A 71,456-nucleotide genomic window follows, 5' to 3' on the forward strand; every position below is an offset into this window, starting at 1 on the left:
ATAAACTTCCTTTCAGAGACTTTGGTGCAAATAATTAATAGCAACAGTGCTACCTTAATGGCCTGAATTTGGGTGAGTGAATAATATGCAGGTCTAAAGTAGGGGCACAGGCCGGTAACTGAGGTATTAGGTGTAATTCTAAAAGTGAAAAGGAAGGTCAGCTAATGCACACCTATGAATCTAGACCACTGCCTTGCACTAGGAATATTTTCTTTCTTCATGCATAACAATTGAGAAGAAACCAGGATTTTGATCTATATTTTCAGTAAGAGTATAAGAATAATAAATCTGAGAGTGATGTCTTCCAGTCTTTCTAAGCATCTGATTTTTTTTCTTAAAGCAGTGATATAAAAAAAAGATGTCTTTTTTTTTTTTTTTTTTAGAATTAGCAATCCAAATCTAGATTTTTAACTTGCTGATCATATTTTGCAGTCACTCACCAGGTGTCTGTCACACAATAAAGCTTACTTAATAAATATTCACTAAATATATGCATATATCTACATGTATATTTCTAACATGCATGGTGATGGTATGGTTTGGCAAATATTTAAGTTCATTTGGCTGATTGACAGATACACACAAGGACGCATAAACTGAACCCATATATCAGAGCAATAACCCCCAAATGGCCAGTAACTGTGTATAGGACACTGACAGAGTACCGACTTTCAAAATTTATAAACCAGAAAATTATAGAACACTTACTGGGTGTTAGGAGAAGAAAGTGGGAGGCATATTTCCTGGCAGTGACCTCAGAATCCCACAAGAAACATATAGCAACAATTTTAAATAAGTGATTTTTTCTCTTTAAAACCACCTGGACAATTTTTCCTTTGGTGTGACTTACCAGTTACAGTGTTAGGGGTGAAAGAGGACTGGGTCATCAGGTACAGTTAGCCATTTTAGATTATGAAATCGTGAAGGGTTTCACAGTGATTCATAGGCAGACTCTAAAAACAAAAATTAGCAAAAACATTCCCTCCATGGTCACTATTGTTTTCAGTAAGAGCTATGGAAATCTTAAGAAAAAGTTTTTGCAAAGAGGCAGAAAACTTGGTGATATGGTTCGGAATCAAGAGCATGGGTTTTGGATTTAGCTCAACCTTAGTTTGAACTCCCCTCACCAATTTATGGGCCCTTTGGAAGCTCTGGCTCCTGACTTATAAAATGAAGATATGTCCCTCCTTTGTATCCTGTCAGAATAAAATGAGATTATGTTGTAAAGACTGTAACATCCTGAATAACTTGGGAGTACTCTTGGGGAAGGCATGTAACACTGCTGCTCCTCAGTCTCCTCACCCATCATATACAGGTGTTGGACCAGATAAAGCTTTCATCAGACGAGATTGTCTAGTCTTATTTTTCACCAAAAGATTGGCATAGCTGAGTAGTATACAAAACAGTCTGTTTATAGGCCATCTGCTGTGCTTTACTACATTTAATCCTCAAACGGCTACCTGCAAGGTAACTGTTGCTTTCCCATTTTACAAATGAGCAAACCAAGGTAAGACGCATAGAAAGAAGTAATCCCACACCTCTAGTTTGGCAACTAGCATGCAAGGAAGACTCTTCTGGAAGGTTTGACAACAGCATTGGAGAACAAGTTCATTCTACCCCTGGCCTTGAAAATCAAGTGAAAACTTCCCAACGTTCAATCCATCCATTCTCCCTCCTATTGCACTAAAAGCTTTAGTTATCTTATCTTTCTTTTTTGTCGTCTTTTAAATGTTGCCATTCTGGGCTGAGGTCAGATCTCTCCTAAGAGCCTTAATCAAATCTGGAAGACAACAGGACTGAACACAGAGTCTTCCAAACCTGGTTCCCAGACAGAACGTGCACAAACAAAGCCCATGCTTGGGGATTCAGCCCTTGCTGCTCCAGGCTGTGGGGCTGGCTATGAATGTTTATCCAGTTTTTAACTTGAACACAGTTCTTTAGTATTTGACATACTTGCCCTGGGATCCATGAGAAAGCAGTCCCTTTCTCTAGATCCTGATTTATAGTCTCCCTACAGGGCTGAGAAGTGTGCCTGACATGAGGGGTACTCATTGACCTGGACATGGTGCTGTCCCAGGGTGATCAAGACTGCATTTAGTATTTTAACAGTTGCCCTGAACTGCAGACCAACCTTACTCCTAGCCATCCCATATCAATTCACAAAGCCCAGTTTCGACTAATTCCTAATAATGCAATTAAATTTTTGGAAACTAAAGCCAGGTTTCATATTTAAATGTTGACTTTCACATACAAGAAAGGCTGGCCAAATACAGGAGTGACTGAAAGATTTTGGCAAAGATACTAATTGGGATTTTCCATTCTCAGAGAAGCTGCATGTGTTAGTACAGGAGTGATACTTCATTTCCAGGGTTCCTAGGGACTAAAGAGTAGGCAAAGCATGAAACTGAAAACTAACATGCTTCCTAGGGAATCAGTAGAATTCTAAAAAAAAAAAATGTCAGCTAGAGGCAGAACTGAACCATTTCCTCTTTTTGAAATGCAAATACCACCTACCTCTCAGGGTTATGATGGAAGTAGGATACATAGGAAGAAAGAGGCTAGCACAGGGCTTTGCCCAGAGTAGTGGGCAAAGAATGCATTTAGTTATCAGCACTAGGGTACAGGAAAAGGTACTCGTAGAGTTAAACCAAGTCAGTGAAACAACCTTGCTTCACAGAGAAATACTCCAGTGCTTTCCCCATTCTGGACACACACACACACACACACACACACACACACACACATCAAGCAGTATTAAGTATGTGCCTAACCTCTGTGCTGTTGTCTCTTCTCTGCTTTTTGTCTGAAGTGCGCTTCCTCCCACACCCTCTCTTTACCCTGCTTGTTGAAGTTCTTTTCTTCATTCCCAAGGCTGTAGAGCACAAAGCCTTAGAGCAAAGACTTTATTAGATTGCTAGAATTCAAATCTCAGCTCTGCTTCAAGTTGTTTGGACCTTGGGTAAGCTACTTAACCTTTCTGTTCTTCAATTTCCAGTCCATAGAGCGGGAATAACAGTACCACCCATTTTTAAGATTGTTGTGATGATTAAATAAATTAACAAGTATAAAGGACTTATAACAGTGCATCCTAGGAACTATATAAAAGATTAGCTCTCATTATTTCAAAGGTACATTTATTGTTTTGATGCCTATTGTTTTAAGGATATCTTATTTTACATTATTTTGTTATTATGTTCAAATCCCACATCTTTCAGAAACTTCTTCAGATCTATTAGTCCAAAAAAATCACATTCTCAAATTCAACTTAAATATATTGGCTATAGCTCAGAGACAGCCCTGGCCATGGCTTGTGTGCTTGTTAATGCCTCCCTACTGCACAAGCCTTGGAGTGCTGAGGGACAGAGGCTTGCTCTTTTATTTCTATAGACATGATCACTGCACAGTAAATGTGTGTCAAATTAAATGGAAGGTATGTAAATGTATAGTCATAAATAAACCTGCCAATTTTTGACAGTAATTAATCATACCCTCTATTCATAACAATATTGTAAAGACTGAACAAAAGAACAATCTCTTGTACTGTACTTGATACATAGTATGTGCTCAGCAAATGTGTTTATTTGAAAATGGAAGAATAAAGACGCATAAAATGCAGTAAAGTTCTTAGTCTATTGATCACCTCTCATTCAAGACAGATATGTATAAGATGGTTAGGTTACTTATCTTAGGGGCAGCTAATCTTAGATTAATAAACCAAGGAGAAAAACAAAAAAGCTTCCCATCTCAAGGATCTCACATTCAAGAGAAAAGACAGTCCAATTGCTAAATAAGTATAAGAGGATTTGAATCCTAAGCTGAGTCATATGGAGCTATGTGGGAATGTATCTCTTGCAGCTCAATGATCATTCTAAGATTCAGACCTCTTTGATATCACATTGTCCAGGTATATTCCAAGTAACTGAAGGAAGCAGGGAACTAGTTAGTTATGAGAATGTGGTAGTTCACAGAAATCAAAAGAGGGAGAAGTCATGAATGACATCTACAGAATTACATCTGATACAAGGGGCTGTATCAGCCAACCCTGTTGGTGTCAAATGTTGAAAATATGCTGTGAAATGAAAAAAATCTCTGGTCCAAGAGAAGGGGACACATTTCCTCCAGGGACTTCGATTCTTTAGTTTTCAATTTGGTTATAAATTAAGAAATGAGTTTGAACTTGAGTATTTCTAAAGACCATTCCACCTTGGCTATTTTTTTTAATGCTAGTCTGATCCAAAAATTAGTTCTTTCTCTTGCTTTGAAACACTCTATTTTGATGAATCCCAAATTTTTATCTCCAAACTGACATCACTTTTTTGAATTCAGGTCTTGAATATCCTATTGTCTATATTGACATCTTCCTCTGAGATATCTCAAAACTGATGTGTGTTGACTGCCCCTCTCCAGAAGATTGTCTTTTGCCCTGTTTCTAACTTGGTAAGTGGAAACACGTCCATCCAGCTGCCCAACCCAGGAATTTGGAAGTCATTCTTGATACCTCACTCTCATTTTCCACCATTCCTGCTCAATCTGATCTATTGTTAGAGCCTGTCAGTTTTAAATTCGAAGCATGTCTCAAATCTTTCTACATCTCAGTGCCTATTCTGCCACTTCCCAAGTGTCTTCATCTCTCACCAGGGTTCATATGATAGCCTCATAAACCATCTTCCCTTGCCCTTTTCTTCCATACAAGAGCTAAGATGGTTTCCTTAAAATATAAATTGTGTCTTGTCACCACCCTGCCAAAAAACCTTAAATGACTTCTTGATGCACTCAGAATAAAGTATAAACTCCTGACCATGGTGGTCTATGAAGACCTATGATCCAGCTCCTGATTCCTCCCGTAACTTCATGCTCTACCATGTTGGCCTCTTTGCAGTCTCTGAACATTTCAGTTTGACTCACTTAAATGTTTTGACCTCTCTTCCCTTTGCTTGGTACATTTTCCCCCTCATTCTGGGCCTGGCTAACCCATCCTCCTCTTTAAATCTCAGCTGAAAGTGTCCTTCTCCTGATCAATTATGTTCTTCTCCAGTTTCATAGCAACTTTCTTATGGCCTATAACTTGGTTATCATAATTTATGATAGAAAATACATCTGATGATTTGTGAAATGCTTCTCTGTTGATCTAGGCTGCAAGCACCTTTAGGAATGGCTCTGTATTGTCCTTTGTAATGCAAAATCTAGTACAGAGTTTAGTACATTGTAAGTGCTCAATTCATAATTGGTAGTTAAGTTTATATCTTTTGTGGCTGTCTGTTAGTAAGACCTAAGAATACGAGCATGTGTTTATTTCAGGCTGAAAAGGCACAACCAAATGGGTGATAAAATAAAGAAATATAGCTGAATGTGTCCTGTTTCTCCACATATTTCAGTTCTAAACACTTAGAAGCTTAACAGCACTCCTCCATTCTCTTAGCAAACCTCCCTGGTTTTCAGAGTTTAGAAGGAAAGTATGTTGATATGATATTTCTTGTGCTTTGCTCCCCCCAGATATATTTAGCTTTGTGCAGGAAAGTGGCTTCCATAGCTAAAGTTGGGAGAGAAGTGTTGGGAGCAGAATGAGGGAAAAGAAAAAAACAAAAAACAAAAAAACCAAAAAACAAAAAGAAAAAAACAAAGGAACCACATAAGGAGGTGGCTGTCTTTGCTCAGGGTAGGCATCATCCAGGATTCCTGGTTTGTCCCAGTTCACTCACTTTGAAGTTTCTTCAAGATTTCAGTGTTTATGCAATATACACCAGTAATTCTTTCCCTCCCACCTCTAGGAATTGAAAAATAAAAGCGTTATTGAGCATGGGCTTGGTGCTAGCAAAACCTTGGTGCTACAAATTCTAGGAGTTCTCACGCCCCTGAAAGCCACCACTCCAGGCCCTTTGGAGATTGTTGTGACTTATTTTTCTTGAGTCCACTGGATTTTTTTTCCCATTTCTTAGCTATCGTTATAAACAATAGAAAGTAGGAAATGGGCTTTTGAGATGGTTTTTTTTTTTAACCTTAATAAATGTCTTAAAAGTTTTATAAATAGCCACCATGTTCATCCAAGAAAATAGACCTGATAAATTTGTATCTTGCTTGTACCTTTTTCGGACCAAAATTAGCACAAATGAACTGATTCTTTTTCCATTTGGGTGCAGGAGAGGGGTGGGGTGGAGCTAAGGTAGAAAGAGGAGGAAGAAAGAGGAAGAAGGTACCAAAAAGGAGGATCTAATACTGGATTTCGGTTCCCACTACTGGAAAATGGTTCATTTCCAATTCTGCATTTCAAGAACAAAAAGACTTTCTGATGATCTTTTTTATTCTCTTTGGATCACTATGAATCCTTACCAGCAATGTATGTCTTATAGTGCTTAGTGGGTTAAAATATTTGGGGAAGTGAAATAATCATATATAAGGATGGTTACAAAATCAAGGCAGGATACTTCAAATACATTGTTCCCCAGATATAATCTGAGCCTTAGAATCTGTTATTGAATAACCTGATGATTTTACATAACTGTGATAGTTCACTCATTTGATGATCCATTCAATCATTTGACAACCACTTTGAACTATGCATTATAATTTTCAAAGCACTTTCCCCTCCATTGTACTTGATTCTCATGAGAATCCTATAAGAACTCTTAACAGAAATTGCCATTTTAGAGAACAAGAAACTGAGACCCACAGAACTTAGTCAGCTCTGGAGCTTTAACTGGAACCCAGATCCTCAGATTTCACATAGAATTCTCTTTCAGTTCTACCTACCTTAATTTAGTCAACATTTTCTAAGTAAGCATCATTTGTTGGGCACAGTTCTAAGAAAACAAAAATGACTACCCCTGTCCTTGAGCTTATAGCTTATCAGGAAAAGGAAGAGGCCAAGATGTGCATGGGTCCCTGGGGAACAACCAGGAGTCTGGTGTAGAAAATTGAGGTACATGAGACTAGAAAGAAGTTAGAGGGGACCCAGTGCCGCATTTATTGAGTCACCATCACATCAAATCTTCCTAATATACCTTCTCAAATCATGATTTTTATGAATATCATTATTAATCTTTTTCTATTCCATTTTTATGCCAGTCTCTTAATACCTTGATGTTTAGACCTTGAAAATTGCTGAATTTCCTACTAATTGTAAAATTGCTAAAATCTTCTCTGGTGGCCTTATGTGTGTGCCATTATATCTGTACAATTTGGATCTGGAATGTTCCCCAAGGAACCATGTTGGCATCTAGCTTGGCTATATTGGGAGGTTGTGGGAACTTTAAAATGTAGGACCTATTAGGAGGTCTTCAGGTCATTGGGGGAATGCCCTGGAAGGGGACAGGAAGACCCCAGTCCCTTCTACTTCCTCTCTGTTTTGGCTTCCTAGACATAAAGTGAATGGTATTTTTGCTCCACCACTTGCTTCTTACATGATGTGCTGCCTTACCACAGGCCCAAGCAACAGAGTCAATTGATCACGGACTGAAAACTAAAAATGTGAGACAAAATCAGCCTTTTCTTTTTATAAGTTAATTATCTCAGGTATTTGTTATAGGAATAGAAAGCTGACTAACACAATATTCTTTCCCGGCCATTGAAAATAAATAGTTATAACTCCTGGCACAAGGGCCCGATCTTGAGGCAGGTTGGGCCTTGGTGATTAGGGTCCTATGGAAAGTGGTCTGAATGCAGGACTGGCACCTATGAGTTTATGACCCAAAGATCTGAGATGCCTATGGACTGTGGTGAATTTGGTCCTGGTTGAGTAGGAATCAAGATCTTCTAGGTGGCCAGTTCCTGCTAGGGTCTAGAGTCTCGGTTGTGGCTGTTGCTTGAGGTTGAGTGTGTGCTTTAGGGTAATCTGTCTGACAGAAATTGAATGCAAGAAGATATAAAACACAGGACCCAGGCTCTCCAGGAAGAGGACTGACAGGAGTTAAGCAGGAACCTAGGCTTGAAGTCCAAGACAGGACTCTAGTCTCACTTGAAGAATGGATGATCTAGCCTAAAAGCTGAGTCAACATGGTGCTGACGGTGGATAAAGTTGAGCTTGTGTGTGTGCTGGTCTTTGTTGATCTTCTACCAAAGGGCATTGGTTTTCCTGCATGGTACATTGAAGTGGCTGGGTTATACTCTGCTCTAATCGATACTGGATCAAATACTCAAAGAGGCTGAACCTGCCCTGGCAGGGTTTCAATGCCTCACACTGATGTGGGACTTGAGTCAGGGAAGAGCCTCTGAGAAGCCCTGGGGTTTTTACTGGATTCAGAATCAGGACATTTGGGGAATAAGTCTAGCTCAGGCACTATTTGTTGCATAACCTAAAGCAAGCTTCAAAATCTGGATCTCTATTTCCTTAGTCCTTGGTGTGGCCCCTGGGGTCAGAGTCCCATGTTTTATTCCTGTTTGCTTCCCTAGTGTCTAGCACATTGTCTACCCTTAAAAAAACAGTTAATAAAGTATGTTTTTGAGTGAGAAATGCCTGAGTAGAATGAGCGGAGAAAGAAGAATCATATCAGTGTTTAAAGGGACAGGTTTACCAGGATCCCGGTCCTTACCCTCGCCCCTCTGCATTCTGGTATCTAGCTCTCTGCCCTTATTTGAGAAACAGTGACCCAAATAATGGTGTACTCCCCGCAAAGTTCCTAATGGCTTTGTGACTGTCTGATAATAAAACACAGAGATAGTTTATTTTAAACTTTTCCCCTCAGTATTCCCTAGCCAAACATGTTATAAAATAAAAAAATAAGTCACCTGTTACCCCCAGGATGATCCCAAGAAGGTCCATCTACCAGGAGGGCTCTTGGGTGGCCTCATAGAGACAGTGTAGTAACCAGGAAACCCTTTGACATTTGAAAATGCCGTGAAACACCAACAAACAAGATAATCACACCACCACTAAGTGGGCGGGAGACAGATCAAAGACCTGCAGATTCTCCTCTATCTCATTACGGTCAATGCACAGAAAGGGTCTATTTTGTTGCTCTGGAGACAAGTGTCTCCCAGAGTGAAAGATGTTCTCCATGAGAGAGCGTGGGCAGTTCTCACTTTTGCTGTGGGCCCTACAGATGTGGGTGGTTCCAACTTTAAGTCAAATATTCAAAACTCTGAATTAAGGGACTAATTGCACTTGAAAGCCATCCCTTAGGGTTTTTCAGATCCTGAGTGTGTGCTTGTGAGACAGATGATAAACATTTTGGAAGATACAGAAAAGAATAAAGGAGAATAAAAGCACCCATAATCCTACTATCCTAAGATAGTCATTGTAAATATTTTTGTTAATTATGTACTCTCATTTATATCTAGTCTATTTTCTATGAAAAATATTTTAAAATATACTTTGCACACACACATATACATATTATAGGTATACATGTACATATACACACCCTACTTCTTTTCACTTTGTTACCATATGTATTTTTCAGTTCTAATTTTTCAGAATTAATTATATTGTAATATACTTAACTATTCTTTACCCAACACCCTTTCTCCAAACCCACTCATGATGGCACATGTTGGGTTCTTAGAATTTCAATTGTTAGATAAAATTTATCCAAAGTTTTTTTTCCCCACTACATGTTGAATTATGCCCTGAGGATAGATTTCTAGAAATGGAATTACTGGGTCAAAGGGCATGACCCAGTTATCGTATGTTATGATTCTTTGTACATGTGACCAAACAGTACTCTGAAAAAGTCATCATAATTGACACCGTAGGAATCATCTTACTGCATTTCACCAAGAGTTATTTAAATGTCACCTTCCATAGTGAATATAAGTGTTGGTTCAAACATCTTATAAATACTTTGGCAAAGATGCTGGTAGAGGTGGGGAAAGGTGAAGGGAAGAAGGAAAGAGACATTTAAAACTCAAGTGTAGCACTAGAACTAGAAGCAATGGTAACTGACCATTGGTTAGAAATTAATGAAGCACTTTTGAAATCATGTCTATCAATATAATAGCAGTCCTCAGATACTGCAGCAAAATAAATGATTCAGGGTGGATTAGATGGGAATCAACTCTACCATTAATTTGCCAAGTGGTCCTTGCAAATCAGTTTCCTCTTGGACCTTTCTCAACTGTAGAATTGGTGAGGTAAATGATGAGGATAGAGGCTTTCAGAATTTAGAGTAGGAGATCAGATGCATATCTTCATAGAGTTTTGGGGTCTTGTCCATGGTTCTTCTCTAAACATCCAGAGTTACAAGTCTGATGAGATTACGATTCCACTGAAGTTATATAGTGAAATAGCAGACACTCTGGGAAGTGTTTGGGGCTCCCACAACTTCAGCAAAGAATCCTCTAGTTCCATGTGTCTCTCTGGACTGGTAGCAAGATCTTTGAGATCCTTGTTTGCATGGAGGCTTAATACAGAGAAAAGTTGAATATATGCATCAAAGAGGTGGCTTAATTCATCTACTTCCATAATGATATTTGACTGTTGGTGCCTCCCTAGTGTTATCCAGATGGTGGCATTCAGAAACTAAATAAATTGCTTCCAATTTAGTAAACTAAAATATTATTCAAGGTCTCCCATTTCTCTGACTCTATTCTAGGAAAATGATTGAGTGGGAAGGAGGACTATTCAGATTTTAAGAGAGGGCTAGGTCAAGCCAGGGTGGTGATGCATGCCTGTAATTCCAGTGGCTCAGGAGTCTGAGGCAGGAGGATCGCAGCTTCAGCAACTTAGAGGGGCCCTAAGCAACTCAGTGAGACCCTGTCTCTAATAATACAGATAAAAAGGCTGGGGTTTGTGGCTCAGAGGTAAAGCAGTCCTGGGTTCAATCTGTGGTTCCAAAAAAGGCCTAGATCACTTTTTGGAGTTTCCTGGTCATAATAATAATAATAATTAAAAATCCCAAATACATAGGTATATATTTTCCCAGCTAACAGACTTTATTTTTAAGAGCAGTTTTAGGTTAATAGAAAAATTGAGAAGATGGTACAGAGAATAACTCTGTACTCTTTTTGTATTATTAACATCTTAAATTAGTATAGTTCATTTGTAATAATGAAACAATATTGATATATTATCATTAAGTTCATCCTTGATTCAGTTCTATTTAGGTTGACTTTATGTCTGTTCCTATTCTGTGATTCCATCCAGGATACTACATTACATGAAACTGTCATGTCTCCTTAGGTTATTCTAGGCCGTGAGAGTTCCTCAGACTTTGTTTCTGAAGACCTTGATGGTTTTGAGGATTGCTGATTAAGCATATTATGGGCTGACCTTTACTAGATTTGTCTGATGTTTATTCTTAGGATTACATAAGGATTATGAGAAGAAGACCACAGAGATAAAGGGTCAATTTCATTATATCATATAAAGGATACATAATATTATTATTGTTGATGTTGACCTTGATTGCCTGCCTGAGATGGGTTTTTTCAGATTGCTCCCTATTTTGTTATTCTCTCCTCATTGTACTCTTTGGAAAGAAGGTATTAGATGCAGACACACTTGGAGCATGGATTTGTTGGGCACATGCCTATAATCCTAGTGACTCAGGACGCTGAGGCAGGAGGATCACAAGTTTGAGATCAGCCTGGGCAACATGGTGAGAACCTGTTTCAAAATTTCAAAAACTTAAAAACTGGGGGCAGTTGCTGGGGAGATAGCTCAAAAGTACAAAGCTCCTGAGTTCAATCCCCAGTACCACCAAAAGAAAAAAAAAAGAGTAGGGATTTATGTTTCCCTTTTTTGATGGCAACTTATCTATATAAATTACTTGAGGGCTGGGGTTGTGGCTCAGTGGTAGAGCCCTCGCCTAGCATGCATGAGGCCTTGGATTCAAGCCTCAGTCCACCTATATAAAATATAAAATATTTTATATTTTAAATATAAAATAAAGGTATTATGTCCACCTACAACCAAAAAAATGAATAAATTACTTGGAATTCTGCATGGAATATTTATCTCTTCTCTCTCATTTATTAATTTATTCAATGATTTATTTATATCAGTACAGACTCAAGTTTTGTGTGTGTTTTTTTTTTTTTCTATTTTGGGTTATAATCCCACATATTACTCCTTCTTCTTCTTTTTTCTCAAATTATTCCAGCTTTGGCTGTTGGGAGTTCTTCAAGTTCCTGTGTGTCCTTGAAATATCTCCTATAAACGTTTTGCTTTCAGCAACTCCTTACTTCATGGTGCTACAAGATGTTCCATTCTCATTTCGTAGGCCTCTTGTCCCAGTCCCAGACTCAGCCATCTCTCTAAGCAGCCCTGGTTTTTGTCACTAGGGAATGACATTAGAAATCAAGATCTGAGCTCTAGGCACACTTTCTGCTTGCCATTGTTTCTAGGACAAATATATTTCAAATCTTACATTTTTAACACTAGCATACACATAACTGTAAAAAGACTGTTCATAGGACAATTATAGGTTTATTACCAATATTGTATCACAATACTTTAGGACCCTATTGCCTTCCAGTGTGACCCACGTAAAACTTAAGTATGATGGCGTTCTTTCAATCATATCAGTGTACCACTAACATAAACCCAGTGCAGATATTGTCAAAAGTCTCAGTTTGGGGACTTCTCTGAATGTAAGTCCACAGTAAATGGCTCTTTTGAAGACTACCCACTAGTAAACTATGGAAAAAGCATAGAGGATTTAGAACCCAGGCACTTAAAGTTCAGGATCCAGCTCTGTTGGTGACAGTGTATGTGGCAAATTCTGTCTGGGCCTCAACTTCCAATTATATAAAATCAGTAGCAGTGGGCTGGATAATGCTAAAGACTCTTCCAGTTCTTGCATAACCTCAATAGTTTCACAATGAAGGAATGAAATTGGTTTCACCCCTCCTTGAGCCTAGTTCCAATATACCAGAGAGTCTAAACAAGCTAAGGGAGGAGGGATGGTACGGAGGTCATTACTGATAAATAGGAGTCACTTTATTATTTCCTGAGGATGCTGGGGTCTGTTAAATGCTAGATAAGTATGCCTGAGAAACGAGAAACTTTGGACATTTCTTTTGAAGAATGTTGATGGAAAATGTATAGGAAATATTGATAGTATTCCTTTATTGCTTTCAAGTTTGCCTGGTAGGTGGAGTCTCAATCTTCTCTCTTTTTTTAAGGGCAAACTCTTCATATGTTATTTCCTCTGACTTCAAACAATTACCTTTAATGCAGAGATGGCTGAGCCACTTCTTAGTTTCTTACCAGGAGTCAGTCTCTCTAGTTCTTTCCTTCCCTTCTTCCCTCTTTCCTTCCTTTTGCCCCTCCTTCCTAATGTTATGGAATATTTTCAACATTCACATGGAACCCAGTGGCTTAAAGATTACCCCCTTTACAAGTGTCATCTCCTTCCTATCACTGACTGGCACGGTTTCCAAAAACAAACAGATGGGGGAAAATAACTATAGGGCTGAAAAGGCACTTGGGAACTGTCACATCTGATTACTAATGCTGGAGATCAAAGGTACAAGGTCTTAGAACCTACCTCCTCCAACTCTTAACGTTTAAAATCTTCATTTGGCTTTTGGACTCACTCAGCATAATCCCAGACTTTGGTCTACAATTGGTTAAAAATTGATAGAGGTGAGGATTCTGCCACTGCCTTCTTTACTTAGAATTACATTTTAACCCTCTGCTCCACCCCCTGTACACATGTACACACAGCTCCTTCCCACCCCCACCCTAAAGTTATGTAAACATCTACCTAGATGTAAAGGTAAGGAACTCAGAGTAGACAGGCACCCCGCAAATCATCTGGTTATTCCTTCACACTGCTGAGGAAACTGAGTCCTCCGCAGTGGCTTTGCAAAATGTCCCATATAAAGTTCCAGGCAGAGCTGTAATTAGAAACCAAGGTTTTTCTGGCAATAACTCCAGCTTTTTCTTCTCCCACTGTGCACCCGTGGAGTTAGGGGAGAGAGTGAGTGAGTGAGTGAGTGAGTGTGTGTGTGTGTGTGTGTGTGTGTGTGTGTGTACACCGGTTACATAGACACTGACATGTTGGAAACATGCACCAGCCTCTATAGTCTGACCTAAGGGAACAGTTTAATGACTCGAATTTCAGGCAGCTGAAAGGTTCCTGCGGGTGGAGGTTGAAATAAACAAGAAAAGCCACTGTGGAGATGTGAATGGAAAAGTACCGAGCCCGCCCTCCCTCCGCACATTCTTCCGCTCTCCAGCTTTCCCTCCATGGAGCCGCTGCAGATAGGCTTGTGCATGGTCAGGTGTACAGAGGGCGGTGTGGGGCAGGGAGAAAAAAAAATGCAGGCACAACACGCAAATCAAGTTTTTCCACTTCTAGCCTTAGGTAGTAGAGACAGCTAAGTACAGCAGTCGGGCAGGGCCGGCAGGGCAGCGGGCGGGCGGGGGGACCGCCCTGAGTTTACAAACACTCAAGTGCCTTCCTCTCCTCATCCCTCCCAGAATCCAGCTGCTGCGTTCCCTCACGCTAAGAATTCATAGGAAGTGAAAACCCTGTTATTCAAAACAGTGATCGAATGCAATAAACAAATGATTGTGTGCCCCCACCCCATCACTTCTCTATTTTTACCTCCAGACATTTATTTCCATTTTAAATAAGTGAGAAAAGTGTGGAAAATCAGTGTTTCGGGGGAAGCTCTGAGCCTGGCTGAAAAAGGTTTGCTGAAGGGGAGAAAATAGAATAATAAAAAGCCTGAAAGCAGGCAGCAGCATGTGGATCAAAACTAAATGTTGACACTTCCTTTTCAGAAGGTAGTGGCTGGAAATCATCCTCTCCTTTTTTTTTTTTTTTTTTTTTCTTTTTTTCTTTTTTATGTCTCAAAACTTTCTGCTCAGTTAATTTTCATCTCTCTCTTTTTTTTTTTTTTTTTTTTTTTGGTGGTACTGCTGATAAAATTCAGGTTCTTGAGCATGCTACAGAGAGTTCTCCCCGTGAGCCCTATAGCCTTAGGCTCCTATATTTCTTTAAAACATACTAAGAAACTTTTTCCTTGGTCCAAGGATAATACATGGAGCTTGTTTACAACAGTTTTAAATGAAGGATTCGCAATAAACAGGTGATTTTAACAAACCAGATAACATTCCCTGTACCCATCAAAAGTACTGGCAAGTAACTGCAGTGGAGGTTACACGTTTAACCAAACCCAGATGACCATCCAGACAAGCTTATCATTACCTGGAGCTGGTTCTGAGAACCAGTTTCCAGTATTCACAGGGCCCAATGTAGACTTGATTTGTTTTCCTCACTTTTGCAAGAAGACCAGATACTCACCTTCAAACCCAGGTTGTCAGGTCAACCTGATCTTCTAAAATGACCTAGGACCATCAAACCACACAGACCCATTTTCAGTTGTGTTGCCAGAGTGACACGCACCTCTTGTGAGGAGCAAGCCTATCCTCTGCAAAGAAAGAAGCCTGGAGGAGTGATTGATCTGAACATTCCTTCCAATTCAAAAAAATCTATAATTCTGTGATATCTTAGCTTGAGACCTACCAGGGTTACCAGAAGTTCCTGACAGGTGAAACCCACTTCCCATTTTGAGCCCCCTTAGAAAGAAGACAGTTTATTTCAAGGACAGGTTCCTTTTCAGCTATGATTGAATTGCGAGGGAGGTTTTGTGAGGGGAACTGGATGTGAAATGTGTTCCTTTCCTTAAATAGATGTAATATTAGGACCAGGCTATTTTATTTTGTAATAAAGCTTATATTTACCCAGCAGCTGTGATCAGGGACCTATTCCTATGTTCAGTCCATGGGGCAAGGAAGCTACCTAGTCCTATATTCTGAGTATTAATAACCATTAACCATTCAATCATGGCACTAGTTGATATACAGTGTCCCCAAATCTATAGGAATCACTCATAAGACCCCAAAAGTTGAGAAACTCTTTAGGGTTTCTTAAGCACGACTTAATAGAATTTGAATATATCCAGGTCAGTCCTTTCTTTACTTCTATAATATAGCACTGCTAGGGTGAGGGAGGCCTATGATAACAACTGGGACCCACGGGGGAGAGATCAAGAACGAGAGAAGGAAGGACATTCAAGAAGACATAAAATTGGCATAAAATTTGATAAGTTACTTTCCTAGGAATTGAAGAGATTGTGAAGAGAGTGCACAATTTTCCTCATCATTTATTCGAGAGAAACAGATTCACCTAAAAGTAAGTGTCTATCTTTAGAATATTTTCATATCCTCTCTTCTCCCTCTCCCCCCAAACACCCCCCCCCCCCCCCTTTCCCCAATGGGTCTTTTTCTGTTCTGGTCAATTTCTTTCTATGTAATCACATTGATTTGGCAAAAAAAAAAAAAAAAAAAAAAAAAGAAAGAAAGAAAGAAAGAAAGAAAAAATAGTAGAAAAAATGTGGAACTCTCTGGCACTTGGTCCCAGAAATAATGTGCTGGGAAGGTCTGAAGTCCCCTGGTGATGGGGTTAATTATCTATAAAGCAGGCCTGGTGGGTTCTCCTGTCTCAGGCTCCCTGCAGAGAATTAAAGAGGGCCTTGGTAGGAGAAGGGTGAATTCCTTCCCAGCCCCCACTCTGTCTGGTTCCATTGCCTGAGGGAGCAGATTTCCCTTTGCTCTGCAGCGCCCCCATGGGGCTAAGAGTGGAGTGGCAAAGGAAACACAGGAGGGACAAGCTATGTATTTAAAGTTAGGGTGTAGGACAGTGGATGAGGCAGATAACAATTTTGACCAGAAAAGTGACTCCCCAAAAAATCACAAAAATAATCCTGTTATAGGGCCAGTTAATATAGCAGAGCCAAACACCTCACATTCTAAGCCACATAGATGCATCTGAGAAACCTGAAAGTGTTTATAAGCTTATAAAAAATAGAAATCAGATATATAAATACACAAAGAAAAGGCTTCAGCAAAATTGGGGTATCATTCTGAAACCAGTGGCATCTGTTTAAAACTCTTCAAAACAAGAAAGAAGGGGACTCATATAAAAAGGCAGACATTCTGTCTACTGGTGGAATGAATCCGCACTTGACAAAGTCATGTGTCTTTGGGGTAAAATGTTCAACAACAGTGACAGGATTAGGCCTATATATTTTTTTCAAAAATCCTTCACAAGACTGGCTTTTCTGCAGAGGCTGCAGTAATCCATCTGTCAATAAGTATTAAAATATTCAGATTTCACAGGGACAGACACTTATGCATATTTCCTAAGCTCCAGCCCTTGAAGAAAGTAATCAGCCCCTTTGGACTTCCCCTAGTCATAAAACCTGTGACACAGCCTTTTGAAGGGGTGTGTTGGGGGGTGGGGATGCATCAACAACAGCATTCTCGGCCATATCTGAAACTTCTTATGTGACTGTCAGTGAAAGAAATCCCAAATATCCCAGGAAACAACCAGCAATCTTTCAAAGCTCTGCTCCCTTCTCCATCATAGATCCAAATTTAGGGTTGCAATAGATAGATTGTTTGGAGAGATATCTTTATTAGAAATTAAAATGTGAAGAAATATTGTGGCACATTTAAGAACTCATCTGTGATTTAATGAGTCGCTTGAAGGACTCTCATAGCCAAAGCTCAGAACAGTCTGACCTTTGAAAGCTGCTTCTGGTCCAAACATTTTGGGTTAATTCTTGAGGAATCTGAAATATTATTTTCCCCTCACACCCTTCTTTTAAGAGAGAGACATAAAAGAAACAAGAATCTCCCTCATTGAGGGATGAGTAGGAGGGGAAAAAACCCCAACCAACATTTAATTAGGGAAACTGGCAGCCCTGAACAAACAAACCAGGGCCCACAGTGAAATAGTTCTGCACTGCATTCGCCTTTAAAAAGAAGGTAGAAAGAAAAAGGGAAAGACAGATTTCCCCCTCTCCTCCTCCTTTCAACTCCAGAGCTGAGAGGGCTGTGCTCGGTGCCGTGCGTCGTAGTTGTAGCACAGTCTGTTCTAAATACACGCAGTATCTGTGATACCGGCACGGCAGGCCTTCAGAATTCCCTCCGGCTGATCCCTTCAACACTGAAGAGATTTTTTACAACGACCTTGAAACAAGTCCGGGGGGGGGGGGGGGGAATCAAGACCTTAAGGAAAAGCAAAACACAAACATGTACTTGGCTCACGGAATTTTGGAGAACACACCCGTACACATACCCAAGTACACACGTTTCTTGCAACAAGAAATTCCCCAAGAGTCAACAATAACAGAAAGAGTAAACCCACCACTTGCTGTCCTGGAAAGAAACAAACCAAAACAAAACAAATCTTTGGAGCATTTCTCTCCAGTGCAGGAGAGCCTCTCTTCAGTAAAAGTCCAAGGGGAAAAGGAAATTGCACCAAAGAGGGAAAAAATGGGGGTTGGGACGATCACATAAGATCAAAAATGTAAGCGGTTTTTCAATAGTATCAGTATTGAAATAATACATCTTCTTTAAATGCTTGAGTGAGTAGATAGGGAGAGAAAGAACACACACAAAACAAGAATCAACCGATGACGGATCCTAAGCTTTACGTAACACCACAAACTTGCAAAAGGCAAAAATCAGAGGCAAAAATCCGAAAATCATCAAAATACAACAACCAGAAAACCCAAGCCATCACACCAAAAAGAAAGAGCTCAAAACACCCTCCACCCGAGTCCCAAATAAAAATAAAGCAAATGAACCCACCGAACACTGCTTGGCAAATATTTTTCCCGTGGTGCCTAATATTTTAGCTGGAGAGAGCTGTGGTGTTTATTGTTTTTTTCCTCTTACTCGTCTCTCTAAACCTACTATATATAACATACTCGTTCCGGTGGTTCAAATCTCTCGCTCCCTTTTATGCATTTAGCTCGAGGAGCTGAGTATATGGGTAAGAGAGGAAGAATTAGCCCCAGACCCCGGGAAAGCAAAGCTCACTCCCCCTCTTATGTCACCGAATAGCAAATTAGTTCTCAGAATTCCAGAGGCCGAGCTTTGCTACAGCGAAGACGTCGACGTCACACAGGAGGCGCCCACGTGACGGTGGCGGAGCAGGCCGTACCATCATGCGGGGCCCTGGGAGGGAGGGCTGCCTTCTGGCCCCTCGAGTCTCGAGCCGAGACATCCATAGCCAAGACGATTATCCTGTGAGGACTTCGAAATATGCTGGAAAGTGGGAAAATATTGTGACTTTGAGGGAATTTTATGGGGTAGAGGAGGTAAAAAATCCAGAGAGCTGACACCGTGTCCTCCCCTGCCACGTAGCAGTGGGAAAGTCCGCAGCTCAAATTCCGAGAATTGAGCTCTGTTGATTCTTAGAACTGGGGTTCTTAGAAGTGGTGATGCAAGAAGTTTCTAGGAAAGGCCGGACACCAGGTGATTATTGCTGTTGCTGCCGCCGCTGCTGCTGCTGCCGCCGCCGCCGCCGTTGCCGCTGGTGCCGCTGCCGCCGCCGCTGCTCATGATCATTATTTTACCTTTTAATTCTTTTTTTTTCCGCTTTTGCCAAATGCTTTGGCTCCAAGTTTCCTATGTGTATCTATTGATATAAATGTATATATTTATTTATTCTAGCTGTCAGGTGTTAAAATAAATGCCGAATATTAGTCCCACGTCTCTCCCACTCTAGGATATAGATTTATATATATTTATTATTATTATTTTGTTGTCTTTGAGGGAATCGGCCGGTTTGGGGAGGCTTTTGCCACCCTCCCTGATGTTGTTTTGGTTTTTGAACAGGAGGTTGGAGGAGAGAAGGAGGGGAATTAGGGGGCGGCCGGAGCAGAAAGGACGAGACAGTGTTTAGGGGGTGATTCGGGCAAGTCTGGGGGCTGTCTGGCCTCAGACGGCGGAGAGGACGCGCGCTCGCGCTCTCGCTCTTTCTAAAGGCTGCTGCTTGCGTACGGCTTGTGATCTCGCTCGATTCGTGCGGCTGTGTTTTTTCCCTCTTTTCTTGCTCGCAAACTGCCTTCCTTGCTCCCTAGCTCCTGCTTCGCTTTCCCTCCCTCCCTCCTCCTCTCCCTCGCCTCTCCTCTCCCGTCCTTCTGGGTAACTCCGGGAGGCGAGGAGAGAGGCTGCCCGCTCGCTCGCCCCGCTGGCTCCCTTCCACCGGCCTCAGTCCTTTAGATTCCCTGCCTTCCAACCGAGCCGAGGTTTGGGAGGAAAAATACAAGCGAACTCCTCGGGTTTTTTTTTCCCCCCCTTTCTTTTCTTTTCTTTTCTTTTTTTTTTTTGTCATAAACCCAGATGAAGTATCGTGTCTACTACTTCCTTTCAGAGCTGTGATCTTCCTAACGAGAGAGGAGTGTTTTGGTGTCCCCTTCCCCTGTGTTTTGGGAGGTTTAGCTTTCGGGGTGTGTGGGGGGGTATTGAGTACTTTGGAAAATTATTCTTTCTTGGTTGTAGTCGAGGGAGTCGGGAACCCACTGCGCGCTTCCTTTGCCCATCCCGAGAAGAGAGGCTGATGGTGGGACAGGGATATTGGGGGTGGGTAGGAAAGGGGTGCGTGTTTGCACCTGCGACGCCTTTTGGTGTGCGGGGACACAGGGAACCTTGACAGGACAGCCCAGGAGAGCGAGAAGGTGGCGGGATTTCTGGCGGCCGCGGTGTTTGTATTTTGGGCGCTGCGTGACTCTCTGTTGGCTCTCAATGGTTGTTCCCTCCCTTTCCTAAATTTTATATTCATTTTTCCCATGTTGCAAGCTCTGTAAAAAGGCAATTGTGGGCCTGAGTATAGCGGACGCCAGGCTTTAGATTCCTAAGGTCCTTAGACTGGGCGAGGGGAAAGACAAACAGAACCCCAGCCCGCGTTCCCTACGTGCAAGACCCGGGAGGAGAGAAGGGCACTTTGTGGCTATGGCTGGGGGACCCAGCGGGAGGAGCGGGCGCGAAAGGGAGACCTATGTGAGTGATTTTGCAAAAATAGATTGCGAGATTGGTTGGATCTGCAACCTGTGGCTCTCCTCGAGGGAGTAGAAGTGGGGGAAGCGGCGGCGACGGCGGCCTGGGGCGCGAGTGGGTAGGGAGTTGGAGCTTCGGCAACCGGCTGCGCTGAGGTGCAGCAGGAGCAAGGGGCCACCCCGCTGCCGGATGTAGTGACAGTGGTAAATGTCTTGAGAACTGTGGGTTGCATTGCTTTTATGATACCGTACTATTGGAACTCTGGAGAAAAATGGAACTAATGTTTCAGTGAGTTTTAAAACTCCCCCATGAAAAGCAAGAGCACAACTCAACAGATTTTCTAAAAGAATGAGGCGGGGGGCGGGGAAGACCCTCTGTGTGGTGCCCACGTCCATCTGCTTTGGTGCGGATGGTGGAGGTCCTGACAGTTGAGCTGAGAGAATGACCTTAAACCGGTTACTTAAAGTCCAAAGTTGTTACAGGGTCCCTGACCGTTTCAGAGAGCCAATCATCCCCCTAGGAAAGTGATTTAATCTTTTATGAAGTTTTTTTCAATCAGTTTTATAGTTTCCAGGGGAAAAAAATTAACTCTTTACTTTAAAAAAAAAAAAAAGTGTGTGGAGATGCATTTTTTTTACTGTTGAGAGAAAAAAAAAAAAGAAGAAGAAGAAGAAAAAAAAGTGGGGCAGGAGAGAGGGAACCAGGGAAAGGGCTGTTTAGAAATACAGTTTGTGGCTCCGAGCGATGCCACTGGCTTCCTTTACAGAGACTGCCAGTTTCCCTTTTTCTTTGCAAGGTGTGTGTGTGTGTGTGTGTGTGTGTGTGTGTGTTTAATAAATAACTTTAAAAAATAAAAGAAGGACCGACAAGATCCATCAGGAGACAGGTATCTATTTTGCTCAGTATTTACTACCAAGAGCCTTTGGCACTGGAACAGAACCTCGTAAATCTGCAGCCCAAGTTGAAGTTCATCTGGCCCTAGTCCACACGCTATTCCTGGAGGTAGCAAACTTGAGCTCAAAGTAGTGAGGTGAAATCACATTCTTGCTTGAAAATATATATACTTTTTTTTTTTTTTTTTTAAAGAATAAAAGATATTTGTGTCTGGGGGCAGATGAAATAAACAGAAAGCACCAGAAGATAGACATTCTCTTGCTAAAATAACTGCAGTTTAGTCTTCAGGCCAAAATGGAAACCTGAAGGTAGGAAATACCCACCCCCCAAGTTTATAAATAGAAGTTTCCAGTATCCTATTTGGAAGCATTTCCAATACTGCATGTTGGAGCACTGGTTGATTTTTAAAGGTCTGTTGATAGTGACAAGGCTGGATGCCGTTCATAAAAGCTAGGTGACTTGAAGGAGGAGAAAGCCAGAATAGTGGGAATTCTTCAATTGTGTTTTTTCTTCTCAGTTTTGAAGGGTTTTACTCTAATGCTTTCTTGAAAAGACTGTTATTCTGGCTTTGGTGGACAGGAATGGAACTCAACTCTTAAGCGGTCATTTGCTGAGCTCTTGAAGCGTTCCAGTCATGGATTGAGTAAATGGTAGACATAACTAGATGTCAAAATTCTTCCTTCCCTCTATCCCCTGCCTGGTAGCCACACTCAAAACCCACTTTATTGTGAAAAATGTGAGATTCGGAGGAGGTGGTGCGGCAGCGCCACCCCTCGGTGGGTGAAACTATTGGCAAAAGTCAAATATTTTTAAAAATATTGTGAAATAACAATGAGGCATCCCCTTCCCCGAGAGATTAAAATATTAGTGGAGATAAAACTAACTTTGAAAGGAAGCACTTTGCAGTTGATCTTGTAAACAGAGAAGAACGACGTTGCTTTCCAGCTAGCATGGTGCCATAAAAAGAAACGTAGTTCAAATAATTTAGGGGAAGGGGTGCTGGGGGCAGTTGTGTGTGCCTGGTTGGCCTTAAGTAGGCTAGTTCCCCGGGTGGAGGTAGCTCTCTTTCGCCTTTGAACTAGACTCAGGGAACCTGAATTTTGCTGCCTTTCTGATGTTGACATAAAGAAGGGATGTTTTGGTGTGAGATATCGAGGTGGCTGGAAGTGCTGTAGTTTGACCAGCGGTGATGGTGGTGTATGGGGTGTGTAGTGATGGTGGTGGGGAGAGGTTTGCGGATTCTATGCAGCAATGGTAGGCTGGCCAGCAGCCTTCTGCGAGTCAGAGTAGCGTGGCGCGTGCCGGTTTCCTGCACTGCGCAACAAGTGGGAACGCCGCCGCAGCGGTCCGAGCGTAGTGGCGGAGCTGACTGGTTTCTCTTCGCCCCAGTGGAAGCCAAGAACCGCTCCTTCCAACCCTCCCCGCCTCTCACTCCGAGATCACAGCCCTTCTAAAAGACCATATTCGGGCCCCCACCCCTCTGCTTTGCCGGGAGCAGTAAGGCTGGGTGACCCCGGCCATTAGTCCCCAGATCCCCTTTCCTCCATGGGAATCATGAGTTTATTCTCGACTCTCTGCTGGCCGATGGTGTGTGGCAAGAATCTTTGCTGGAGTGCCGTTCTGCTTTTTGAAGACGAGTGCAACCTTTCTTTCCCTTCTCAGTAATTCAGCTTTTCGGGGGGAGGAAAAAAATCAACGTATAGTACATGAAAGCCGACCCACATAACGCACTGTGACTGCTAGAGGCGTGAGCATCGAGAAGAATGGAATTACACCCAGTAAATTAAATGTTTTCCAGTTTTGTTTTTGGAAATAACCACACCCCCAGCCCTAACAGAGATAAAAGGGAGTCGGGGTTTCGGGCGTGGAAGATTGTACAGCACAAGGTTCTCGGATGGACTGAGTCTGCCACCTAGTGGTAGATGGTGGTCAAAGTCCCCGCCTTGGGCTGTGGGCTGACCGGTTCACCTTTGGGTCTCCCAGTATCCTGATGATGCAAGGGAGGGCAGCCCCTGATGAGGACAGCATCCAACCTCAAGACTTTTGAGAGGAAAAATGAACATTGGAAATGCCCCAGATGCTCTCCCTGTCCATAGTCTCTCAGCAGATGGGCACCTATCTCAACTAAGAGAAACAATCTCTCTTTGAGGACATCATCTACCTGTGGTTATGGCCCCTTCCCCAGGGAAAAATTGGTATTGGAACGATGCCATGCCAAAGTTCAGGGGATTTAGGGCTTAATTCTTCTTTTCCTTTCTATTTTGTTTATTTGTTTACTTTGGCAGTTGAGAAAACAGGCTTGACAAGGGGACATGTGAGTATAGTTAGTAACCAAATCAGAACCAAAACCAGATTGGAAACTTCTGAATCCCAGAGCTGTGACTTAAAGTCAAAGACGAATTTATCTTAGCTCCTTTAAAGTACCTGAGGGACAGGAACAGCTGTCAGAACCATGACTAACTTCTTGGGTCACCCTAGCAGTCAGCACACATTGAAAACATTCCCCAGAAGTCCTGGGGAAATTTGTTTATAAAACATAGCCTAAGATTTTCAGAAGCAGACATGAAAAGCCCACAGTGGTGCTGAAGAGTCGGTGGTCTCAAAGCTCGGGAATGTATGTATGTCCTGGGCCCGGGGTGGCCAAGGCCTAGTCTGCAGAGTTGCAGAGGTGTCTCCCAAGGCTCATATTCGGAACCTGAAAGTCCTCTTCCATTCCTTCTCTCCTTTGCTAAGCATCCTGGCGATAATTTCAGGTGTGTGCCCGTGTATGGGGATATGGGGTGGGGATAGATAAGCAAAGCATAATCGTAGAATTTGTGTCCCAGTACCTCTTCAGTAAAGTTTTCTCAGAGCTCTTAAAATGGCCCGCGCGCATTCGCGTGCTGGCGGCCTCTAGCGGCTGCCCGGCGAGGCGCAGCGATCTCCCGAGCCCAGGCCCGCATCAATCCACTTTGGCCTCTCCCACTGCGGGAGCTGTGGGAGTCTGTGTCGGAGAAACGCGCCTCTGTTCGGTTTGGAAACGAATCTGGGGACGTGTTTGAAGCGCGGTCAAGTTTGACTCATCGCTTTCCAAGGACAGTTAGTGCCTTCCATCTTCATTAACGTGAATAAAGACCTTGGCTGACTTTTGTTCAGATCAAATTTAAAAAGGCATTGTTTGCTTGGGGAGATCATGCCTCTCTCCTCCCCCGCCAGCCTCCATGCAAAGGCCGAGCCCAGTCCAGCCAGGATGGCCAGGAGATCTCTGCCCCGGGACGCATTTGCTGGCATTGTCTGTGGGCCTTCTGGAAGGCTGTCTGGAGCCGGGTGCATCGGAAGCGTCCCTTCTGCAGCTCCTCTTCAGATCTTGATGATAAAACACATCCCTCTATTTTATTGCATTTCCTAGAAGCTTGCAGGCTTGCAAGAGCGCTCTTGGCAGGAAACGTGATAGAAATGAAAGGACATAATGTCCCCGAACACCTTGGTTACCCAAAGCAGCTGCAGAGGCCACTGTGCTATCAAAACTCGCTTTTATCTACTGTCGCCTTCGCCACCCTCCCGCCCCTACCCCTCCAACCCTCTCCAAGAGCATGAAGAATGCCCCGCCCCAGAGGGGGGAAAAACGAAGAAGAAAAAAAGATACAGCGGTTTGACCCTAACACCTAATTTCCGACCAGGGTGACAAGATCCGAACAGCTCTTTACATAGACGCCGCTGCGAAAGGGAGAGCTCCTGCAGGAGCCCTGGTGGTAGTTTCACTGCGGCAACTCCAGGCTTATTAAAATTCCTTGTCCCTGTCCCTAAACAGCGCTTTGCACTTTCAGATTCCCCTTTGGAGTTTTCAGCGAGTTATTGGAGTTATTAGATTACCAATAATCCAAGGGCCGACCTGAATAGAGAGCTGGGGGGAAGGGAGGAAGGCGTTTTCCAAATCTAGAGTCTCTGGCCAAACTAGGTCAATGGGAAGGAGGGGCGGAGCGAGAAGGAGGTTGTCGGTTTCAAACCTTGATGTAGAGCTCTCTCTAGTGTTAGGCAGCGGTAGAAAGAAACCTGATTAGGTTTGAGCTCCGGAACCTCGCGACTCCGAATTTCCAATAAGAATATTTACTTAATTTTACTCCCCAGATTCTCACCCGTAGCCCATAAATTCCAGCCTTCTGCATCACCTTTATCCCCCCGGGCAAAAAGATGAGAAAGTCACAAAGTAGGAGTTTAAGGTTAAAAAGGCCCGGTCTTTGAGGACGACCCTGACCCCGCCTCCGCTGCCGAAGGGTTGCGCGGCGGAGTGTGACGACACTAGCTGGTTTTAGATATGGACTGAGACTTCTGAGGCTGATTTTCGCGTCCTCTATTCCCGTCCTGAAAGCCCCTTCGGAGCCCGCTACCGAGACCAATTAGGAGATGGAGTCCGGGGTTTTAATTCTTGCGAAGGCGAGGCAACTCTGGTGCGCGCCAGTTCGCGCGCTGGCGCGGACGCCGGCGCCCCGGCCTCCGCCGAATCCTAACCGTATCTCTATGGTTTCAAGGAAACAGGATTCCGAGCTCCCGATACCAGGCCAGGTTAAACCTGGCGGCTTCTGTTCTAAAGACTGGGCGGAAACCGAGCTGTGCTGGTTCCCTTTCTTGCCAACGTAGGCGACGAGGGCTTTCGGTTTAGTTTCCTCCAACTCGGCTGGGTTGGGCAGAATGAATAGAGACTCTCAGCCTTAGGGACTCAAATCTTTTTGACCTTGACGTCTCACCTAACCATTCCCTTTAACAGAGCGCGTGAGAGGGAAGCAAACTTAAAAAAAAAAAAAAAAAAAAAAAAAAGGGTGGGGGGTGACCCAACGACGTACCAGGCAAAGGCCAGAATTGGGCAACCTAAAGGCATGAAATGAGCCTGTGATTGGATCCACACTCCTGGTTTATACTGCTACTAACTTGACTTTCCCCATTTTAAAGTTGTTGTGGGGGTGGGGTTGGGCTAGGTGCCCTCAAGAGCCCTAGAACCCGCGCCCATGAGGGATTTAGGGGAAAGTGTGCCCTATTCCCCGTGAGCCTCCCCCTGCGGCAGCCCCTGCGGGTGAATCCCCCGCGGTCCGAGCCGCGCAGGCAGCGATCCTGCTGGCCGTCGGGGGCCAGCAGCTTCCTGGAAAGTTACTTCTTGTTGGAGACGGCGATAGGGAGAGAGTGTTCTGTGAAATCCGCAGAGCCGAGATCGACTACGTTCCGGGAATGAGAGGGCTGTGCCATTCCCCTCACTGCCCCTTGCCTTGGCGGAGTAAAAGGAAAAAAAAAAAAAAAAAAAAAAAAAGGCATACACAATGTTAGCTACCGAAAACTTTTATTTGAATGTAACGAGATTAAGGGCCGCCGCAGTCATACCACCCGGCCTCCGCCGCGCCATCGGGGTTTGAGGCGGATGGGCAGCGGTGCCAGCGGATCGCCTCGGGCTGGGCGGTCCCTGGAAGACAGGTACGGTGTGGTGGGGGTGGGCGAATCTGCGGAGGCTTGCCCCGGCGCGCAGGACGCCTGTTTGTGCTGGTGTGCTTGAGCGAGCAAATGGGACTGTCTGGTGCCAGCCCAGTGGAGGAGGGAGGAAAAGGAAGGCTCACTTTCTCTTAACCTCGCCTCTCGCTTGTCGCTTTGCTCCTCTCTGATCTCTCTCCTTCTCCTTTCAGCTGCCTTCTCCCTACCCCCCTCACCCATTTCCTTCTCCCATGGGAAGCTCCTTTAGAGAATCTGCCTTCTCAAGGTGCCTCATTGAATATACACAAGGAAAGCAGCAAAGTGGGGAAAGGGTGTGGGGGTGGATTAAACAACGTTTAGCTCTTCTTGGTGGTTTCTGCAGCCCGGACCAGGCGGGGAGTTGGGGTGGTTGCGACCGAGGTATGGGCCGTTGCAGTTAAGTTTCTCGTTGATGACCCTGCTATTTTTTTGTGGATTGAATCTCCTGTGTGGCGTTGGTATGGCTAGAGCTAGTAGAGAAGGTTTGTCCAGGACTTTGTTAGAACTTGGCTTTGAGATCTTAGGCAAAGTTCATATCTGGGTAGGTGGGTGGAGAGCTTCAATGTCTTCCCCAGTAAGACAGTGCTGTTATAAATATAAGATAAAATAATAGAAGGGAAAGGGCCAAGTGGTCTGTAAAAATGCAAACTAAATATATTGGTGATACTTCCACATCTGCAGCATCCAGAGGGAGGGCAATGTTGTACACATCCACCTTAACCCACACCTCCTTAGTTTTGGGTTCTTTTAAGATAGAATTAGCTCCCAAAGGAGTGAACTTAAAGGGAACATGTGCCTTGGTATTTGCACATTTGTTTTGGTCCAGAGCAGGCAGAGCTTAAGGTGAAAAGCCCAATGCTTGACTGATAGTGGACATGGGAACTGTTTTGTTTGTTTCAATCTGAATCTGGAGTGAGTCATTGCCACTTGTCCTGGTGAAATGGCAAATCTGGGCTTCCTGTGGTTCCAGAAGTCTGGGACTGGAAATCCACAAGTGAACTGGTGGTTGGGCTGGTTAAAGCACAGCCTGGGTATTCTAGAAGTGTTTGAGGATCTCTTCCATGAGGGAAGAGGAGAAAGTTTATAAATAAACTTTATGTGTCCTCAGCATTCTTTTTCAAAGGAGACAGTCATTGAACTCTGGTTAGGACCAAATTAGTATCTTTTTGCCTATCTTGAGTTGGAATGGGGAGAGGAGATAGGTTCTTTTGTCTTTTGGTGTTTTCTCCTTTTGCCTAGTTGCTTCCCTCAGTCCTCACATACTCACATGCACACACTAATCTTGAAGCAATGAGATTGAGTGACTGGCACTTGGGACCACAGAGAAATGTCAGAGTGTTTGGTTACAGACTCAAGGAAACCTCTCATTTTAGAGGGCTCATTTGGTAAGACTCAGCAGCCTGGAATGGGGCAAAGTGTTTGTGTGGGGGAAGGAACTTAAAATGAGATTCACCCACCTCAGGGTGCCGTCTTGCATGTTCTACGGCACGTAGGCTGATTTGGAAAGGGAACAGGAATTTGAGCCAGAAGACCTAGGGCCAGGCCATCAGCCGTCTACATGACCCAACATGACCTCACTGGCCTCAGGCCCCTTAACCTGGAAAATAGCTCTAAAGGGCTATGCCTTTTAAAAAGGGGAAAATATCATATTGTTTTGTTTTGCAACCGACATTTGAGGGTAAATGAGAATTTTACACCTATTCTTTTAATGATTTTGTTTGAGAGAAACCAGTTTGGAGAGAGTCCATATTTCATTAAATCTCTTTAAGGTTATGTATCCCTGGCCAGTTCTCAGCTATACCACAGTTAAATCTTTTACCGTCAGGGAGAAGCACAAACTGGGAAGCTCTGCCCTTCTGTCTGGTCTTGAACAGGAAACTGAAAAAGAGGGCAAAGATACTCAAGGAATGCAGAGACTTGTCATCTCAGGTTATATTCTGTAGACTCTGTATCCAGTCTTAAATGTTCCAGAGAATAGGAAATATGGTCTGGCTGTCTGTCTTGAGCAAGACATTTGAAGCCGAGTCTCAGTTTCGCCACCCGTGAAATAGGGATAAAGATATTGACCCTATCAGTCTGGTGGAATCATTTTAAGACTTGAAAGATAATATTTTAGTAGGCTTTGAATAGTGTCCAGTGTTTCCAGCCCCTGAAGGATCATTATCATTAATATTAAAAGGACTACATTTCTTATTTGTATTTCCCATAAATTCAAGTGACCTTTAGATGGTATAATTTTTTTACTTGGAGACAGGAAATATATGCATACATTTATATGTAATTAATGTATGTGATTATTTTCCCAGTACTCAGGGTACAGGCATTATTATTGCATAACTCCGGGTGCCTGTTGTTTCTATAAGAGCAGAAGTTTGAATATGTTTGCTAGCTTGTGGTAAAACCGCACCAGCTGGCAGGCTGCAACTACCAAAGCAAAACTAACTACCTATGTCCTAAAATAAGACTATAGTGGACAGTCTTACATTCATTAAACCAATTTCTGTTTGCTCTCTTCTCTTTGCAGTTTTTAAGCAAAATTTTGGACTGTGAAGCAAGGCATTGGGTAAGTAAATCAAATTATATGCTTTAAAATTTTGTGGACAAAGTGCTTCTTTTTAAATTTTGCCAATGCAGGTATTCTGTGAACTTTGCCACCTTTTATTTGATGAGGCAAAGGATAACCAATCCCCCCTGTATTACTCTCAGCCCTCACCACTGCACTGTCTTAACACTGTTGTATGGGACAGTCATTCCCTCTCCTTTCTTAGTTCAAGATAACTTAGCCACTTACTATACTCCAGAAATGTGCTAGTACTGGGTTCTGAAGGAATAAAACAAAACAACTCTAAAGCCTAAAAGGGACAGAGACAGATCATGGACGGAAAAATGATGAGATACTGATGAAAATAGCTGCAATTTTTTGAGAACATACTATGGTCTAGGTATGTATCTCTAGTTTTTAAGATTACTATTCCCATTTTGGAAAGCCAAACAGTAAACAATCTGCTCCAAGTCACAGAACTAGCAAAAGGCAAAGCTAGTTTGATAACCCTCAAAATATGATTTCTCTCCATTGCAACATACTCACTACCTCTCAGTGATTGGCAGAGAATTTGGTTTGTGGGGAAAACGCTCAACGAATAGGCATGCCCTTTCTACCAAAGATCTTTCTATCCCAACTTATTGTATAAAGATTATTCTCCCAATTTTACAGTTATGAAGAATAATAGAGGTGGGCTATTAATTGTTCAAATATCAAACCTTAGGGACCAGAGTTGCATTCCCTACTTTAGCAATCTAAGTGAACTGTTGTGGTACTCACAGAAACCAGGAAACGGGCTTTTGAGAACTAACAGGAGTTTGGCTTCTTTTTTCTGGGTGAAGACAAGATGGCCTCCCCGGCTGACAGTTGTATCCAGTTCACGCGCCACGCCAGTGATGTTCTCCTTAACCTTAATCGCCTCCGAAGCCGTGACATCTTGACTGATGTTGTCATCGTGGTGAGCCGTGAGCAGTTTAGAGCCCATAAGACAGTCCTCATGGCCTGCAGGTGAGGGTTCTGGAGGGGAAGGATGGATAAATAAGAGTTGGGTGAGGGTGCTGGCAGCCAGTGATGTGGAACACGAAGGCCTCTAGCTGGGTCTGGGATGCCATCTCACTTTTCTCCAGATCTCAGCACATGGCCTGGTATTGAGGACTCCCAGAAAGCACATGAATGAGTACACTTTCAGAAAAGAGTTCTTGTTCTGTGGGCAGAGTTGGGGAAGAACTCGTGTTGCCACAAGAAAGAAAGTGTTTGGGGCAAACAGGGAGGATAACTTCAGCTAATGAGTGAAGAAATGAAAAGTGGAAGAGGTCTTTCAGTAGTTTAAGCAAGTTAATTTGAATTTTTTTGCTCTTTTATGCTGTAATTGTCTTTATTTTATTCTGTAACCCTATTTCCATGGGTATTCAGAGTAGAGGGAGAGCTAGAATGAGCCAGCTAATTCTTCATATTTGTCAAATGCTTTAAGTTTTCAGAGCAATGATATATTAAATAATCTCCCTAGATCTTCCAGTATATGTTGCATGGATGGTACTATATCTCCATTTTATAGATGATAAGAGCAAGGCAAAAATAGGTGAAATTATTTAGATTCAGGAATCTCTCTTGCTATTAGAGAACTTATTGAACATCTACTACAGGCTCTTATTATTTTTTTTTAAATAGTGTAGGGAGCAGAGTTTTACACAGACATAAAAATATTAATGCTTAGCGAGTGCTTACTGTTTGCCTGGCGTCATTCAAGTACCTTTAACATTGTCATGCTTGCCGTGACCTTAGTGTTTCCTCTATTTTGCAGGTAAGGCAACCAAAGTTCAGAGAAGTATCTTAGCCAACATTGCATAGCTCTTATTGGTGACAGTTTGGCTTACTTCTAGCATCCCACCCAGTAAATGTAAAATTAAAATGACAGCTTATAATTCTGATTTAAAAAAATGAGTACTCATTTCTCCACTAGAAACACAGTACCTGTAGTAACTGCTTGAGGTTTGACTTGAATCTTTTAGAAATAATTGACTTCTTTTTTTATAATCTGTGGACTCTGAGAAGAGTAGTAGGATACAGGCATATTTTTATTTATTTGTCTTCTATATCCAACCTGCTTCTAAAAATAAAAAGAAGACAATCTCTTAAAAAAAGAATAATGTGGGGCTGGGTTGTGGGTTAGTGGTAGAGTGCTTGCCTAGCATGAGTGAGGCACTGGGTCCGATCTTCAGCACCACATAAAAATAAATAAGTAAATAAATAAATAAAGATATTGTGCCCATCTACAACTAAAAATATTTTTAAAAAAGGATAATGTAATAAAACAAGAGGGGAAATTTTTATCCCAAGAATATAGGCTAAGAATAGTTACTGCAAATGAGTGCTAAATTTAACCCTGATAATCCTTGCAGTTAAGACTAAAAGGAAAACAGGTTCTGTGACTTTGAGAATATACTTAACCTCTTTGATCTTAGTCCCCAAATTGTAAAGGTAGAGAAGGGTTATGAGGAACACAGGATAATGTATGTAAAATGCTTAAGGACTCTCTGGCATTTGGTAAACTCTCCAGACGAAGAAGTTGTTATTAATTGCCCTGAGAATTCTGGAGCTAGGCTCTGGGAAGAGGATCTGAGCATCAGTGCTACTGTAAAGGATTGTAGACTCCATGTGTCTATTATAGTGGGAAATTTGTTTGTTTTACAGCGGCCTTTTCTACAGCATCTTCACAGACCAGTTGAAATGCAACCTTAGTGTGATCAATCTGGATCCTGAGATCAACCCTGAGGGGTTCTGCATCCTTTTGGACTTCATGTACACATCTCGGCTCAACCTGAGGGAAGGCAACATCATGGCCGTGATGGCCACAGCTATGTACCTGCAGATGGAGCATGTCGTGGACACTTGCCGGAAGTTTATCAAAGCCAGGTGGGCTGCCAGCTAGGGAGAAGCCTTGGAGACAGAAGGGATGGTTTCCGATCAGAAATTGTAGATAATTTATACATATAGGAAGATACTGTTCTCTAGAGTTTACCACAACCTACATTTCCACTATTGTTACACACTTGTGCCCTTCTTAACTCTTGCACTCTAGGTAAACTTGATTCCTTGCAGCTGTCCAGAAATGACCTGTGCATTATGGCCTCTTGTTTTCCTCCAGTCCCTTAGTATGCCCTTTCCTTCCACCCATCCTGCAAAGCCAAGCTTGGAGGCTAGCTCCTCCAAGGAAGTTTTTCTGATTACCACTCATCCTGTCTCAGCTCTTTCTCTGTGTCCTGAAACATTTTTCTTGTCCTTTAAACCTTCCTTCTCCTTTAATATTTGTATATAATTTTTAGTTCTCCTTTTAATATCTATTACAAATGTTTACATAAGTGCTTTAGTTCTCTACCAGACTGTGGGTTGCTCAAGTTTATAGGGTCTGCCTTATTCTTTTCTGTCACCCTACCCCTATTAGGGAGAATACTTTTTCTTTTCTTTTCTCTTTCTTTTTGTACTGGGGATTGAAGCCAGGAGAACTTAACCACTGAGCCACATCTCCAGCCCTTTTTATTTTTTGAGACAGGGTCTCGCTGAGTTGCTTAGAGCCTCACTAAGTTGCTAAGACTGGCTTTGAACTTGTGATCCTCCTACCTCAGCCTTACAGAAGTATTCCATCATGCCTGGCAGGGAAGACACTTACTGAGTTAAATTGAGTTCACTAGGTTAAACCCCTTACCCAAGGAATGGTAAGGCATGATTCTCATTGATGGTAAGGACCCTAAGAGCTATAGAAGTGAACAGCTGTGCAAAGTGGAACAGACTCAGGGCTTCACTTCTTCAGAGCCATTTGATCTAGCTACTCTGGGGTGATTGCATCCTAACTCCACAGAAGGGTTTGGCAGTCTGGATTTGATCACCTTCAGGAGCCCAAAACTCAGTGTTTCTAGAGCTACACAGTCTATCTTGGACACTTAGAAAGCTCCTCTTTATGACCAGTTGAAATCTGGTTCTTTTAGCCTTTATGCACTGGTTCCAGCTCTGTTAAATGTGATCCTATTGAGCTGGCCTACTTATTCACCCACATAATGTCCCTGCAAGTATTTGCAGCCAGAGCTCTTTTTCTCCTGTGGGTGATAATATGGCAAGATCAACATTGCTGTCATTTTACAAGCACTTTCTACAGGTCAGGCCTTGTGCTCAGAATGGTTTAGTAACTTCCTGTAGGTCACATAGCCACTAAGTGGCACAGCTGGGTTTGCAAACCAAGTCTGGCTGCTCAAAGCCAGAGATTCTCGTGCTGGCATTTGCTGCCTGTTCTCCATCATAATCTTCCTTGCAAATTCTTTCAGCATATGGGGCAGCCCCTTTCTCTGATAGGGAACTAGTTTGTCTGTGACCCTCTGAAAGTGTAGTACTAGCATTGTATAAATTCTTCCCTTCTTGTTTCCATGTGTGTAAAATCTCTGCCTTTACTTCCTTGCAGGATTTCATGTGAGTAAAATGAGATAAGCTTTTGAAAGCTTTCTATAAGCCATAAATTCTATGACATCAGCAGAGCTACAGATCCATAGACATCCTTACATATGTGCCTTAAACTTATAGGATCAAGTCTAATCAGGCATAGATTGTGTGCGTAACTTGCCTCAGTTTCCCCAACTATAACCTGTATTACTGGACTTCTGTTGTAACTGCCTTGTTATTGTGTTTCCCTACTCCAAAGTCACCTCTAGCTGATTCAAGCACAGATGGGTTATATAGCAGTGTCACTGGATGGTTCTGATTTGCGACCCGGTGTCTTTTCTCTTTTTTCTCCCATAGTGAAGCAGAGATGGTTACAGCCATCAAGCCTCCTCGTGAAGAGTTCCTGAATAGCCGAATGCTGATGCCCCAAGACATCATGGCCTACCGGGGTCGTGAGGTGGTAGAGAACAACCTACCGCTAAGGAACACCCCTGGATGTGAGAGCAGAGCCTTTGCCCCCAGCCTGTATAGTGGCCTATCCACACCACCAGCCTCTTATCCCATGTATGGCCACCTCCCGGTCAGCAGCTTCCTCTTCTCTGATGAGGAGTTACGAGATTCCCGGATGCCTGTGGCCAATCCTTTTCCCAAGGAGCGGGCCCTCCCATGCGATAGTGCCAGGCCAGTGCCCAGTGAGTATAGCCGGCCAGCCATGGAGGTGTCCCCCAGTATGTGCCACAGCAACATCTACTCACCCAAGGAGGCCGTCCCAGAAGAGGCACGAAGTGACATGCACTACAGTGTGGCTGAGGGCCCCAAGCCTGCTGCCCCCTCAGTCCGGAATGCCTCATACTTCCCCTGTGACAAGGCCAGCAAAGAAGAAGAAAGGCCCTCTTCAGAGGATGAGATCGCCCTGCATTTCGAGCCCCCCAATGCACCCCTGAACCGGAAGGGTCTGGTTAGTCCTCAGAGTCCTCAGAAATCTGACTGCCAGCCCAACTCCCCCACAGAATCTTGTAGTAGCAAGAATGCCTGCATCCTTCAGGCCTCTGGCTCCCCTCCAGCTAAGAGCCCCACTGACCCCAAAGCCTGCAACTGGAAGAAATACAAGTTCATCGTGCTCAACAGCCTCAACCAGAATGCCAAACCAGAGGGGCCTGAGCAGGCTGAGCTGGGACGCCTCTCCCCACGAGCCTACACTGCCCCACCTGCCTGCCAGCCACCCATGGAGCCGGAGAACCTTGATCTCCAGTCTCCAGCCAAGCTCAGTGTCAGTGGAGAGGACTCCACCATCCCTCAAGCCAGCCGGCTCAATAACATCGTCAACAGGTGATTTCAGAGGTGGTCTGGTTCCAAAGTCAGGGATCACCTGAACGGGCTCTGGGGTCATTTCTTCTAATGAATGCAGGGGCCATGTTTTTGTTTTTGGTTTTGGTTTTGCTTTTTTGCCTGAAGTGCTGAGGCTCTTAGAAGTGTAGAATTAGAGCATTCCCTTCTATAGTAGAAGAACATCCCACAAATCCCACAGATACTTCCTATGGTCTTGATGTGGCAGGGACCCTCATATTTCCCATAGACTTAGAGAGTCTGTGGGCTGCAGTATTGAGGAGAAGAAGCTGGGCCAGGAGTGGGGTTCAGGCTTGGTTTGACCCTGGCATGTGCTCTCCTGTAGATGCTCTTGGAGGTAGACTTGAGGAGGACTCTGAGTCTCCGGAGCCAGAGGAGGGCAGCTCTTTTCTGTGTTTGCCTAAGCAGAGGGAGAAGATGACATTGAGACCAAGTACAAGGTTCTGTCCTGCCTTTGGTGCTGAGTCTGTCTTTATTCTACCCACAGGTCTCTGACAGGCTCACCCCGTAGCAGCAGTGAGAGCCACTCGCCACTCTACCTGCACCCCCCCAAGTGTACTTCCTGTGGTTCTCAGTCCCCGCAGCATGCAGAGATGTGCCTGCATACCAGTGGCCCTGCCTTCCCGGAGGAGACTGGAGAGACCCAGTCTGAGTACTCGGATTCCAGCTGTGGTGAGTTCCCTTCCCTCCCTCCTTCCTCTTGTGGGTGAAGGAAGCCTTCTCTGCTCCACCGGCTTTGTGTTTCCAATTTATTGGTACTGTTTTCTCTGATTTGGAGTAGTTACTGATTAGAAGATGATTGGCACGTAAAATCTTCAGCATATCACCCTATTCTTCACCTTTCAGGGAACTGGGCTGGCTGAAGCATGGGACAGGAGTTAATCTGGGGTAATGGAGCCCTTCATTCCCGCAAGTGTGGCTCTCAGGGTTGGCTGTAACTTCCAGAGCTTTCTGAGCCCCTCTGTTCCTAAACCACTGTGTTACCCTGACTCTCCCTGCTAGGGTGCAGATTCTCTCAGGAGAAATGTCTGACTTTAGTCATACCTGCACTCTCTTTAGGTCCTAGTAGGTCCCTAGCCTGGAGGAGCTAATTGAAATATGAGTTGAATTAAGTTGATAGAATTGAATTATTAAATTTACATTTCTGGGTAGTCTGCAATTGGCATCCCCAGTTTTTACTAGATAAAAAGGTCTAACTCTGTACCTGGCTGTGGCTACTCTGTTATGACTCAGTCATACCTAATCAGGGTTAAATCACCATGACATGGCATTTTTCAAATTGTTGTAACAAAAGAAAAATAAAATCAGTTGCTTACACTGGCAAGTTTGGCACAGGATCATAGATTGTTAGAGGGAGAGCAGGGACTGTCCCCTCCTGTCCCCCAGCTATTTGCCTTGCTCTGCACTCCAGCTCCTTCTCTCTGGGCCTCTGTTTCCACTTCCACCGTCACCTTTAGTCTCCAGTCTCACAGAAGTGTCTTGGAGATAACAAATCCAGATAGGTGCCCAGATGACCATGAAGTCTACATCGTTGATTCCTCTTTCAGTGACCTCAAAGTATAATTGAATTTGACCTGTGTCTCGTATCCCTGCAATGCTTTGTGTTTATTTTGTGTTATATAATATACTCATGTGAGGCAGGCAGGACAGGGATTTGTTATCCTGACTTTGGAGAAAGTGATACAGAGAGAGGTGAAGGGTCATGCCCCAGGGCTTCTGTGTGTAAATGTAAATAAAACTATGAACTGATAAGAAAAGCAAGTTCTTCTGGGACAAGGAAAAGCTTTGCCCAGGCTTCCTCCAACTAGGATAGGCCATATGAGTACCTATTGGTTTGAACTTCCCTTCTGTACCTTAAGATTCAGTCTGTCTCCTTTCTTTCCTCCATGACCAAGGCTCTTAATGTTCAGAAAAATAAAATTCCATTTTGCTCTGGGCTCCCGTGAGTGTTGGCAGGTGGTCTGGGGTCCAGTTTGGCACTGGGTGGCTCCAGAGGAGGTGGGCCTAGAGCCCACTTCCCTTCCTGGGGCTGATGTGGTGTCCCTCCACCCTCTGACAGAGAACGGGGCCTTCTTCTGCAATGAGTGTGACTGCCGCTTCTCTGAGGAGGCCTCGCTCAAGAGGCACACGCTGCAGACCCACAGTGACAAACCCTACAAGTGTGACCGCTGCCAGGCCTCCTTCCGCTACAAGGGCAACCTCGCCAGCCACAAGACTGTCCACACAGGTATGGCCCTGTCCCCCACCCCCACCACCTCAGTGCTCAGGGTTCCTAAGGGCAAGATAGGGAGAGGATCCCAGGGAAAGTAGCACTTGGCCTTGGGACGTGGTGTGGGTGAGGCAAGGGGCAGGCCCCCCTCAGCCTGGGCGAGGGCTCTATCCTGTCTAGTTCATTTTCCTGGAGGGGTACACCCACTTCCTGTATTCTTCGTCTTTCCTTTGAGACTCTTCTCTGTCTTTGCTGGGGGTCAGCAGTGTTCATCCCTCTGCACAAGTGAAGAAACTAAGGCTGATAGAGGCATAGTGAAATGGGTTTTTGTAAAGCCAGGAAAAAATGGAAGGCCTCTTGATGTCCTCCAAGGACTTGGTCCTTATTGTCTCATATTCCTTGATCAGGTAGCTTCTCACAACCTGATTGTTGTCCACAGTTTACTCTTTCTTAGACCTTGAAGTGGCCCTAGTATTCTCAACACTTCCCATGGAGGAAGCCTGTTTGGTCTCCTCTGTTGGAGCCTCTGCTCAAACCAGGCCCCACCCCCCTTGCTATTGGAATACAACTGTAGTTGCCACGAGCAGAAAAGTATGTTCTGAAAGAGAGACTAGAGCAGCTCGATGGTATCTCCAGGGGGGTAAGTGCCTTACCACCTCAGTCTTATCCAAGGAAGAGCCAAAAGAGCCTCCTCAGGCCATCTCAATTAGCCCTGCAGGTTCAGGGAGGGAAACTGAGGCCCAGAGAAGGACAGGGTCTTACCCAAATCCTACTGGCAGGTGATTCTAATGGCAACAGTGGTTCTGAAGCCCAGGCTTCCTGGAACCTCCCCATGCTGTCCCACGTATAGCCTCTTTTCCATCCAGGTCATTGCTTGTCTTTGGCCCTTGCCTCATGCAAGGTGTGCTGGTGTGTATGTGACAGAGGGTGGCAGGCTAGGGATCAGGCCCCAGAATTCTCTGTCTGACATCCCCAAGAGAAAGGAAAACTCCAGTGGCCTCAGAGAGGGGCAGTTTGCATGGAAATCCAGGTGCAGTGGAGTCCTTCCCCATTGATTATGGCTTCTCTTTTTCTCTTCCTCTTGGCAATAGGCGAGAAACCCTATCGTTGCAACATCTGTGGGGCCCAGTTCAACCGGCCGGCCAACTTGAAGACCCATACTCGAATTCACTCTGGAGAGAAACCCTACAAATGCGAAACCTGTGGAGCCAGATTTGTACAGGTGAGCAGAGTGGTGTGGCGAAAGGACCCTGGGGCTTTGCAGCCCACCCAAGCAGAGCTTCTCATGCTATGCTGCTCCCTTAGGTGGCCCACCTCCGTGCCCATGTGCTCATCCACACTGGCGAGAAGCCCTATCCCTGTGAAATCTGTGGCACCCGTTTCCGGCACCTTCAGACTCTGAAGAGCCACCTGCGCATCCACACGGGAGAGAAACCTTACCATGTACGTAAGCACCTGGTGCCCACTGGCAGCCTGGGAGGGTCATGAGGGGCAGCAGAAAGCTTTGCTCCAGTCTCAAGCATACAATGAGTGACCACTGAACTAGTGGTTGGGAGACCAGGGTCTAAGCCTGATTGTCAAAGACACCCTACTTTGACTTCGCCCAGGTCTCAGTGTGTTCCTCTTTAAAATGGAGGTATTGGGTTGTGTGATCTGAGCCTTAAGAAAGAAGTCCAGATTATGGAAGCAGAGATTTTGGGGTCATTCCACAAATACTGAGTGTCTACAGCATACCTCTGTACTGAGCTAAATGTACATTTAAGAGTAGTTAAGGTGTTTGAAAAGGATCAGTCTTAGAAGTAGGAGGAGAACCAGAAAAATGTGATGGTGTAAGGAAAAAACAAGATGAAATAAAGCAGAGAAAGGGCCATGTGAAGAAAGAGGAGGTGCCTGCCTCTGTGGCACAATGCTATGAAGAGGCCATAGGAATTGTGTCCCAGAGCAGTGACTCGGCAAACTACAGCTTGTAAGCTATTAGTCTGTCGGCTAATATTTGAACATGCCATGAGCTAAAGATGGTCTTTACATTATAAAAAGCGATTTAGTATTGTGGGACTTTGCAAATTATGTGTAATTAAAATTTCAGGGAACATACAGTGGTCTTGGAACAAAGCCACGCTAATTTGTTTGCATACTGTCTGACTGGTTTCAAGAGTTGATGGTGTCACACTTGGTGGTGATGGGCATGGGAACTAATCAGTGAATAGTCCACTCGCATCTCAGGTGTTTACCTGCAAAGTGTGGTACTTGTTGTTCACTTGCTTTTAAGACTTTGGATAGGGCTGGGGAGATAGCTCAGTTGGTAGAGTGCTTGCCTCGCAAGTCAAAGGCCCTGGGTTCAATCCCCAGCACTGAAAAAAAAAAAAAAAAAAAAGAAAAAGAAAAAGACTGGATATTTTCATACTAGCTAAGTAGTAAGAAGAAGTTATCTTCTCAGTGCCTTAATTTCTTCATCTGTAAAATGTGCCTGAAAATAATACTGACCTCAAAGAGCAGTAATGTTAAGTTAACTAATGCATTGAAGTGTTCAGGGTAGCTCACACACATAGGAAGAGTGCAATGAATATCTGCTATATAATCATTTACTAGAATTTTGCATGCAGAGGATATCAGAGTTGAGAAGGACCTTCATTAATTATTGAACCAGAACCTTACAGAGGAGAGAGATCAGATTCAGAGAGAAAAATACTAATTGCTTTTTATAATGTAAAGACCATCTTTAGCTCATGGCATGTTCAAATATTAGCTGACATGCTTGAAACACACAGCAGTGGATAGCGTAGACATGGTGGACCTATGTCTCCCAAGACCAGGGCTCCTTACTTACAGTCTTGCCTATTTCATTCATTTATTATTTTCCTAAACCTATTTCCATTTTTTCTTTAAAACATAGCCTCTATGTGAACATATTTTATAACACTTTTTATTTTAGAATGATTTTAGATTTATAAAAATTTCCAAAGATCATACAGAAGGTTCTTAGGTGCACTTGGTTTCCTTTATTGTTAACATCTAATTTTTTAAATATATTTGTCATAACCAATGAACCAATATTGATATGTAATTATAAACCAAAGTCCATACTTATGTGGATTTGCTTTTTTTTAACCTAAAAATGCCCTTTTTCTGTTCCAGCATCCATTACATTTAGTCATTCACTTCTTTTTTTTTTTAGGTAACTTTTCCCACTAAAACTATTATCACCCATTTACTGAATCAAAGTGAGAAACAGCTCTACTTGCTGATACTTTACTAGCTTTTCTATGGCATATGCCCTAGGAAGGAATACAGCTGCATTTAAAAAAATGTATCCTAGACTCGAGAATTTCCATGCATTCAGACTGATCTAGTCTAGTTGTCTGTGTTTATATTTGTTGTATAATTTGCCTAACAGGTGTATTTTGCTAGGTGCTAGGAAAATTATCAAGTTTTAGTGAGAAGTGGTCACTGCCCGTTCATAGCGTTACCTAACTGAGGATGTTAATGCACAGGGGTGGCTTTGCCAAGGCTATGAAAAGGAAAGAGATATATATATTTTTTATCCTAGAGTTATTAAGAAATGTCTTAATAATTAGGGGAGTTTGCATCTGAAGAGTGTTTTTGGATAAGACTTACATTCACAGACTTACTTCAGGGAAGAATGTCTCAAGCAAGGGAAAGGCTCAAGTGACACTTTGGCAAGCAGGGAAGGGACACTTGTGCAATGCTTACTTATGTCTGGTGGAAGCCTAGATTCATGTGGGTTCTTTATCTGGCCTTTCAGAGGAACCAGCTGCCCCAGTCCCTTGCAGGGAGAATCTCCTTGTCTGGGTCTTTGGGCAATGATGTGTTTCTTAGATTGATGACAGCTAACAATTTGCTTCTGCCCTCCCTCCAGTGCGAGAAGTGCAACCTGCATTTTCGCCACAAAAGCCAGCTGCGACTTCACTTGCGCCAGAAGCATGGCGCCATCACCAACACCAAGGTGCAGTACCGCGTGTCGGCCACTGACCTGCCTCCGGAGCTCCCCAAAGCCTGCTGAAGCATGGAGTGTTGATGCTTTTCTCTCCAGCCCCTTCTCAGAGTCTACCCAAAGGATACTGTAACACTTTATGATGTTCATCCCATGATGTAGTGCCTCTTTCATCCACTAGTGCAAATCATAGCTGGGGGTGGGGGTGGGGTCGGGGCCTGGGGGGCGGGAGCCGTGGCAGCTCCCAGCCCCCCCTGCTGCCATAAACCATTAAGAAAATAATATTGCTTCTCCTATGTGTACGGCGAACCATGTCAGCAAAAAGCAAAATCATTTTATATATCAAAGTGGGGGAGTACGCAGAAGTTCTGACTTGACAGTCTGCAAAATGAGGAATGTATATGTTTTGTGGGAACAGATGTTTCTTTTGTATGTAAATGTGCATTCTTTTAAAAGACAAGACTTCGGTATGTTATCAAAGAGAGGGCTTTAATTTTTTTAACCAAAGGTGAAGGAATATATGGCAGAGTTGTAAATATATAAATATATATATATAATATAAATATATATAAACCTAAAAAAGATATATTAAAAATATAAAACTGCGTTAAAGGCTCGATTTTGTATCTGCAGGCAGACACGGATCTGAGAATCTTTATTGAGAAAGAGCACTTAAGAGAATATTTTAAGTATTGCATCTGTATAAGTAAGAAAATATTTTGTCTAAAATGCCTCAGTGTATTTGTATTTTTTTGCAAGTGAAGGTTTACAATTTACAAAGTGTGTATTAAAAAAACAAAAAGAACAAAAAAAGCTGCAGAAGGAAAAATGTGTAACTTTGTTCTAGTTTTCAGTCTGTATATACCTGTACAACGTGTCCTCACGGTGCCTTTTCTCAGACGTTTTCAGTGATGGACGAGTGTGCGCCATCCCTTTTTGAAGTGTAGGCAGACACAGGGACTTGAAGTTGTCACTAACTAAACTCTCTTTGGGAATGTTTGTCTCATCCCATTCTGCGTCATGCTTGTGTTGTAACTACTCCGGAGACAGGGTTTGGCTGTGTCTAAACTGCATTACCGCGTTGTAAAATATAGCTGTACAAATATAAGAATAAAATGTTGAAAAGTCAAGTCGGCTTGTTCTGAAGGTTTTCCCCTGTGTTGAAACAGGGATTTGGGTGGGTCTGGCTTACTCAGCTCCTACTCTAGTGGAAAATGCTCTCTGAGGGGAGGGGCTGCTGGCCTGTGTGGCCTTGGAACAGAGCCTCATTTAAGAGGAGGCTGGAGCTTGTTCTTGGGAGGTTGGCATGGACCTTTGTTGGTCCTAGCCCCTGGTCATGAAGACACAGGTGTTTTTTTACTTTTTTTGTGTGTGGTACTAGATTTGAACCCAGGGGCCCTCTACCACTGTACTACATCCTCAGACCTTGATTGATCGATTGATTGTTGTTTGACTTAGGGAGCTGAGTATTGAATCCAGGAGGCACTTTCCCAATGAGCTATATCCCCAGTCCTTTTTATCTTGAGACAGGGTCTCACTAAGTTGCTGAGGGTCTTTCTAAGTTGCTGAGGTTGGCCTCAAACTAGCAATCTTCCTTCCTCAACTTTCTGAGTAACAAGCATGTATGACTATTCCCAGTCCAAGTGGGGAAAGCTCTAGGCTGAGTTTTCTAATGACTTCAATTCTCCCTCTTCTGATACAAACATATCTGTCTCTTCCTCCTCTGGGCCTCGGTTTACCCATTCTGTAAAGTGTGAAGACTCATATTGCCTTCTGGCTTCATAAACAATTTCTGTCCACTTGGCTACATGGGACAGGTCACAGGCATCTGTTCTCACTCATACATTTGTTAACCTCAATGCATTTGGGGCTTTCTGGTGTCTCCTGGGTGATTGACAGACATCTATAGATCCAGAAGTCTCATGAATGGTAGGTAGTCAAGCAAACCTCTCTTCCTGCAGAGGTACTCTTTGTCCTAAGAGCCCTGTGATGGAACTCAGCTACTTCCTGTGTGACTTGGGACAACCACTTTCCCTTTGTGTCTCCTTACCACCCCGTCCATGAGGGATTGGATTAACTAGACCATTTACGATTCCATGACTCATATACAAGTTCAACCTAGTCTGTTTTGGCACTCAGTTTTATTTTACCTCAAAAAACCCTGAGGATCAAGTTTGATTGACAGGACCTGAGAACAGGGAGGACAAGTGTGGTTCTGGTAAATGGCCCAGAGGAGAAAATCCGCACCCCCCTCTTCCTGTTCCTCGGTGGTGGAGGGGAGGGGATATGAGGCGCAGCCTTGCCTTGGGCCCCTGGGTCCACTGGTTGGACAGTGGTATCCCTTGGCAGTGACTTTGCAGAAGGCTCCAAACACGTGCTGGGATGCCTAGGGGAGTTGACCACCCAAAGCCCCAGAGAGAGCTTCAGAAAGTCACACCACCCTCTGCCAACCGCATGGCCTTTCAGCTCAGGTTTCCTTTGAAAATGACTTTAAAGGACTTGCCAGCTGGAGGCCTCAACTCACCCTGCTCTTTGAAAAGGGAGAAAATGATCCCTCTGCTCCCATAGAAACTTGGCAGAAGAACTTAGAAAACAGGCAGCTTCAGGAATGACAATTCACAGGCCTAAGGGAGACTGGCCCAGGGTCCCCTTGCTCCACGAGTGTGCGCGTCTCCAAGTCTGTTTACATATCGTTACTGTTTAATAGGCGAACAAGGGGCCAGGGCAGATGCTGGGTGCTGCTCCAATAAAAGGGATGATCAAAGTGTAAGTGGCTGGAACCAATTGATGATCAATGTACATAAAAAGAAAACATCTCTAAACAGATAAGCCAGGACAAAGGGAACATAGAATTTTATTATAAAAGCACGGCATGAATACAAGTGTTCACAAAACTGTGTTTCATAAAATGGAGTCCCCAGGAGGTTCTTCTCTGCACTTTGGGAGCTTTAGGGGAAAGGTTTCTGAAGACATGGGGAGGATGAGTGCATTGAGGGAGGACCCAAAGAGGTGGGTATGTACATGCAGGCAGAGCTATTTAGGAATTGGAAGAGGGGGGATGGAAAGAATCCTCTAGTTAAATGTCTCCTCTGACCGGAGAAGGGACTGAGGCACAAAGGCAAAGAGACTTACTTGTCTACTGCCTTCCAGTGACTGGATTGAAAGAGTGGAGCCTTCCATACCCCAACCCAAAGAAAAAGTGAAAGCAAATATTCATTTTTAGAAAAGAGGAAATGGAGGCAGTGACTTGTCCAAGTTTATACAACTAAAAGTGTCCAGTTAGTCTGAGTTCACACAACTTACTGTTGGTAAAACTTCAGCCCCTTAAGTTCAAATATTAGACCTCAGGCTGCTTAGGAGAAATGAATTGTTTTCTCTAGAATCTGGGGTTTCTATTTCCTTCTTTGCATCACTTAGATAAGTAATTAGTAATTCGTTGTCTCATATTCTACTAGAGACATGCTTTGGAAAACACTTAAGAGGAATAGGGAAGAGAAACAAAGAAAGGCTGACCCCTGGGGAGCAGCTGGGAGGTATTAAGGGCAGAGTACTAGAACAGGTCCCCAGAACTGGGGTGACTTTCCAGTACTAGGTTCCACAAAGCTTGTCATTGTTGGGGGTTTCTGGTCTTAGTTTCCTAGGAGATTTCACCTTTTTTGTTTTTTATAATCATTTTATATTGAGATCCCTTTTTCCATGTCCTCTCGCCTCTGTTACTTAGACTGGTCTGTGTGGACGCCCTATTTCCTGGATCCCTAAGAGAATAATTTTAACAGAACCCAGGCCTCTGGAGTGTTGGCCATTTGGAGAATCCTTAAATATTCTTTGACTAGGTCCAAGTGAAGGCAGAGGCATGCTGAAGTCTCTCCAAGGTCAGATAGAAAAGTGGTTCACCCAAAATACTATGTCCACTTGGAAAGACAGTTCTTCTAATTCCTAAAGCAAAAGCAGGAGGCTTCTAAAAGGTACACATGGGCCTAGCTGCCATGAGCATGGTGCTCAGCCCACCCAAAGTAGCATTCAAGAGGCAGCCATGTGCCTTAATCAGAAGAGGCGGAAGCTTCAGCAGATACCAGGATCCGGGGCTTTGGACTCTAGGATGGGGCTCAGTGGAGCTTAGAGCTCCAGGAGTGTCATATTGACCCTCAAGCCTTTGGAACCTTCTCCCTTTATTCAACCATTTCTTTAACCGCAGATGATCAGTTGCTTAGCACATCTAAAAGACGAGTTAGGCCTCTTCTTCCCTTTTGCACACCAAGGCAAGTTGGTTAAACACCAAGCATGCATGGAGTCAGAATTATAGAATATTACAACTGAGGCAGCTTAGGGATTACAATCCTCTCATCTAGTCAAAGACTAGGCCCAGAAAGGAGAGGTGACACATCCAAGGTCTCACCCAGAATTTTTAACAGGGAGATCACTTAACTCTTGGTTAGGTTTGTAACATGAGCCCAGTCCTGAAACAGTTTGCAATCATGTTGGGAAAACAAAACAAGGACAATATAGAAGGCAAATCTCAAGGGAGCACCAAAACATACAAAATCATGGCCAATAAGAGACGCTTCTATGAATTTAGGGCCTTTGAGTTGGGGGGTGTTATCAATGGCCAATTGTTCTTTGGGGACAGTACAGGTGGACAGCCTTGCTGAACAGGTGATCTGTGAAGAAGTCTTCCGAATTTCAAGTGTCTCTCACCCTCTCTGTGGGACCACAGTGCCCCCTTCTGTCTGGATAGAGATGTCCTCTTTGATATCACCAAAAGAGCCATCTCTGGAGGTTTCTTGGTTTTCTAGGACTGCTAAAACAAAGTACCACAAACTGAGTGGCTTTGACAATAGAAATTTATGTCTCACAGTCCTGCAGGCTGGAATTCTGAGACTAAAAGTGTCAACAGAGCTGGTTTCTTATGAGGCCTCTGAAGAAGAATCTGTTCCAGGCTTCTCCCCTAACTTCTGGTGACTTCCTAAAAGTCTTTGTCCTTTCCAGACTTGTAAAAGCATCATCTCCATCTCTTTGTCTTCACATGACATTCTCTCTTTCTCTGTGTCACTATACCACAGTCCCCTCCTCCATTTTTTAAGGACACCAGCTGAAATTTCCTGTATAGCAAAGTAATCAATCAATCAATACAGAGAATAGACAAGCTATAGAGCAGATCCAAACAATGCATCTGACAAAGGGTTAATATTCAGAATATATATTTTTAAAAAGAAAGGACAAATGAGATCAGAACTAAAAACATAGGCAAAACACTGAATAGTCATTTCTCAAAAGAATATGTTCAAATGGCCAATATATATATGAAAAAAAAAAAAAAGCTTAATAATCAGGGAAATGCAAATCCAAACCACAATGAGCTATGACTTTACTCATCTTACTGAAAAGACAAAAATAACAAATGCTGACAGGGATGTGGAGAAAGGAGAACTCATATACACTGTTGGTGAGAATGTAAATTAGTACAACCATTATGGAAAACAGTGTAGAGATTTCTCAAAAAGTTGTAAATAGAACTATCATATAATCTAGCAGTCTCACTCCTGAACCTACAAATATCCAAAGGAAATCAAATCAGTATGTCCAAGAGACAGGTGGGCTCCATGTTAATTGCAGCACTGTTCACAATAGCCAAGATACAGAGACAACCTAAGTGTCCATCAACTGATGGGTGAATAATGAAAACAAGGCACATATACATAATGGAATACTATTCAGCCATAAAAAGAATGAAATCTGTTATTCATGGCAACAAAGACAAACCATTATGTTATGTGAAATAAACCAGGCACAGAAAGGCAAGCACTGCATGCTCTCTTTCATATGTGGAGTCTAAAGAAATTGTTCTTATGGTTGAGCTGTGCGGTGTCCCTAAGAGCTCATGTGTGAGATAAGAATGTTCGGAGATAAAATGAGAGGGCTGTGAGAGCCTTAAATTTATTAGTGTGATAATCCACTTGAATGGATTAACTGGATGGTAACTGTTGGCAGGTGGGGTGTGGCTGGAGGAGGTGGGTCACCGGGGGCATGACTTTGGGGTTTATATTTTGTCCTTGTTGAGCTGAGCTCTCTCTCTCTCTGCTTCCTGGTGGCCATGTCCTGAGCTGTTTTCCTCTTTTACACCATTTTGCCATTGATGTTCTGCCTCACAGGCTGATCCAGAGCAACAGAGTCAGCCATCTACGAACTAAGGCCTCTGAAACTGGGAGCTCCAGATAAACTTTTCCTCCTCTAAAAGTTGCTCTTGTCAGGTCTTTTGGTCACAGTGGCGAAAAGCTGACTAAAACATCGTCTTATGAAAGTTAAAGGTAGAGTGGTGGTTGCCAGAAGCCTGGGAATGCAGGCAGAAGGGGGCGCCCTGGCCACAGGTAGGAAGTTCCTGTCAGCCAGGAGGAACGATTTCTAGTGTTCCCACTACAGGGCAACTCTGGTGACCAACACTGTTTTGAGTATTTCTAAATAGCTAAAAGGGAGGAGTTTGAATATTCTCACCAGAAAGAAATGGTAAATGAAACAAATTCTACCTTTAAGGACAACTGTAATGCACCAATTTTTAAAAATGTGGAATAAATACAGTTAAAAAAAAAAAAGAAAGAAAATGGTAAATGAGGTGAAGGATATACTAAATGTGCTGATTTGATTATTACACAATGTACACGTGCATCGGACGTCACACTCTACACCATAAGTCTGTATGATTATGCCAACTAAAAACAAAGAGGAATGCTAAAAAACAACAACAACAACAACAAAAAACAAAGACACATGAGCCATACTGGGTTAAGACCCACCCTAACATCCTCATCTTAACTAACTGCACAGAACAACCCTATTTCCAAATAATGTCACCTTCTGAGAAAGTAGAGGATAGTTTTTCAAAATAGAAATTTTGAAGGAGACACAATTCAGTTCATAACTGGGACTGTTTATGGGAGGGGGATGGTGACATGCTCTCAAAAATAACACTGCTATCACTGCTCTTTGGTATATTCTCCCAGCTGCTGGGGACAAGGGAGTTGGAGTTTGGAGCACCTTCTCTTCTCTTGGCTTTCCTCCCACTCTCAGGCACCCCACAGTAACTCACTGAGGTGGGTGGGCCTTACCTCTTACTGGCGAGGAGAATGAGTTGCAAAGCCAAGGCCAGGGGGCTTCTCTTCCCCTCTAACTAGTTTTGTCTTTCATATCATGTCTTTCTCATCCAAAAAGAGAAATAAAGGACAAAATAATTGTTCTCAGTGACTGGCCACACTTTGGTTATATAGATGGGAGAAAAGTCTAGGTCCAAGTAGATCTCTGAATAGGAATCACCAGGAACTTATATACCAGACCATCACAGACTTAGTAAAAATTCTTTGACAAGAACTGGAGTTATTACTGCTCATCACATTTAGAAATATAATGAACAGTTTGAACTAACCCTAGGGATCTAATCTGGTAGTTTTCTACCATATGAAGCTGTTAGACATATTGCTGATGCTCCCCAGGTGATTTGAACATGTAGCAAGGGGTGAGAATCACCAGTCTAATCCATTTCCATCATTCAGAAAAGGAAGCCCAGTGACATTAAGCAACTTTATTATCCAAGGACTAGGAAATGGTTCTCCAAATGCCTGCCCCAGTGTTATTTCCACTAAAATCACTCACTGCATGCTTCTCTTTCCCCAAAAGACTTAGTGCAACCCTTGAATGATTGCCTTCTTCATTATCTTCACATATCTGATCACTTCTTGAATCTGACCCTAAAGGGGAAGAACTCAGATTAATGTTTAGAAATGATAAAAAGGCAGAGCTAAGCTTGGTAGGGTAGAAGATTTTCAAGCAGATGTCTAACAAGGGAATGAGCTATGAGAGAGCCCTTTGTTAGTCAGCTTTCTGTTACTATAATAAATACCCAAGATAATCAACTTATGAAGAGGAAGGGTTTACTTTGGCTTATAGTTTTATGGTTGGTTGACCCCATTGTTTTGGACCTGTCGTGGCACATCATGGTGGGAGCCATGAAATTTGATCCTGAGAAGAGGTAAGGAGTACAAACAAGGTGGCTGCTACAAGTCTCCAGAAAGCAGTGTCTCAGTCATAGGACGCTGGGCCCATTGTTCATAGGGAGGGTCAGAGTTGCATTCCGGGGGCAAAGGTGTCTGTAGGGTTTTCCCAGCATGCCCCAGCTTAGGGTTTTATACATATCCTTTTTCAATAGTGAGACAATTCCTCATTTCCTGTCATTTCTGACTGGTACACCTGACCCTTCAGTCACATGGAAAGATGCATCATTTTCAAACCTTCAGTGTCTGCATGTGCCATGGTCTCTGCCTGGTGTGTCCTTTTCTTCATTTACTCTTCCCTAAGCCCTCTCCATCAAGACTGAGAATTTCTTCATCCTGAAAAACAAGAGCATCTGTACAGGTTTGTTGAATGGTAGCGCAACAGAGTCTGTGCATGATTAAAGTTCTTGTTTTTTTTTTTTTTTTTTTTGATAGTTCTTTGATATCTGGTTTTCTATTTTACTACTGCAGTCTAGAGAACAGCCACAAGGTGGCAGGGTAGGCCAATCAGTGAAGGTTGCAGGTATAACTTTTTCTAACTCCAGGGAAGGTAAGAAGGGGCAGGTCTCCCCTTGTCTGCCTGTTTCCTTCCCACAATTTTATTCTCCTCAGCAGGGCCATACAGTGGAATTGGCTGGTGGCCTATTGGAAGCAACTTGAGGTCATCTGGTTCCAGAATATCTGTGGTGGAGACCTACTTGGGTATGTGGATTTCTACCCTGAGTCATTCCTTTTAGTCTCAGGTCTCTGGTTCACCTTGGTATAAGATCGTATCACAACTCTCAGGCAAAAGAAGTCAGTCCCTAATAGAACCCTACAGGGAGGCAGGGGCTTATGAGATTTGACTGATAACTAGTATAACAAAATTGACAGGTCACAAAAAACCTTTCATAACCAGTCTTGCTGGTTAAGGGAAAATAATCCCATTTTTCAGTTGGAGAAACAGAGGGTTAGAGAATAGAGCCTAGGAACACATGGTTAGTGAGTGGCAGGGGGAATAGAGCATTTGCCTTCTGACTGCAATTGAAACCCTACTGGTCCAGATGGTCCCTTTGCACTTTGTATCCCTATCTTTGTACAACCTTGGGTATGACATTTCCAATGATACAACAGAATCTGAGAAGAGAATTTAGGTCTCTAGAATTGGAATTATCTTAGGGTCGAAATTGCAAATTCTGAATAGAGACAGAGAGGAAGCCACAAAGATATGCCATTGAACTTGCCACCTACATCTCAGTGTTATCTGTGCTCTGGATATCTGGTCTCTAGACTGTGCCATGGGTACAACTTGGACGTTCACTGTTCCCTGCTTCCAGGATGAGGACTGGAAGGGTGTCCAGAAGCACTGCTTTCCAGGTCACATGGGTCACTGTGGGGGACCCTGACATAGTGAGACCCATCAAAGAGCTCTGGCCTTGGTTCAAGACCAGTTCTACCATTGACCATCTCCTGGCCTTGATCAGGAAATTTATTCTCTCCAAATGTTTACATTTCTAAATGTAAACGAAAAAAATTACAAAAATTATCTACAGTACCCCTTTCTGAGATCCATGACCCTGACTTTTCCAGTCTAGTTACTGGGGCGACTAAAATGGGAAATTGCTCTTACTTGGGAAGGCAAACCACTCATTGAGACCACAGAGTACTCTGTCTATTATCCCCCATCTTCCCTGCATCCAGGAGACCAGCACTTACCCACCCAGGACTTCAGGTTTCCCTAATCATGCCTTTTAATATTTTCACAATTTAAAAGGGTCTTACAAATGACACTAGTTATCACATCTAAGTTACTTTGCAGTTTAGGACTCAAAGTTCCTATATGTAACTTTTTTTTTTTTTTTTTTTTTTTTGCGGTGCTGGGGATTGAACCCAGGGACTTGTGCTTTCAAGGCAAACACTCTACCAACTGAGCTATCTCACCAGCGCCTATGTAACTTTTTTGAGATACATTTTTCTATTTGTTAAAGTGATTTTCTGTTTAATTTTTACCTAATATATGAAGTGCAGAAAACCTTGCAAAGCAACTACAACAAAAGTAACTACTGGAAAACAGTTATTGAACGCTCATATCATCCCAGGGACACTTCAACATTTTTTATCTTAAAATAATTATAGATTCACAAGAACTTATAAAAAGTGCAGAGAGATCCCACACACTCTTCTCCTAGTTTCTCCCATGGTAGTGTTTTACACACACACAGAGTACAATATCAAAGCCTGGAAGCTGCTGGCCTTATTCAGATTCTGTCAGTTTTACATGTACTAGAGTATGTGTGTGTACTTTTGCATGTATTTATATGCAGCTTATCTCATGTGTAGCTTCATGTAGCCATCACCACAATCAGGACACACACTGTTCCATTACTACAGAGATCTCTTGTACTATCTCTATAGTCTTCCTTTTTCCTCCTTCATCCCTAACCCTTGTCCACCACTAAGATGGTCTCCATTTCTGTAATTGGTCTTCCTGAGAATATTCTACACGTGAAATAATTGTGAAATAAATAGTTCTAAATATCATTATTATGGAACACTCACGGTGTGCCAAGAACAGTTTTAGTTCTGTACCAGCATGAGCTTGAAGTTCATTGCAGTAGCCTCTATTATTACCTATACTTAATAGACATGAAAACTGAGATGGTTACCCAATTTTATGAAGTCAGTTACTGGCAGACCTGGGATTAACATCTAGATTTGGTTCTAGAATCTGAGGTCTTAATTATAAAACACTATATCTCTAAATAGATATAACATGATATAATATAAATTATTAAAAATTACATACAAGATGACATAATTGAGTGATTAATATTAGCTTCAGAAAATTTTATTGAATTGTTACCATATTGACTTTATTTTCTAAGAACAATGCTATTTGTTAAAAATCAATAATAAAAAGGGAACTGGAAAAATTCCATGTTTCAAAAAAATCATTAAAAAATTTACCTCTAAACAACTCATAAGTTAAAGGAGGGCAGGAGTGCTTTTGTCAATTGTTCCAAGGCTGAAAACAGATGAAGGTAATTCTAGCCCTGTCCCAGACTGACTCTCTGGGGCAGGGACCATGTTTCAGGCATCCTGATATCCTCAGAGCCTCATCCAACACTGAGCATTAAATGCTTACCCAATACATTTAAAAATAGACCTCAGTGACCCTATCTAGATTTCCTTGGATTATTCAGTACAGACAAAGTTGAAAGATGCTGTAAGCCATCAGAAGCAAAAATGCACAAAAGCCAGGACAGAGATGCATAGAGACAGGGAGGGGAAGGATATCTGTGCTAGGACCAGAGAGAGTGCTTTGCTTTTCATGATGCCTTCACACACCCCAAGTTGCAGCAGGTAACAGGGCTTAGGTATCAGTGTCATTGAATCTTAGAAGCAGAGAATCAATGCTCAGGAACTAAAGTGATTTACTCAGGGGTAAGAGAACTTCAGTCTCCAGCTCGCCAGAGATAGCTGTTAAATGTCCACAGAGTAGACCCTTGACGTTGTAGGGAATTTTTGCCAAGACCTCCAGGAATCTTCCAATTCAAACACACAGAAATATTTGCAAAGGCTTTTTGCTTTTACTGGAATCACATTTAGAGAGAATCATGGTGCTTTAGTTTGGGTCTTCTAGAGAAACAGAACTAGCAGGATTTGTGTGTGTGTGTGTGTGTGTGTGTGTAGAGGGGGAATATAATTAGTCTCCATATAAAATGTATGGTTTTATATATATATATACATATATACATACATGTCTATTAGATATATCATATGGTTCATATATATCATATGTATATATATATGTGTATATATATTATATTAGATGGGTCTCAGGATTTTCTACAGAAATAGTAGCAATAGAATATACACAAGTATATATGTAATATACATACACACATGTGCGCACAGGCACATATGTATGTGTATTGACAGAGAGACAGAGAAAGAGAGAGATAGAGAGATTTATTATGAAAAATTGGCTCCTGTGATTACAGATTACAGAGGGTAGGGAGTCACAACCTGTTGTATGCAAGCTGGAGTCCCAGGGAAGCTTGTGATGTGGAGTGACAGACAGTTCAGCAGTCAGGCAGAGAGCGAATGTGACCTTCTTCCATTGCCTTTGTGTTCTATTCAGGCCCCAGTGAGTTAGATGAGACCCACCCTCACTGGGTGCTCTACTGAGCTCACCAATTTAACTGTTGATCTCTCCCAGAAACAGCCTCACAGACACACACAGAATTAGTGTTTAATCAGTTATCTGGGCACCCTGTGAAAATGTCAAGTTGACACATAAAATTAACCAGCACTTACAGCTTGCCAAGGCATGTCCTCATTTTAATGAACTTGACGAAGTCGCTTCCCTGTTTGGAAAACAATTTTCATGGAGAGGCAGTACCTTCATAACTTCACAGGGTTCTACCTGTGCAGCAGGACCTGTGAGCCACCATGTGACGCCCTGAGGTGTCCTCAGTCATGTGTTGAGGCGCTGGAGCTGGCTTCGTATCAGACACTCATGGGTCAACACAGGCTCACAAACGAGGATCAGATCTGTGCCTCATAAACTGCTCTGTACCAAACTGGGAAGATATCAAAGCTATAGACCTTTTAAACCTTGTAGATACTATAAAATATTATAATCCTTTGGTTATATATTTTATAACAAAATGGATTCTGAATTTTTAATAATAGATAAAAATGAGGCAGAGAGAGGGGATAGAGAATGTGGAATTTCCATTTAGTTGTTACATTTTTATACTGTCTAAATTTTTACAATGAATTTATTACTTTTAAAACTGAGCCTAAGGGGAGAGTTCAGGGGATACATGCACATGGTGGGTAAACCAAATTGTGTGGGACCAAATAAGCTCACATATTAACCATGCGACTCCCAGTAAATTACTTAACCTTTCCGAGTCTCAGTTTCTCCTTTGTAAAACTGGGATTGTAATATTGGTATATACTACTTCAAAGGGTTTTTGTGTGATTAAATGAATCAATATATGCATTTAGAAAATTCATGTCACATGGGAATCATTCAATCACTCTTAACTTTAATTATAATTCAAGTATATTAAGGCCTCCACCCTCGCACCCTGGTAGTTTGGGTGAAGAAATAGTCTGCTGTTTCCTTGACCAGTTCCTGATGTCTCCAGCTGCAGCTTCTGCTATTTCTTGCATCATACAAGGTCTCCTGGAACTATGACCTAACTCCCTTGTGGAAACCACAGCTACCCATGAGTTTGACGTTGAACTTTGACCAGTTTCTTTCAATAGGTCCCCTTGGGTATTGAAGGGTTCTGAACCGAATCTTAATCACCTTTCAGGGCATGTCACAGATTAAGCAATTGTTGTGGATCCTGTACCTGAAGGCTCTACTTTATCATCATCAAATTTATTCTCTATTTTCAAACTTCCTTCTCCCTGCCTACCAGTATAAATCCACTTTAATATTCTCTTGTTCTTCTTTATCATTTTTTTAAAAAACCTACTTAGGAGATTTGAGACACTTTGGTGGATATATATCCTGCAGGTGTCTGTCTTAGTCTGTTCAGAATACTGAAGACTGAATAATTTATACACAAATGCAAGTTTTTTTGACTCATAGTTCTAGAGGTTGGGAAGCCCAATAGCAAGTCACCTGCACTTGGTAAAGGCTTTGGGGCTGTCCCATCCTGGGCAGATGAAAGACAGGAAAGTGGGGGAGCCAGGCAGCAATAAGGGACTGAACTCACTTTTAGAACAAGCCTACTCTCATGACAACCAACCTACTCCCAAGATAGCAATTCATTCATCAGGGCCAAGCCATCATCACCTAATCACCTCTTATTAGGTGCCACCTGTTAACATTATTACATCAGGGATTTAAGTTTCCAACACATGAACTTTGGGACACACATTCAAACCATAAGAGTGCTGTGTTCATTTGACAAACGCTGATGAACTATATAGACTTATATATAACATCAGTGTGTCCATTTCTTGTTCACATGTAGCCCCATTAGGGAAAATGGTCCATAGGAGCTTTACTGACAATATAAACTCATTAAGAAAATTTAATATTCCAAATCTATTATTTACTTTCTAATATAAACATTGTAAATTATTTGTTTTCTTATTTTCTCATGACACTTAATCCAATAGGTCTCAATTTGGAGTATGTACAACAGAAAACTCTGTGGAGTCTTTTTGGAAAATGGAGCAAAGGTGCGTGCTTCCTCCTTCCTCCTTTGCAAGGAGCTAGACAGACCAGAATCAAGGGTTAGTATGTCTTGCAACCTGCATTGTAAGGCATCAGTGAATTCATGGGTAAAGAGAGGGGTCGGGAGTATGAGTGGGGTGGGGGGTCTGGGGAGTAAAATACACTGACTGTCCCACTATCAATATGCAATCAGATCATATAGTTCAGGATAAAAGCATTTCAGTGATTCCACATCTCCTCTAAGACAAAGTCTTAACCCCTAAGATATGTAAAAGGAAAAAAAACTCTTAATAATCCAGGTCCCATATATCTCTTGAGCCTCAATGTTGATCATTCTTCTGTGTGAGCAACATGTAGTAAATGATATGGAACTTCAAGAACAATTCTAGATAATTTCATATTCTAAGTCTTTGCTAATAGTTCTCCCTGCTTAGAATACATTTATTCCCTTCTTTGTTTAACTGTCAATTAGTCATCCTTTAAGTATATAATCATGTACTACCCTTTCTGGAAGATTTTTGACTTGCCCTTCTGCTGTGACAACATGTATTTTCCAAAGAGGTCACAGCAATATCTCCTGACTTGCATATTCTACCTTTGATCTTCCTCCTATCCAAATGTGGGATCTATATTCCTTTATCTTGAATCTGGGCAAGGTTGAACATATTGCTTTGTGATTTGAGACTAGGTCATAAGAGGAGGCAGTTTCTGCCTGATTATCTTGGGACCCTGGCTATTGGAACATCATGCTGTGAGGAAACCCAGGCTACACAGAGAGGCCTTGAGTAGGTTTTCTGGCCATAATCCTAGCTGAGGTCCTAGCCAAAAGACAGTACCAGCCACCAGGCATGCCAGTGAATGAGCTGTCAGATGATTTTTCCAAGATTACCCAGTTCCTTTGACTGGAAAATGTGTGTGTAGTAGGTGTGGAAGCCAGGTGTGCGTAGTAGGTATACTCATTGCTACTGGGGAATGTCATGTTTAAAGAAATAGTCACTCTGCCTGAAATGAACTGAGTCTTGCATTGGCTTTTCAAGTCTTCCCACTGCATAAGCAAGTCCAACTATGATTGTCAGGTGTTTTGGCTTATACCTGTGACCCTTTCCTCATTTTACCAGTAACTGGTGATTTTTGCTTCCTTTACTCCTTTTTCTAGATTTTCTTGTAGAATTCTCTCTTTCAAGCTTCTATTGCTTCATTCTTGGGACTTTTAAGAAAGGTGGCTGCCTATTTGAATGTGTCCCCTTAGGAGATGATTAGACTATGAGGGCTCCTCCCCACAAGAGGTTAATGTCACTAACACAGAAGAGGGTTTGATGTTGCCAGAGTGGGTTCGTTATAAAGGAAGCCAAGCCCCCTCTGCTCTCTTGCACGTGCTTTTTCACTCTTTGGCCCTTCCACAATGGGACAACAGCAAGAAGTCCTCACCAGATGCCAGAGCCTTCATGTTGAAAATTCCATCTTCTGATATTGTGAGAAATACATTTTTTATTTTTATTTTTTTTTATTTATTTATTTTTTAAAATTTATTTTTATTGTAAACAAATGGGATACATGTTGTTTCTGTTTGTACATGGAGTAACAGCATACCATTTGCATAATCATACATTTACATAGGGTAATGATGTTTGATTCATTCTGTTATTTTTCCTCCCCCCGACCCCTTCCACCCCTCTTTTCCCTCTATACAGCCCCTCCTTCCTCCATTCTTGCCCCCCGTCACCTCCCATTATGTGTCATCATCCGCTTATCAGCGAGATCATTTGTCCTTTGGTTTTTTGAGACTGGCTTATCTCACTTAGCATGATATTCTCCAATTTCATTCATTTGCCTGCAAATGCGATAATTTTATTATTCTTTATAGCTGAGTAATAGTCCATTGTATATATGTACCACAGTTTCTTTATCCATTCATCAATTGAAGGACATCTAGTATAGATGAAAGAAGTAAATCTAGTGCCCAGTCTTAAGGGTAAATACAATATAAATGACTTCATTCCTCCTTTCCCTCACTACACTCCCATATAAGCTGAGGTACATAGTCAATTCTGGTTAAGTGAATTCTATAAGAAAATAAACTGAGTGATGAGTCTGGGCCAAAAAGCATTCCTGACTTCATATTAAGGAATCCTCATCAGTTTTGGAAGGTGGTTTGGTTCCTAAAAATACACAAAGTAATGGTTTATTCTATTAATAGTGAAAGTCTTGCCTCTAGGAGGGACTCAGCTTGAATGAGTCCTTCCCAACTGTGAACTGATGCCTTCTGGAAGGCCCCGAAGCTAGAAAAGTTTCACTGTATAAATGTGGGTTCCAGGAGAAAGAGACTTTAAAATAGTTAGCCTGAGATATTGTTCCCAGATAAGCATTAATTTGCTTTCTGTCATTCTACATTAGAGTCACCTTTTCAATTTAATATAAGTGAAAAAATTAGACATATTCACTCTTGTCTTTAACTTTCACTGTGCATGTGTTTTGAAAAGGATCCATGTGGTGTATCCCATAGTCCGTCTCTTTTATTTCTGAATAATGGTGAAATGTATTTGATACAGTTTGTTATCTATTCATCTGTTGATGCTCATTTGGTTTGTTTCCAGGTTTTGGCTATTATGAGTAAAACTGTTAGAACAAATCATGTATTTGTGTGGACATACAGTTTTATTTCTCTTAGGTAAATGACTAGGAATAGAATTGCAAAGTCATATGCTAAGGGTACGTTTAACTTTATAAGAACTGCCAAACTGGTTTCTAAAGTGGTCGTACCATTTTGGGTTCCCACCAGTGACAGATTTGAAAGTACATCTTTTCAACAGTTGAAATTCTCAGTCTTTTTGATTGCAGTCCTAGTGGATGGGTATTGATACAACTTTGTGGTTTTAATTTGAATATCTCTAGTGACTGATGATATTTAGGATCTTTCCTTATGGTTATTTTTTTCTTTATAGATGTAATTTTAAAAGTGCAACAGTTCTCTAGTAATTCTTCATGTTAATTGTGTTTTATTTTGACAGTAATAATTTGTTTATATTTTACGACTTCTCTTGGAACTGAATTTCAAAACAATGATAAATTTATAAACATCTGTATGTATTTAAAGACCTTTGGTAATACTTCGCGTTCTACATCGAACTGCTAGTGACAGGAAGTCCTGGCACACTTACCAAGAGCTACTCTTGGGCTCCACCTCCCACTCTCTTCTCTGACTCTTCATGACTTATTGGCCTAGTGCCTTATGAGAGTAGGGGCTAATGGCTTCTTTAGACCTCCTTCAGTTTTAAAATCTGACCACCTTAATGAAATATTCAGAAGAGTCATTCCTAGAGACTGGTACCTAGGGACCATCTAAGCAATTGGAAAGGGCTTTGTCCAGGTAGGGGTAACATCCACTTGGTTTAAACTGTACAATACGTTACAGAGCCAAAAGAGTATATGTAGAATATAGATACAATTCAAAGACCAGTTACAAACTGCTCACTTGAAAAACAAACACTCAGTTCGGAAACAGCTGCCTCCTAGAAACTCCCCTCCCCTAGTACTTAGTCACCCAATGTCACCTACCACCCTCTCTCCCCAGGATGACTGTTATCCTCACCTTTCTGATAATAATTTCCTGGATTAAAAAAAGTCTTTGTAATTCTGAAACAATACAGTTTTGGTTTTGAATTAAAAAAAATTTTAATGCAAATACATTTTGTGTGTATATCTATTTCTTTTGTTCAATGCTGAGATCTTACCATGTTGATGTGGGGAGAAGTTATTAATTTGTATGGCTCTGTAGTTTTCCAGTGTGTGTGTCCTTTGTTTGGCTGATGGACATTTGTGGAGAGGAATGGAGAGGAGCAGAATTGAATGAAGAGGAATGGAAAGGGAAGAGGGAAATGGAATGAAATGCACTAAAATGCAATTTGAGTTGTTATAAACGATGATGCTGTACACTTTATCATACATGTAATCAGTTGCTCCCCAAAAGGGTTCTGTTCATTTCCACCACCTGTGTGTGACAGCTCAGGTTTTTTCACATCCTTGTTAGCCCTTGACATTGTCAGACATTTTCATTTTTTGCCAATCAAGCAGTGTCTAACAATACCTTATTGAGGTTGTGATTTGATTTGATTTCTTAATTCACTCAAACATTTTAACTAGACAGTGAGTTTTTTATACTTAACATATTTGCTAATATATTTGGAATTATCCAATATCTGATTTTGTTATTGTTTTTTCGAGAATTTTTTATTTGTTCTTTTTAGTTATACATGTCAGTAGAATGTATTTTGGCAAATTATACATACATAGAGTATAACTTATTCTAATTAGGATCCTGTTCTTGTGTTTGTACATGGTGCAGATTTACCCTGGTTGTGTATTCAAATAGAAGGCTAGGAAAGTTATGTCTGACTTATTCTATTATCCTATTACCCTCCCCTCCCTTCCCTTCATTCCCCTTTGTCTAATCCAATGGACTTCTGTTCTTCTCCTCACCCTGCTCCCTTGTTGTGGGTTAGCATTGACATATGAAAGAGAACATTCAGTTTTGTTTTTTGGGGATTGACTTATTTCACTTAGCGTGATATTCTCCAGTTCCATCCATTTACCATCAAATGCCATAATTTCATTTTTCTTTATGGCTGATTAATATTCCATTGTGTATATATAGCACATTTTCTTTATCCATTCATCTCTTGTAGGGCACCTAGGTTGGCTCTGTAGCTTAGAGATTGTGAGTTGAGCTGCTATAAACATTGAAGTGGTTGCATCACTGTAGTATGCTGATTTTATGCCTTTGGGTATGAACCTAGGAATGGGATAACTGGGTCAAATGTTGGATCATTCCAAAATGATTTCATGCTTTCTATTTTTATCATTGTACTTTGATTTAATTTTATCCCTTTTTGCTTTCTTTTGGGCTATATACTTTCTAGTAATTACATTATTTTCTCTTTCTTAGTAGGAAAGTTATATGTATTCCATTCCTATTCATTTAGTAGTTATCTCTGTATCATTACAAGTGTCCATCTCTAAAGCTAATCAGTACCTTTACCCTCCTCATCAAGGCAATTATTCTTGTGTCCTCTGGGAGTGGTGGCTGGGTCTGGCTTGCTTCCCACTCATTACTAAACTGAAGATGTGGTTCCCGCTCTCAGAGATTTCCTATTATACTCCTTTTCTGTTTGTGGTCCTGGGCTTTGTTGTTTGTTCTACTGGGTCCTTTGAAGGACCTGGGGGCCCTTTATTTCAGTTAAGTTAGAAACTGCCTTCAGAACCAAAGCAGCTAAAGCACTGTGCTGGTGGCTCTGGGTCCCTTTCTTTATATAGATTTTTACCTAATGGTGCTTTGTCATCTTATTATATCATTGACACTTGTGTAAATAATATTTTAAGCAACATTTAAAAATTATGGTCAGCAAAAGCCTTGGTCCTTATAATCAAGTCCTCCAATAACTGGAAGCAGACAGAGTAGGAGGCTCACTGCCAACTTTGAGAATGATGTCCTCTGGAACAACCACAGTAAGACTTAGAAGTTGTGGTGTTTAGTACATACTTCTTACTTTGTTAATTACCACTTTAAAAAATAAACACATCTTTCTGCCTAACAGTGTAGAGATTTTGCCAGGACTTCAGGGCTGGACCCCCAGGGGTCGAGATTAAGTTCTGCGACATGTCTGCACCAACCACAACTTCCCATAGTCTGTTAAGCACATGTGCTCTCATGACCAACAGGGCAGTAATCTTCCTGGAGAATCTGTGCATGTGGCTTCCATCTCTGTGGGTTTCTCTTGCACTGAGATCACAGAGAAGCTAGGGAAAGAGTTGGCCTTGGAGTTTAGGATTTCTGAGTATACTGTTTTGCTCCACTGTTCCAGGAGGGTGCTTTCATGGTTTTTATTATTCCAAATGTTCAGACTCACTCTTGAAAGTGGCCCTCCCTTGGGCAGCATTATACTTCCCTGTTCCATTAATGGAAGACTTGGTTGTGTGACTTGCTTTAACCAAAGTAATTGTGAGGGGAAGTAATGAGAATCATTTCTTTGCTAAAACTTGAAAAAATTTTTATAATCATTTATTTTTTAATTTGTTCTTTTAAGATATGTGTGACAGTAAAATGTATTTTGGCATATTATACATACACGGAGTATAACTTATTCTAATTAGGATCCTATTCTTGTGATTGTACATGATGTGAGTTTCACTGGCGGTATACTCATATATGAACATACGAAAGTTGTATCAGATTCATTCTACTGTCTTTCCTATTCCCATCCCCTCCCTTCCTTTCATTCTCCTTTGTCTAATCCAATGGATTTCTATTCTTCCCCCGCTCCACCTTGTTGAGTGTTAGCATCTGCATTTCAGAAAGAACATTCGACCTTTGGTTTTTTGAGATTGGCTTATTTCACCTAGCATGATATCTCCAGATCCATCCATTTATTGGCAAAAAGTTATAAAGTCATTCTTTTTATGACTGAGTAATATTTCATTGGGTGTTATATATATATATATATATATATATATATATATAATTTTCTTTATCCATTCATCTGTTGAAGGGTACCTAAGTTGGTTCCCTAGCTTATCTATTGTGAACTGAGCTACTGCAAACATTGGTGTGGCTGTGTCACTGTAATAGGCTGATATTAAGTCCTTTGGGTAGAAACCTAGGTGTGGGATGACTGGGTCAAATGGTGGTTCCATTCCAAGTTTTCTGAGAAAGATTCATTTCAGAATGAGAATGAGTGCTTCCTCATGCTTCCTTTTCCCTCTGCCATGATGATGGGGATGATCGCAGAGAGGAGTCAGTTATTTGTGTGTATGTTGAACCTTAGCTCATCAGAACCAACAGGTTTTCTGAATATAGTTAAGGAACTCCAATGGAGTCCCTCAACTTCTTGGACAAAAGTCATCATGGGCAGTACTTGCTAACGGTGTCCCCATCCCCTGAGTTTGAATGTTACTTTACAGCAGAGAATTCTATGTTCTTCTTTCCTGAACTACTGAGTCACTAACTTGGCTCCTTTCTCTCTTTTTTCTTTGCATGGAGTGCTCCCTTCTCCAACCCTAATTTTGAAAACTATTTACCTTCCATTAACAATGTTATAGTTCTTCACCAAATCTCTGCCCAGGTATAAGGCCCTGAACAAAGTGTAAGTAGATAATAGCCACATTTTTTTCAATTGCAATTTACTTTTTAAACTGATACATAAAAACTTTAAAATTGTACATATTTATGGGGTATTGTGTGATGTTTCAATGCATGTTTACACTGTGTAATTTTAAAATCAAGGTAAGCATATCTATCTGTTCAGACATTTTTCATTGCTTTATGACAAAACCATTAACATTTTTCTTCTAGCTTCTTGAAATATACAGCACATTATTATTATCTATAGTCACCCTACTATGCAATTGTACAATAGAACTTCTTATTGCTTTCCAATTTAGTGTGACAATGGCTACTCATTTTTATTTTTTATTTTTTTATAGTCATAGATGGACAGCATGACTTTATTTTATTTGCTTATTTTTGTATGTGGTGCTAAGGATCAAACCCATGGCCTCACACATGCTAGGCAAGTGCTCTGACACTGAGCCCCAGTCCCACCCCAATGACCACTCTTATTAAAGACTCCACCGTCTTTTGGGTGCTGGGGAGCATGATGCATAGATTTGGGATCCTGGGACACTAGAAGCAATAGAATGTAGCCTGCTCATTTTTCCTTTGGCTGCTGCTGATGAAAGAGAGCATGAAATTTTCCCTGGAAGTTGTTTCTTTACCAGGCACTACCTTTTAAGGGCTGTGACCTGTTCTGACTGTGTGAACTCTCTTGAGACTCAGAAGACACCCCTTACTTCATGTGGATCATGCTGTCTCTGAGACCTGCATCCTGGATTTGGAGAAGCTCTACTAATACCTCTTAAAAAAGATTCCCAGGGGGCCTTGGGGTTGTCTGTAGCATCTTCTGTGGTTCTTTGATTTGTGGAGAGACAGGGAAGAGAGAACACAGTTTTTATTTCTTTGGATTTGTTTCTTAGTAAGGAAATATCATGAAGCACTAACTTACTGTATTCAATCTTCCTCCTTCTCTTCCTCCTCCTCCTCCTCCTCCTTCTTTCTTGGCCACTGGTAACCAGTGGGTCACCATATTCCCATCAGTAACAATGCCTGGCAATGGCTGGGATTCTTCTAAGCACTGGGGTGCGTGGGTAGAGGGTGAAACCATTCTCTCAAGACCATAGGTTGAAAGCTCTGGAGTAGGGTTATATGTAGGTTCCAAAAGTTCCCAGGTGGTTTTGATTTACCCATTTTTCTAACTCTTCATTACTTTGTCACTTTATAATCCACTTTGTTTCTTATATTATTCTAACAAGTAAAATTTGAATAACATTTTTTAACATTTTAAAATTTTATTTGTTCTAATTAGTTGTACATGACAGTAGAATGCATTTATACATTTTAATAGATCATACATAGGGTGTAATCTCTCATTTTTCTGGTTATACATATTGCAGGATCATATTGGTCATGCAGTCATATATGTACATGAGGTAAAAATGTCTGTTTCACTCTAATAATTAATATTTTATAAAATACTTATTAATCTAGACCTATAGTGTTCTTTGATCTACACCTACCCTCGCCAATTTTGTTTGTAGGATTGTGATGCACATTGTTTTATTTTATAAAAGAAAAAAATATTGTTAAGAATACTATCTAGGGGCTGGGGAGATAGCTCAGCTAGTAGAGTGCTTGCCTCACAAGCATAAGGCCCTGAGTTCGATCCCTGGTACCGCAAAAAAAAAAAAAAAAGAATACTATCTAGATTTAAAATCAGGCAGCAGTGTGTAATGAAACTGCCCATGTGCAATGGGGCCACAGCTATAAAATGTACATCAGGGTGCACTTCAATTGTTAGTTCTAGAGCAACCTAGTACCATTCCTAGACAATTGGAGAAGGAATTGTGCTCATTGATTGTATCACAAGGAAGTTTTTCCTTGAGCGAAAATAGTTCTTTTGTACAGAAAGATAAATGATATTGGTCTCTGCTTAGAGGGATCATATTCTAAATTAAACCCGATCCTAGGCCTAAGGGGTTGCATCATTTGAGAGGAAAACCAAACGAAACCAAACAAAGCAGATAAACCCTGACAATTCTCTCTCTTTTTGTTTTTCCTTCATTGCCATTTGTTCTGGCAACAACAGTACGATATTTCTCCCAGCTTCATTCTGCCACATGGATCAAGTTCAGGCTATGGAGACTCCTCTCAGCTTTATTTAATTCCTGGGAACTCATTGGTTCCCCATCTCATCTGGTCTTGTAGCTGACTTCTGAGAGTCCCCAGTGAGATATGAGCAGCCCAACTTGAGGCTTTGGGCATGTAGTATCCCATTTCTTAGCCTTATTTGTCTTAAATCGGTTTAAAGAATTTTCGGTTAATAAATGAAAAAAATCAATGAAGAAATCAGATTTTTAAAAATAAAGCATCCCTCCTAGAGCTATTGGTAAATGGCTGTATGATACCTTTTTGTGTGTGTTTTCTGAGGTCTTTAGCACAAAACTAGTGGAGGGAAACTTCTTCATTCCAAAATATTCAATGACAATTTTCCTGCCCCAACCCATATGAAAAGCATTTAGAATCAAGTGCCACGTCTAGAACCCAACAGTGAAAAAAATCCTTCTCTTAGCAAACCTTTGCAGTTCCACATGATCCTTTCTCTGTGTGTCTGCCCACATCTAGAGATACAGGTTTCCAAGTTAAGAACGAGAAAGATGATTACAGCTGGCAGAAAAAACTCCCAGCAGTTGTGGCAGAGCTGGGGTAAGCAACCACATGGCCTGGACTTTTCCTTGCTCAAGACTGCCTCCTCCCAGGGGACTTCCTTTCCCTGAATTATGCAAATTTGGAGTCAAGTCCCTCTAGTCTCTTTAAGTATTTGAATTGGGCATTGGAGCTGTGGTACCCTGTGGTCTGTTCTGCAGCAGCTGAGGCAGCAGGAACCTTTAGCTCAGAACCAACTTGCTCCTCCAGCACCTATCAGCCAATATCTGCAGTGGGAAACTCAATGTGGGCTTTAACGATTCTGTGACTATGAATTTACCATATCATTAAGTGCTTTTCATGTTGGGTTAAATTATGTTCTGTCTCACCAACTGATCTGAAATCTCCCAATTAGCAAATTAGCAAAGGGCCCACATGTTACTTCTCTCTCAATCTCCCTGAGTTAGTTCAACAGGGTTGCAATAAATGAACAAATGGGCTTGGTTTCAGAAGGCCTGGAACTGTATCCTGGATGAACCACTTAGGGGTTGAATAAACTTGTTTTCTGATCTGCCTTGGACAGCACACAGGTCAAGCAACTTGTTCTTGGCACAGTAAGAGATGGTCACAGCGCATTGATGAGTGTGGGAAGAGCAGACTCTGCTTCTTGCTGTTTCTCCTTGACTCCCTTGGGCATCATAGTTACCATAGCACAAAGTGGAGGAAATCTGGAAGGTAGTAGGGTGGAGCAGGGCCATCGCATAGAACCTGCTTCCTGAGACCTGTGGAGGCCTGGATGAGTACAGTCTGGGTTTCATCTTTCCAGCCTGCTTGCTCTACTTAGTGTCACGACTCATCCTGCCTCTGAAGCCCCTCAGGGCCCTGATCTCTCCTCAGGGCTTCCCTCCTTCCCAGCCCTGGCCCTTGGTGCCCTGGCTTGCTGCCATGGTAACAGCTTCCAGGGTGACAAAGGAAGGAGCTGGGTCCTGTTGATGAGGATTTTCAGAACAGAGACTGAGCTGTGCTGCACCTATCCAGACTCACTCTTTGTTCTCACTCCAGCTGAGCTCAAACTTCCACCCCTGCCAATAGGACCATGTGTACCAGCCTGACCACTTGTGAGTGGAAGAAAGTCTTCTATGAGAAGATGGAGGTGGCAAAGCCGGCTGACAGCTGGGAACTCGTCATAGACCCCAACCTCAAGCCCAATGAACTTGCCCCTGGCTGGAAGCAGTACCTGGAGCAGCACGCCTCAGGCAGGTGAGAGGCCCAGTGGGGAGAAGCCCTGCAGGCAGCCCCTGGGTCACAGTGCTGGGTCACCATCCAAGGAAAGACAGAGCCTGGGGCTGTGGTCACTGTCACTCTGTGTTAGCTGAGAAAGGACTCCAGGTGCTCCACAGAGGGCCTAGTTCTAACTGTACACTCCCTGGGTGGCTCTGGGCAGGTTACATTTCATCCTTGGGTCTCTGTTTTCTACACTGAACAGAGTTTTGATGCCTCTGCAATCTCTGACAAAGAGTGGCTGGAGTGGAAAGGAGAGGCTCTGAGGTCCACTGGAAAAAGTGGGGCTGGTCCTCTGGTCCTGGGTCTGCTTGTTCAGTAAATTAAAGGCAACTTGATTTGAATACAGAAACAGTTATTGACCATCAGTTAGGTGACAGAAACTAGCTCTATAGCTAAATAGCTCTGTGAGCTTGGGCAAGTCCCTTTCCTCTCTGGCTTTCAGTTTTCATATTTGCAAAATGAGGGTGGTAGACTTAGATGATGATCAATAAGATCCCTTTCATCTCTATTATCTATGAGTCTGTGACAAAAAGGCTTAACTTTGGGCAGGACTTCTCTTAGATCATTAAGGCCCAGGGCCTGAAATTTGGAACTGGGACCACAAAATACTCTGCCCAAACTGTCCCAAGTCCACCTACAGGGGATCTGCACAGGCCTCCTCCCTGGGCCTTTGAATTCCAAGGGAAGACAATAGGTGGCTATGTTTTGGAGGTGTGGACAAAACATGGATGCAGAGACTGGGTTGTTCATACAAGTATACTTGTGAAGGCCCTAGTAGTGCAGAATGGTGCTAAAAGTAAAAACAAAAGGAGGTATGCAGTGGGTAGGAAACTCGTTTTAACTATTGCTTCAAAATTGCAAACATTTTTTTTTTCTTTTAGTACTTGGGATTTAACTCAGGGGCAATTTACCACCAAGATACAACCCTGGTCCTTTTTTTTATTGATACAGGGTCTCACTAAGTCCCTTAGGGCCTCACCAAATAATTGTTGAACTTGTGATCCTCCTGTTTTAGCCTCCTGAGCCACTGGGATTACAGGCATGTACCACTGTACACAGTGATTGAACCTGTCTTGACAAAAGACTGGGAACTGAGATTAACTGGTTCATGTCAATTCAAATCAATTCAAGGAAGATCTGTTGGGGACCTGTTATGAGTTGACTCTTAACTAGCTGTGTGTACCTGGATTCTCTCACTCTCTGTGCTTCCATCTCATCTCAGTAAAATGATTTGTAACTATCCAAACCCCACCCCCTTATCCAGGTCTGGGGTCTGGTTTGAGGGAGAGGAAACATCTCTGTATTGAATTGTTTAAAAAGATATAGAAGGAGAAGACTGAAAACATGAAGCATTTGAGTTTCTGGGAGGAAGGAATGCAAAGGGATGGAAACTTGGGTGTGGGGGCTCAGCATTTTAGGAACTGAGTTGGACAGGCTCATATATCTTCTTGCCTCAGGGATCAACTGGTGCTGTTCCTGGCTGGTTACCTGTGGCTACCAGCTAGCCTCAGAGAGACCGGAGAATGGCTACTCTTATGCTTATTCTGTGTACATACTCACTTTACCTTTGAGCCTTTGGATGTGTGTGTGTGTGTGTGTGTGTGTGTGTGTGTGTGTGTGTGTGTGTGTCTTCTGTTTCAGGACCAATCAAGCTTCTCTGCCCTGTCAACCCTGTTTCAGGTGGTGCTGGGGACTGTTCTGTGGTCATGCTGTTAGTGGCCTCCAGGGATCAGGGGCTGGCTGATTCATCTCTAACCCACAGCCTGGACTGATTAGTGCTTGAAATACAGCACAAGCTGGTGGTGCCTGTTGGGCTGAATTGAGTTTATCATCTGAGGTCTTTCAAGGCCGTTAGACACTGGGCCTAGTAAAGGCCAGAACCAGTCCAGTGGACACTGGACAACATCTGAAGACTCAGTCACAGGGGCCTAGAACTAGCCCAGTGGACCCCTGACAGCATCTGAAGACTCAGTCACAGGGGCCTAGAAAGTGTTCAACTCAGGGATAGAAGACACTGCCTTAGAGGTAACAAATGCTTCGTCACTGGAGGTGTGCAAACATTGGTGGGAGCAGGATGAATGGGGTTGGCCAGATGAGCCCCAGGTCACTCTCTTCATGCTTCGTAAGGCTGGGACTCTAGAGGCCGAGGTTAGACAAAGTGGTATGTATGTATGTGTGTGTGAGGAGGTGGTGGAATAGGGATTTGGATCTACTTTTCTGGTGCTCACTGAAGGGCTGGAATGGGATCTAGTGATGACTTGTCCAGGGACAGGAGAGAGTTCGTTGTGAAGATATAGGGACCAGACTTGGTAGACCTTCCATGGTCCAGTCTTTCATCATCGCCCTGTCCATCCTGTCCTTCTCAGTGATTTACTAAGGACCTTACAGTGTGCCAGAATCTGTGCTTGGCTTCTCTTCTCCAAGCAAGCAAGAAAGATGCATGAGTCAGATGGTGTAGGCCATCTTCCTCATCAGAGTTACAGGAGGGCTGAGTGAAGGGACCCGTATTAGATAGCGTCACATTACGTTTCGCAGATGGGAAAAGAGGCTCAGAGAAGGGGAGTGACCTTTCAGGTGCAAACCCTGCCTCATTTGGCTTGGGAAAGCTGAAAGGCTGCAGGGAGACTTGAAGGAGGCCCACTTCTGAGCACTGCTGGTGCCAGATAGCTGCAATATTAGGCTCCTGAGACCGCTACTCTGGTCCCAAGGGATCAGAAGGAAGCGGTTGCTGGCCAACCTCAGAGCCATAATGAACCTGTAAGTGGTAAACACTTCCATTTCCAGACTCAGGTGCACAGGTTTTTCCTGAGTTTCCCAGGGTGTACTATCACTGGCAGTCTCACATTTCCCATTCCTCCTTTCCCGTCCTGCAGGTTCCACTGCTCCTGGTGTTGGCACACCTGGCAGTCGGCCCACGTTGTCATCCTCTTCCACATGCACCTAGATAGAACCCAGCGGATGGGATCAGTGCGCATGCGCATCTTCAAGCAGCTTTGCTTTGAATGCGGCACCGCGAGGCTGGACGAGTCCAGCATGCTGGAGGAGAACATCGAGGGCCTGGTGGACAACCTCATCACCAGCCTGCGTGAGCAGTGCTACGACGAGGACGGCGGCCAGTACCGCATCCACGTGGCCAGCCGCCCTGACAGCGGGCCACATAGAAGTGAATTCTGCGAGGCCTGCCAGGAAGGCATCATGCACTGGAAGCCCAGCGAGAAGCTGCTGGAGGAGGAGGCGACATATGGCCTCTCTGATACCTCCAAGCCTAGGGCCCAGGCTGGCTTCGGCTACAACTTCTTCTCCCTTCGCTGGTGCCTCCTCTGGGGCTCCCTTTGCCTGCTCATTGTGTACCTGCAGGTCTCTTTCCGCAGCCCAGCCTTCTTTTAGTGGAGCTGATTAGAGGCCCGGAGAGGGGACAAAGGGTTGAGTGGGGTCGACCTGGTCCTGATTCTGCTAGAGATTCAATATAAGACCCTGGACAACTCCCTCACCTTTCCTGAACTCAGTTCATTCTTCTGTAGATAGAAGGGTCTGCAATTTTTAATGGCCCTTCCATTAAATTTTCCAGTAAAGAGGGGTAGTGGAGAAAGGTCTAATGGAGGTTTTGGAATTTGCCAGGTTTGGTAATAGAACTAAGTCCACAGGGAGATAGATATCTCTCTTCCTTTGCCCCTTCACCTCCATATTTAGCCCTCCTTTTGTTTTATTTTTATATCCATTATATTCCAGCTAGACCTTGCCTCGTTCTTCATGATCATCTTCAACTGCCCTGACAGTCTTGCTTTGGCTTTCCCTGGAGAGAGCAGTGGTAGTCACTTGATCCCTCTCTGGTAGAGCTTGTTCTTACCATTGTGAAGCAATCAGGTTTTTACTGTGGTGCTAGGGTCTGCTTGGCTGGAATGGTTTGAAGTTGCATTGTCCAATATGTTAGCCACTGGCCATATGTGGCAATTTCAATTTAAGTTAATTAAAATGAAATTAATTTAAAATTCAGTTCTTCAGTCTTACGAAGCTCAGTTAGGCTAGTACAGTGTGCACCCCCACAGGACCATTGCTCAACTGCAGAAACATGGTGGCTTCTAGTAGAATGAATATCAAGGACCTTGAGAATCATTCCTGTGGTCTCCAGAGAATTGTTTGTCCCCTGCCTGAGTCCACCCTGGGAATCTCAAGGCAACATAAAGGGTCAGGATTGTAATGAAATGGCACCAGCCAACATCTCTGTGGTCTGTGGGTCCAGGGATAAAATGCCAAAATTGTGTCATGAGCGAGAGCCATGCCTGAGATGGGCAGTGAGGCTGGCGCACCTGGGGTGGAGGGATGAAGAGACAGTAGAAATGGAAGTGAGGGCTGGGGGGCTTGAATAGGGGAACAGAGATGGGGATGATTCCAAAGACAAACGTGTTTTCCTTCTCTACCAGCTCATTTTCTCAGTATATAAATATAATATATAAATATATAAAGACACAGATGTGTCTTTTCCATGTTTAACTAGAATGACTCTCTCTGATTTCACATTGCCCTTAATTTGATGTATCTGCTTCATTTTTTACTTCTCGAGGAAAAACATATATACAGTACTTGTTCTTCCATCCTTTATTTCTCTTTCCT

At 42.6% G+C, this 71,456-nt stretch overlaps 2 protein-coding genes and 1 long non-coding RNA gene across 7 annotated transcripts; 2 read left to right on the forward strand and 1 right to left on the reverse strand.

Annotated features, from left to right (window-relative positions):
• Window positions 1–11,642: 11,642 nt before the first annotated feature.
• On the reverse strand, window positions 11,643–18,810 carry LOC306670548. 2 transcript variants are annotated; one of them, XR_013766448.1, is made up of 6 exons: window positions 18,548–18,810; window positions 15,096–15,318; window positions 13,918–14,018; window positions 13,682–13,776; window positions 13,425–13,496; window positions 11,643–12,212 (listed from the first exon to the last, which is right to left on the reverse strand). It is a non-coding gene; the product is annotated as an uncharacterized lncRNA (long non-coding RNA). The 2 variants fall into 2 exon arrangements; XR_013766449.1 differs by having other exon boundaries at window positions 11,647–12,212; window positions 15,192–15,318; window positions 18,548–18,808.
• BCL6 (BCL6 transcription repressor) lies at window positions 15,325–42,732 on the forward strand. Of its 4 annotated transcripts, none has more exons than XM_079155238.1 (10): window positions 15,325–16,082; window positions 29,631–29,669; window positions 30,491–30,656; window positions 32,340–32,561; window positions 34,434–35,405; window positions 35,911–36,095; window positions 37,483–37,650; window positions 38,724–38,854; window positions 38,938–39,075; window positions 41,510–42,732. In XM_079155238.1, exons 3-10 carry the CDS (start codon window positions 30,496–30,498, stop codon window positions 41,651–41,653), a joined length of 2,121 nt encoding a protein of 706 aa, XP_079011364.1. In that variant the 5' UTR covers window positions 15,325–16,082; window positions 29,631–29,669; window positions 30,491–30,495; the 3' UTR covers window positions 41,654–42,732. The 4 variants fall into 4 exon arrangements, with proteins under 4 accessions (XP_079011364.1, XP_079011362.1, XP_079011365.1 ...); XM_079155236.1 differs by lacking the exon at window positions 15,325–16,082 and adding an exon at window positions 19,130–19,216; XM_079155237.1 differs by lacking the exon at window positions 15,325–16,082 and adding an exon at window positions 20,062–28,491.
• Window positions 42,733–66,657: 23,925 nt separating this feature from the next.
• Window positions 66,658–70,232, forward strand: RTP2 (receptor transporter protein 2; the record flags this gene model as incomplete). The annotated part of the gene is made up of 2 exons (XM_079156069.1): window positions 66,658–66,821; window positions 69,719–70,232. The coding sequence occupies 2 exons, from the start codon at window positions 66,658–66,660 to the stop codon at window positions 70,230–70,232; spliced, it is 678 nt and encodes a 225-aa protein (XP_079012195.1).
• Between the last annotated feature and the right edge of the window lie 1,224 nt (window positions 70,233–71,456).

Source organism: Sciurus vulgaris (assembly GCF_902686455.1).
Source record: "Sciurus vulgaris genome assembly, chromosome: 10".
NCBI lineage: Eukaryota > Metazoa > Chordata > Mammalia > Rodentia > Sciuridae > Sciurus > Sciurus vulgaris.

What these genes read in the sequence shown, in the direction of transcription:
- BCL6 (XM_079155238.1), top strand. Translation starts at nt 30,496, where the DNA reads ATGGCCTCCCCGGCTGACAGTTGTATCCAGTTCACGCGCCACGCCAGT. An exon ending in CTCAATAACATCGTCAACAG is followed by an intron (nt 35,406 to 35,910) that starts GTGATTTCAGAG and finishes TTCTACCCACAG; the next exon opens with GTCTCTGACAGGCTCACCCC. An exon ending in GTACTCGGATTCCAGCTGTG is followed by an intron (nt 36,096 to 37,482) that starts GTGAGTTCCCTT and finishes ACCCTCTGACAG; the next exon opens with AGAACGGGGCCTTCTTCTGC.